This window comes from Grus americana, chromosome 22, assembly GCF_028858705.1.
Source record: "Grus americana isolate bGruAme1 chromosome 22, bGruAme1.mat, whole genome shotgun sequence".
NCBI classification, from domain to species: Eukaryota; Metazoa; Chordata; class Aves; order Gruiformes; family Gruidae; genus Grus; species Grus americana.
Window position 1 is genome coordinate 2,230,424 of NC_072873.1, and position 69,191 is coordinate 2,299,614.

General features: G+C 50.1%; 4 protein-coding genes across 7 annotated transcripts in view; 2 read left to right on the forward strand and 2 right to left on the reverse strand.

Moving 5' to 3' along the window:
• Nucleotides 1–1,037: 1,037 nt before the first annotated feature.
• NPEPPS (aminopeptidase puromycin sensitive) lies at nucleotides 1,038–39,745 on the reverse strand. Its single transcript, XM_054801032.1, has 23 exons — nucleotides 39,397–39,745; nucleotides 30,479–30,563; nucleotides 21,851–21,928; nucleotides 20,677–20,798; nucleotides 19,644–19,751; nucleotides 18,512–18,712; nucleotides 17,977–18,073; nucleotides 17,838–17,871; nucleotides 16,276–16,390; nucleotides 13,513–13,677; nucleotides 12,265–12,369; nucleotides 11,338–11,398; nucleotides 10,407–10,516; nucleotides 9,711–9,774; nucleotides 8,962–9,101; nucleotides 7,316–7,450; nucleotides 5,983–6,202; nucleotides 5,200–5,342; nucleotides 4,343–4,399; nucleotides 3,759–3,866; nucleotides 3,381–3,536; nucleotides 3,227–3,274; nucleotides 1,038–1,394 (listed from the first exon to the last, which is right to left on the reverse strand). Exons 1-23 carry the CDS (start codon nucleotides 39,517–39,519, stop codon nucleotides 1,242–1,244), a joined length of 2,628 nt encoding a protein of 875 aa, XP_054657007.1. The 5' UTR covers nucleotides 39,520–39,745; the 3' UTR covers nucleotides 1,038–1,241.
• A 5,358-nt stretch (nucleotides 39,746–45,103) lies between these two features.
• Nucleotides 45,104–49,326, forward strand: MRPL45 (mitochondrial ribosomal protein L45). 2 transcript variants are annotated; one of them, XM_054801862.1, is made up of 8 exons: nucleotides 45,104–45,206; nucleotides 45,490–45,682; nucleotides 46,162–46,279; nucleotides 46,673–46,771; nucleotides 47,412–47,460; nucleotides 47,692–47,841; nucleotides 47,926–48,099; nucleotides 48,621–49,326. In XM_054801862.1, exons 1-8 carry the CDS (start codon nucleotides 45,162–45,164, stop codon nucleotides 48,678–48,680), a joined length of 888 nt encoding a protein of 295 aa, XP_054657837.1. In that variant the 5' UTR covers nucleotides 45,104–45,161; the 3' UTR covers nucleotides 48,681–49,326. The 2 variants fall into 2 exon arrangements, with proteins under 2 accessions (XP_054657837.1, XP_054657836.1); XM_054801861.1 differs by having other exon boundaries at nucleotides 45,127–45,218.
• A 1,067-nt stretch (nucleotides 49,327–50,393) lies between these two features.
• Nucleotides 50,394–63,161, reverse strand: GPR179 (G protein-coupled receptor 179). The gene is made up of 11 exons (XM_054801860.1): nucleotides 62,042–63,161; nucleotides 61,239–61,347; nucleotides 60,185–60,287; nucleotides 59,831–60,027; nucleotides 59,531–59,599; nucleotides 59,011–59,120; nucleotides 58,685–58,923; nucleotides 58,133–58,271; nucleotides 57,828–57,933; nucleotides 57,588–57,734; nucleotides 50,394–57,252 (listed from the first exon to the last, which is right to left on the reverse strand). Exons 1-11 carry the CDS (start codon nucleotides 62,881–62,883, stop codon nucleotides 52,159–52,161), a joined length of 7,155 nt encoding a protein of 2,384 aa, XP_054657835.1. The 5' UTR covers nucleotides 62,884–63,161; the 3' UTR covers nucleotides 50,394–52,158.
• Nucleotides 63,162–64,175: 1,014 nt separating this feature from the next.
• SOCS7 (suppressor of cytokine signaling 7) overlaps nucleotides 64,176–69,191 on the forward strand; it is a 20,573-nt gene continuing 15,557 nt past the window's right edge. For all 3 annotated transcript variants that reach the window (XM_054801833.1, XM_054801834.1, XM_054801835.1), the window contains exon 1: nucleotides 64,176–65,131. In XM_054801833.1, coding sequence (XP_054657808.1) covers nucleotides 64,269–65,131 — 863 coding nt within the window. In that variant the 5' untranslated portion in view covers nucleotides 64,176–64,268. The remainder of the gene's footprint in view (nucleotides 65,132–69,191) is intronic.

The following is a 69,191-nucleotide window of genomic DNA, read 5'->3' on the forward strand; positions in this document are numbered from 1 at the left end:
GATGTGAATTTCACATTGACATTTTTATTAACGCCAACTGTTTTAATTTTTTTTTTTTTTAAACAATAGCACAAAAATGTTTCAGGGAAGCAGTCTGACAGTTAGTCTGATGACCTTCTGAAATACAGTTAAGCCACACCAAATATGAATTCCTGTTAAAGAAAAAAAAAATAAATATGGAACTCCAACCTTTGTATTAGAGGGTGTCGTGCCTGGTTAGTAGACCACGCTGCTTTGTGAAGTAAATGATGGCACACAGCTTAGACTTCATCATCACGCCAGTCATCACTAATTTAAGGCTTCTGAATCAAATTACCATCAACATCACAGAAAGGAATGAAAAGCTAGTGTTGCTACGGCCATGAGGAGATTGAACAAGCTGGATCTTTTAGACAAATAGCGGTGTCTTGAATAGAAGAGACCTGCCCTAACAGCAGCCAGGAGAACCAGTCACATAGTAGTTATCTCCTCATTTGCATGCATTTTGAGGGTGCAATTTAGTAAGAAAAAAAAATAAATTGCATGAATCTTTCTCTTATTTAATGTGGCTATGAAAGATGTTTCCTTACAATTCCGTTATCTCTAAGAAGGACATCAGCAAGTGGAACCAAGGAGAAAAACCGAAGAGCAACAGAACATTTTTCTTTTTGCTGAGAGGTAACACAAAAGGGAGGGAATCTACTATCCTTGGATTGGGGGGGTTGCAGGAACATCTCCCCAAAACCTTGCGCTTAGAATGATGCACAGACTCTATGTTATACCAGCTACCTGCCTTTCTGAGTGACCTGTTCCACACAACGCTTAGAGGCATTAACCCAGTCCTGCCCCAGACTCTCCACAAAATTCCACTGACCTAGGAACCACTGGTTTGTTTTTTTGGGGAGGGCTGGGGGAGGGTGTAAAAAACAGAACATCTGTCAATAAGAGTGTCAGGAGGGGGTTGTTAAATATTTTAACCACTGACAAGGCTTGAGGAAGTTTCACAGTTTTGTTATGCTCTATTTTATTACTATCATATTTACAGATTTTTCTCTCTCTTTTTTTTTTTTGCTGAATTGCTGATAATTTTAATAGAATTTAAATCTGGAGTGTGAGCAGGAACCAGTTAACTACATTCATTGTCCAATCCCCATTGGTTTGAGAAAAAGACTCCAAATTCTTGGCATATGAATCAGCTGTTGGGTAGCTCCTCCCTCTCCCCATGAGGCGGCAGCAGGACTGCAGCGGTGGCATGCACAGATTCACACCATGGCTGGTGGGGCCTTGCGCTGCAGAAAATATTGGTGGATGTTCTCGGCGTCCCGCTTCAGCCAAGCTGCATTCAGCAGAATATTTTCACAGCACTGCTGGACAGTGCGTTCTGCCGATGGAGCTGGGTGACTCTCAAAGAAGGCCTGTATAAAAAGCACACAACCATCCATAAGGGTATAAACAGGCATAGACAAGATCATATTTTTAAGTCGCCACATTCCCTAGGTTATATAGAAATGCTTTTGTGAATTATGTTCCTCGTGCTATCTGCTCCCACCAACGTCACAGACTCTTGACAAATTTGCAGCGTGCTTGCAGAGTTTGCAGGATGCGTAAACCCCAAGTACAGAGTGGGAACAGCAAATGCCATCATTTCTCTGCTAAAGGAAAGCCACGGTAGGATTTCTATGAACTAACCCAAACGCTGCCTCCTGTCCTGTCTTGTCCTTGCTCCCAGGGACAGCAAGCGGCACGAAAAGATGAATTCAGTCCCTCATCGGGAGGCAAGAAACGAGCAGCAAATCAAGTGCGTATTTCTGGATACTTGGAAGAAGACACTAAGGGAAGCCTAAGGCCATTTTGCAAAAGCATTCGCTCGGTATCAGATTTCTTAGCGCTCTACCTAGGCCTCTTTCCAAGCTGCGTAATGACCTCCAAGCACCAGCAGCACTCGAGTTTTGCTGAATATTCTCACGTTTCCTTCTCCAGAATCAACAATATCGATCCCCTGCAAATAGCTGAAGCTGAAAAAACTGCACCAGAGGCTGCTGTGACTTCGCACTTTACAATGGGTGAAGGGGTAGAGTAAGCTGGCACAGCCAGGAGTCACCCCCATCGTCACTCAAGCAAGCTTTTCCCAGTACCTGGTGGATGACCTCACGCTAACGTACCCTACAAGGTGACGTGGAAACTCAGACGCATTAAGTACTGCAGCTAAAAGCTAGGCATACTGTCTCAGGAAGTTCTCTTGGAAGGTAGTTACGATTTAGTTATGGATGATTGTTCTGGTAAGTGTTTTGCAAAGCATTCTTTAAGAAAAAAAATTAACTGCAGTGCAAGATTTCTCTGTAAAATCACTTGTGCTACTAAATCTTTTCTAAGAAGAGATCACTAGGTGGTAAAAAAAGGATAGATAGAGCTCATGGCTCAGCATATCTTTGAAATAAGAATTCCTCCTGAGCATTTTCCTCACAGGAAAGTGGTAATTAAGGGCCATATTTTTAAGTTTCTTATTCCAAGAAAGAGTCCCTGTAAAAACACAGGCAAAGAGTAAAGAATAAAACCCACACGCATTCTCAAAACACCACTGAGACCTGCGCCTCCACTCTCAGGTCAGAGGGGATGCTCGAGTAATGAAATCACATCACCTTGAGCCACTAACTTCAAGACAGATTCTCTGCAAACACATTAATCTGCCTTGTGTCAAAGCCTTGCCCTTAGCATGCAGCACAAACGTCCACGTAAAACTTGGGCCTATAGTATAGAATTTAGCCAATTTCTACCATGTTAATTCCCCTGGGAGTCCCTGGATGCTAGCGCAGCCAGCCCCAAGTGTGCCATGTCGGTCTGGGGAGGAACAAAGTGGTGATGTAAGCCTCAGCTTACTGTGGAAGTTGTAACAACTAGGAATTTTGCTACGATTATCTTTAAAGGTCGTCTTTTGGGGAGTCTCAGAACCACTGCCACAAACTGCGCAGGGTTTTATAATAGTTTGAGTGAAACTAGTGAAACAGAAATCACTAGAAGTTGGACATTACTTTGTGAAAATGCTAATTTAAGACATTTCAATAAAATAACTCAGCCTAAAGCAGTGCAATTCAGGAACTATGCAACAGTCAGACTAGTTAGAGGTAGAGCCACAGTTCAAAACCAAAAAACCACAGAAACTCATGGCTCTTCCACCAGGTGCTTACAGTCTAAAGCGCACAATGGTTGTCATGTGAAGTTAATCACTTCTATAATTAAAATTTCTTACCTTAACTTCTGTGGCCATTTTATCATTTGCAAATCCATCCACTGTTAGCTGAAGGAAAAAAATATTAACCAAGGGTGAGTTTTTAACATTTCAAATATAACAGCTTAGTTTTGGTCATGTGTGTGAACAGGCCTTTTCTCACAGCCACACATACCTTTATTAGTCTGGATATTAAGAATCCACCTTGGTATCGATTATAAAGTTCCTCCCAATTGTCCCTTACAAATTTCCAAGCAGCTTTCCTTCCCTGCTTGCTGCCTCCAGCTACTCCACCAATAACAGATACCGTGTCCTGGGGACGTACCTCTTCCTGAAGATGAAAATGTAGACAAATATTCAAGACTGTTTCAACAAATACAACACGTTGGCTTTATGCATTTCTACGCTGAATCTGCCAACGAGAGCTTTCCCCCTTCCCACTATTCCTCCTATTTTAGTGCATTATACCCACACAGTGCTCTATCACCAAGTGCTCTGAACACACTTGTCCTTCTCACGAGGTAAGGAAGCAGCAGCTTCTCCAATGACTTACTGAAAGTGCAAAGGTGAGAACTTTTTGAATCAGTTCTGGTTGAGAGATGGCTCCAAGAACTCGTTCAATTCGGTTCTTCTCCTCCTGCATGTCTGCTTGCTTGTGAAGCTTCAAAGCCAAAGTGAATAATATTAGCGCCTGGTATTAAATGCTGAGTTCTTACCTAACACTGCCGAACTTGCTGTATATACTAGAGCAGCTAGATTAGTCCTCAAGCCTAATATGTGACAAATTGAACTTGTTCATGAATCATCCCGCAGCTATCCACATTACAGACCTCGTTACATGTACATCAGCAGAAAGTACCATTAGTAATAAACTGATCTTCACCACTGTTTATATAAGGTCAAGTAGGACCGTGCCTCCAAGCGATGAAAAATAATCCTAAATTGAGAGATGCAGCAATCCACTAGGTGGCAATTTCCCACTGCACAGGGACCAGGGAGCACCACAACGAAGCCCTAGTGTTCACATCACACTGAGCCTGTCTGCAGATAAACTATGTCTTAGAGGAACTTGGAGGGTAGAATATTTAGCTTTTCGCTGCATAAGCTGGTGGTGTTAACAACAGAGTACGCACTCACCTTCAGCATAGTGTCTAAAGTAGTACTATCTCCATGCTTCAAAATAGTTACATATACCTAAGATAGAGCATAAACAAGGAAGGTCCTTCAAAAACCACGCTTTTAGAAATGCAACAATCAATTTCTATATATTTGGGTTCAATTTCAGACAAGTGAACAGATCTGGAAGATACTGGCACTGATCCTTTCTGTGTTTTAAGACTGGCTTTTAAAGATGCATCAACTCCTTTACCTCTTCCTCAATTTCAGCATAATTTCGGTAATTTCAACCACAGCAAAACACCAGAACAAGAAATCTTTGTACCACACAACACCTAGCTAGTAAGCAATTCGCATACACCTGATCCATATTCACCATAGTTATACTTTGTGCTTTGCAGGGCCAAGCTGACACCTGCAGAGCTCTTCCACAATCCCTGCAGTTCACCACAGTGCTTCTAAACCCGGAAGGTGTAGGCTGGTCACGGATGGATCTCAATGAATAGAAGTCAGCTCAGGTTCAGCACTGCACTTGAATAGTTTTCAAAACCCAAAAAGCAACACAATCTAGAGACCAACATCATACTGCAGCGGTTACGGTGGGTACAGCTAAGCTCATTAGTTATCACTAAGTATTTGCCACAACAGATGAGGCTTACTTGATTCAAGAAACACAGGGATGTTTGTACCATGCTCTCCAGTATCGTTTTCTTCATAACTGGACTTACCCAAGCTCCCACCACCTCTGCCAAACCAGTTGGTCTCATACCTTGACACTGGTTTCCTCTAGCTTCCCTACTCTTGGAAATAAAAGAGTTCAGCGTGTGCAGTGCTGAGTGGGGACAGTCTTTGGGGAACCAAAATTTACAATAACCTACAGGACTCCTCAGATCAGCTGACAGCATATGTTTTCCTTCCACATGGTCCTTAAATCGGCGTCGGGCTTCTTCTAATGTTGCCTTGTGCCCAGCTTTTCCTAGTTTGCCCAAGACCAGACCTCTCAGAAGGGCATCTAGATGACCTAGTGAGTGAGTAGGAGGGGAAAAAAAAATAATTACTTGGAGACACAATTCAACAATTAAAATAATGAAGTGTTCTTCCACCTCGAGTGACTGGGGCAGAGCTGTATAACAATCCTTCCACATGCTTGAGGATACCTAAAGAAACTAGGCCTCTTCCCACTCTCCTTGGTGCCAACTGGAGAATGCATTGATTTTTTTTTTTTTTTTTTTTTTTGTTATGGCAAGAGGGTCAGGACAAGATTATTCCAGACCAAACAAAACAGGCTAAGCTAAGTAACCTGAGCTAAGTCAGTAATATTAACCATTTGCATCTACAACAGGACTGACTAGGACAAGTAAATCTGCACATACATAGCTTTCCATCCCTGTAGTCTTAATAAGTTTCATGCACTCCAATAGATGCAAAGCTAAGGCAGAGAATTTTTATCAATCAGTGACTGGGTAGGGAGAAGTTTTACCATTTTAACTTGTGCTTGATCCCAGAGGGTTGTTTTGGGGTTTTGTGTTTAAGTATAGAAATCACCCTGAATGCCTACTTCATAATTTCTTCTTCCTCCCTTCTCTCTCCTTTCGCAAAATCTTGACATTTATTTACACAGTTTTCCAAAACCACTACTGGATTTCACAGAAGTTTCCTACCCTCTCCAGGTTTGGGGTCCCATCCCAGTCTCTCCCCTATTGGTGAAAAGACATCTTTCACGAACACCTGGATTTCCTCATAGAAGTCTGTGTGGGACAGGAGAGTTGAGAGGATCCCCAGGTTACAGCTGAGGTCGCTCCACACAGTATAATTGGGCTCATTCACAAAAGCTTCCATGACTTTTAGAACCTCTACAGTGCTAATGATTCCAGCTCGGGCCTGGGAGAGGAAAAGACAGAGATTAATCTTACTTCCAAACGGAATTAAGACTTAATAGTTCATCACATTATTTTACAGTCTTCCCTGTTCAGTTTGCACAGCCTGCATAAAAACCTCTATTTTCTCTGTTGTGGGGTTCTGCCAAGATGAGTTAACACTAGTCAAAGCACCTTCGCTGTCTGCTCACGGCACACAATGCTTTTATACACAGGTAAGCACTTTACAAGGAGACAGCTATATAATTATAAGCACATTTTGCAAACAAGAAACAGACAAGGAGATTGAGTGACTTTACAAAATTGCAGCAATGCTGGCAAGAAAAAGCAAACCCCCAGAGTTATTCTCAGCCAGATACTACACCCACCAAAATCTTATTTTAACTAAAAACTGTAAAGATTTAGAGATTTAATTTTTGCTCTTCATTAAATTGAGAGTGTAAAACCGCAGAAGTCATTTTTCCTTCCTGCTTCCCGTGAACTAGTACAAGAAGTACCGCCTTTCCACCTCTGCCAGAAAAATTTTGTATTAACTGCTTCACAGCATCATCAAAACACTTCTGTGCTTAGTGCAGTTGTTAATACCTACAGTCGGCATAGCCAACCAGGTTGCTCAGATTTCTGTTAATCTGAGACCAGATCAGTAATTTATGGTACCAGAAAAGAAGTGAAGGTGAATTTTTATTATCTAAGCTATATTCACCTCCAATAAAAACATGATTAAAACGGAAACCAAAATAGGAGTCTAACAAATGTTTCTACGTGTATTATTTGCTCATTCTTTTTGTCCATTAGTCTTGCAATATTTGGGAAATGACTCAGACTACAGTTTCAAACCCCTTCAACTAAGCTGTGACAAGAGTTACAAGCTTTGAAGCTGGAGAGGCAGGGTAGCAAACCCACATTTTTAAAAGTTACAGAAGTTACAGACAGACTGCTTCCATAGGGTTTAAGTCACATAATACAAGTTAGAACTTGTCGAGCTAATTAATAGCTAGATGTATGCAGTAATCCCAAAGGCACTTTGCCTCCAGAAACTGAGAGTGACTCTTCAGCCACTGATTTCTGCAGTTACTGTAGCTCTCACTATCAGACAGAATAGCAAAGAGTTGCTTACCAGAGAGAAAAGATCATTCTGCAGGCCAAGCCTGTCCACAGGGGGTAGGGAGAGGTCTTTGATTGCTGGTATTAAACTCTCCAGCATGTCAGGGCTATACTGAGTACGGTAAAACCCTACCGTTCCAAGGTTTAACTGAAATGCACCAAAAGAGTCAAAAATTAAAAGTAAGGAACAAATAAGGAATTTTTTTTTTAAATTTTTGAACCACTAGAAATTCCTCAAAGCATCACAGCTCAGAGAATTTAGTCACTAGAATTTAAATAAAAAGAAAAAACAAATTGTAAGTTGGGGAGAAAGACTTAAGATTTCAAAGAAGAAATGCTCACTAAGAGGTATAGAAGATGAGAGTGAGCTGACACAAAGAAACAGAGGCTAGAGTTAAAACTAGGAGCAAGGAGAAAAGAGAAGCTTCTCTTCCAGGGGTAACTCCTAACTGAAGGAATGCATCGAGAAGATAAAACGCACGAGACTGCAGGTGCTAGAATCTTCACTTTTGTAACCTCTCTTTTACAACCTGTTTCATTCAATTTTGATAGAAAGAAACATTTTCTTAGGAAAGGAGAGCAAGCACCTCTGGCCAGCATAAAAGCAAGTCATGGTCAGTAAGCTTGATGAACTGCACTGGCTACATGCTGCTACCTACTAGCATTTTGGTGTAGATTGGTCAAATATTGCGGTTGGTTGAACAACAGTACCTAGCATAAACCAAAACCATTACTGAGCTCATCAGGAAGTCACCCCCTTTGCTCCCCTATGATTTGGTCAGTCCAATCACAAGTCCTCAGGACTATGACACTAAGTGAAAACCTCACAGACTGACAACCTTTGCAGCCAGCAGTTCCACAAATTCACCTTCGACTGAGCCGGCAGAAACATCTCATTTAGACAGGGCATTTTCAGAATTGGTCATTTCATGCCCCTCTGTTACCAGGGAGGACCCAGATATGGTGATTCAAGAGAATACGCAGGCCTGACAGCTGGAATGCCCATGTCAGTTAAATAGGAAGATTTGATTAATATTAAAAAAAAAGAGACTAACCCTTAGTGTTAATTCCTGGAGCCACCTCTCGGAGCACAGCTCCAGCTTAGAAACAATTACCCTCTAACCTCAGTAGTTCATACAGCAACAGTCCCAGCCAGTTGCTGTCTTTCAATTTTTAAATTCAGTTTGACTGGTGTCTGCAGGATACCGCAACAGCGAATTTTTTCACTTGCAGATTTGTACTTCTCTGGCAATAGCCAGTAGAAAACCTTCACACTAATGAAAGATAAACAGGACTATTTTTGCTTGAGACGGACTTTAACTAAACTGTGGTTGCCATGGGATACCAAAAAAGCCACCACATTTCAACTCAAAAGCTGCCTCTAATTGCACACTGTTTTTCCGGGCTTGGACTCCTGAAAGGTTCAAGTTTACATTGTCTAGACTCCTCTTGGAAGGCAAAGGACTACGCTAAGCAAGCATTATAAAGAGGAGCCAACGTTCAATAGCAGTGCAGAGGCCCCTCCATAAGAAATACAAGATTGCAAGGGGAAGGAAAAAAAGAAAAGAAAAAAGAGAAGAGGAAAATGAAATGCAAGGGAACATTACAGCGACAATCAAACTTATTCCCAGTAATATGTTCTCCTTTGTGACAACTCACCTTCACCCACTGGTCTGGTTTGATGTCTTTCAAAACCAAGGTGAGCTCTGGTTTGTCCATCAATATTTGCATTTTGGCACAGGTGGGGTCATCACTTGTACAAATACTTATGGGGACCATCCACATGGGGAAATCCTCCCCTGAAAGAAGAAACAATATAAAGGAAGGCCTAAGGAATAAAAAAGTATGCACACAACACTGAGAAACTCTGCCTGATGTTCAAACAAGTTTCTGCAGCAGTTTAAGCAAGCTACTTGGATTTAAATCTGAAAAGGCACAAATCTGAAGGAAAACGGCAGTTCAAGAGGTAAAAACCAAGAATCCCTAAATCACCTTTCAAGCCAAACATTTTAATTTCTAGAAGCATTGAAGATGGGTGCAATCTGTGTCTTAAGATAGAACTAGCTTCCACATGAGGCATTTTTATTTCAGTGGCACTATAAAACCAGCCGCTTACAGAGCTCCTCAGATGGCAGCACTGGCCTTAAACCAGGCATCAGAAAAGAATGAATGAAAACTGAACCAAAGGCTGCAGATGAATGCCGTTCTCCATGCAAGGAGGACGTGGAAACCACATGTGTGAGAGTGTTCAACCTTAGATTTTTCTAAAGTTTTAACAAATACTTAGACACCTGAATCCAAGCAGAGCACCTGCCTGCTCTGCAGTGCAGCTGTTTCATCTCTCAAAATTGCTGCCATTGCATGAAAAGCAACAAACACTCCATTCCTACTCTTAGCACTCATCTTACCAGTATAGGGTCCACTGGCACAGAATTTCTTCTGGACTAACTTCAACACCTTGTCATCTTCTTGCTGAGGGAAAAAAAAAATGAAAAGAAAAAGAGAGAAAGGAATTATCAGAACATCTACTCTCAGCTTCTGTATATCACAATACGTTCATGTGCCCTATGTTAAACAGAATAACTTGTATTTGCCTCCAGAAAAAGGAACTACCTCAAGAATCATTCCAACACATTAATCACTGTTACTGTTAAAACACACATGCCCTATTTCTCATTTGAATTTGTTGTCTGACTTCAGCTTCCAGTCAGTAATCTTCATTCACCCTGCAATCTTGTAGAATAAGCATAATTGAACTGGAGTGAAAAGCAAAACATGTGGCAAGGGGAGCTAAGTCAGATATTCCCCCCCCCCCCCCAACACACGTTTCACACACAAAGAGCGAACGAGCTATGTCAGCAAACTCCAAGCACATGATCTAGAGCGCTTGTGGAATAACTCCGTATCACTTTGCACAAGGTTCCTCAAGTGAGCTGCACTTCCCCTCCCTTCAGAAACAGAACTGTCACTAAGCAACCCACTGCACTACCTCCTGATCAAAGAGAAGGTTTTAAATAATTAGATACTACTAAATTTGATCCTAAACCACAGTTAAAGGCAGAACTTTTGATCTCAAGTTCTGAAAAATGCAAAATTATATTTACCTGTTCAGCCTCCACATAAATGAGCGGAAATCCCATTTGTTTGGTCCATGTATTCATCACAGCAGCAATAGGTTTACCACTAGCTTTTTCCAGGCTTTCCCAGAGGTCCTCTGCAGAAGAAAAGTCTGACTAAGGACTCCCGGAGTCTTCACACGTCAGACACTATTAAGGACACTATATAGGCACTGGAGGGTGGGAGGCTGTATTATCACTCCAGTCTGCCCTTCATGTTTTGGGTTGTGTTTTTATCAACTTGTAATAGATGATAGGCAAGAAAAAATAAATAGTTTAAACCACTCATGGGGGAGAGAGGGGAGAAGAAAGCTTCTTTTTACTAAAAAAATGCAATCAATACACATTGTGATAAAGTGTAATAAAAGTGAGCATTAAATATTCAAAATGGTAAATGTAAGAATCTTTTCCTTCAGTTTTTCATATATTACACCAAAAGAGCTGACCAAACATGGATTCGTTTTAGCTGCTAGAGCATTATGTTCCACTTCCACATTTATGCCTAATATACAAAAAACGTTTAAGTAAAGAAAGCGCTGTGAGATGTTATACAAGACTTTGAAGTGTTTAATCACACATGCAATCAATACTGCAAAAGGAAGCTTGCAAAAGGCTTACAGGGCAAATCAACATACTCTATTTCTAAATTAGATTACCACGCAGATGTGGTTATCAACGGTAAATGCAGACCTTTCAGATTACCTCAGCCACATACTCCTGAGATACAAAACCCCTACAGGATCCTGAATTTGGGCTGTGCAGGGGACACATTGCATGAAATGGGAAAAAAGCTGATTATTTCCTTGCATTTCAGTCATCTCAGGTGGAAAAAACAGCTGTTTAAGAATCCATCACTTCAGCACTAAAAATTTTGTCTCCAGAAATCACTCTTCTTAAGCATATAACAACCACCCATTACCTGTAGCGGCATTCTTCTGCTGGAACTTCGTTAAATATAAATTCATTCCTTTCCGAAAGTCCTGGGAACATAAAATTGAACAGGTAATGTGTCCTGGTTTCAGCTGGGATAGAGTTAATTTTCTTCCTAGCAGCGGGTATAGAGCTGTGTTTTGGATTTAGGATGAGAATAATGTTGATAACACACTGATGTTTTGGTTGTTGCTGGGCAACGTTTACACCAAGTCAAGGACTTTTCAGCTTCTCACCCTGCCCAGCAGGGAGGCTGGGGGTGCAACAGAAGCTGGCAGGGGACACAGCCAGGACAGCTGACCCCGACTGGCAAAAGGGATATTCCATACCATATGGTGTCATGCTCAGTATAGAACTGGGGGGAAGCTGGCCAGGGGCTGGACCACAGCTTGGGAACTGGCTGGGCATTGGTGGTCAGCAGGTGGTGAGCAATTGTGCTGTGCATCACTTGTTTTGTATATTCTTTTATCATCACCATTGTTGTTATTCTCTCCCTTTTCTGTCCTATTAAACTGCCCTTATCTCGACCCACAAGTTTTACCTTTTTTTTTCTTTTCAATTCTCTCCCCCATCCTACTCAGGGAACAGAGTGAGCAAACGGCTCTGTGGTTGTTTTAGCTGCCGGCCAGGTTAGACCACGATAAACGGCACCAGAACAGAGTCCTTTCTAGCCTCCCTCCGAGCTGCGTTTATATTCAAGAATCAGCCAAGGAATCTTAGGATCAGTATATACATCTGTAACTCCTTCCATATTTTCCCACTTCTCCTAGGTAAGTTCAAGTAGATCCCAAGTACAAATTGGAGAAAAGTTTTCAAAATATAGAATACACAGATTTATTATTAGTTTTTAATTCTATTTTTAACTGTAAAAAGATTTGACAATCTACATTTGGCTTTTTAACAACAATCTTTTTACCTCATCACCAATGTAGTCATGTAGCATTCGGATTACAGATGCTCCCTTGCTGTAAGAAATAGCATCGAATATTTCATCTACTTCAGATGGATGGCCAACACTAACCTATAGTAAACAGGATAATCAACAGTGAGAACAATTTTCACTGCCATAAAATATTGTGATTTTGCTTGTTCTAGTATTTAAGGAGCTGACTTCTCACTGAAGAAAGCGCATGCATATCCATCACTAAATTGTCTTAGTGGAATCTCTGCACCCAGTCAATTAAACTTATTCGCATATGGCTGGGTTAGGATTGGTTTACAGGTTAAACATAGTTTAAGCTTTTGGTATTTAATCAAATAGACTTGGGGATCTTGCTTCAATCCTTTGGTTCAACACTTACCCAAAAGGAAAAAAAAAACCCAAAACAACAACAAAAAAACAAAACCCAACAAAACAAAACAGTGGAAGTTGTTCACTGTCCCAGAATTAAACAATACATACTCAGGAAATGCACTCAATGAGTAAGTCACTCTAAAATGACCCATCGTACAAAGCAAGATCATCTCCCAACATCTATTGCATCAAACATGGCCTAAGCCACCTGAAAACTCGTCCATGGCGATCTCTAGGAATTAGAAGGGAGTCTTCTTTTAGCACAGCTCCCAGTTTTGCTGTAATTTAGCTCGCTGCTAATTACTGCCTTCTCTTCATCACCAAACTGCTGCCTTGTTTCCAAAGCAGCAAGCCTAGCTAGATCCTACTTATTTCAAGACTGTCTGCATCACACTCACAGTTCTGGGAGTACAACACAGAAACACCTATGGTGGCCTCAGAGGGAAACCAGTTACAAGCCCAGGAAAGTTGGATAGCTTGGGCTCTGGGCTGTGCTGCACTTTGGTTTATGTTGTTGAGCACCTAAGTCAGTAGCTACTCCACTGTGCTCAAGGGCCAGAAAACCACTCACTTTGATGAGAAACCAAACCAAACCAGACATAATGAAGAGTTTTGATCACAACTTTGCCATTTCAAGTCAGTAGAGCAGAAAATCTCCAGAAGGCGGCATCTTCACACCCTCAAACCTCACTTCTGAAATACTAACTCAAGCAGAGGAACATCCACAAAGTGTAAATGCAATCTTAGATTTTCCTTTGCATCGTGAATGCCTGCAAAGTTCCTTTTTTTTCTTAATAGGAAAAAAAAAGCTTACACGCAGCTGACAAGAAAAAAAAAAGGGAGACAATCAATAGCAAAGACAGAACTTACTTCAATAGGATGACTGTTGTCTAAGGCATCAAGCTCTTGAGCTCGTGTGTAATCAGCAGAAACAAACTGAGTCCAGATATCGTACTCTGGGAAACAGTGATCTACACATAGGTACTCAATCCAGGAGGCAAATCCTTCATTCAGCCAGAGATGGGTCCACCATTCCTGGAAAGATAAGGAGACAGAATAAAGAACAAAATTCCAAGAGCTTCATTTAATCAACAAGAAGTTTCAAGCAAAGATAAGCTGTTAATGGCCTGGTTTAATACAAATCAGAGAAATATCTCTATAAAGAAGTCATCAGCCCAAGAAGAGTAATCAGCACCCAGTAACTTGTCTTCCCCTCTGTCTTAAGTTTTAGAAACTCTGCATGGAGGAGAACTTCATCAGGTACAAATGAAATTCCCGGAGACTAGACTAGAGGTCAGAGCAGAGCTGCCGAGGGAACAGTAAAGACGTTAGCTAGACTAGGGAAGAGTCAGCGACGTGCATGGTTCCATAAAGCAGCAGATTTGTGGGCAACACAACGACAGTGTCTTTTTCAAACTGAATAGCAGCAGCTGCAGAAGACTGATTTTGTTTGAGTTTGTGTTTGGTTTTTTTTGCAAAAGAGTATGCTTACATAAAGAAGAAAACCTGGAATTTGAAAAACTGTTCTAGACTACGGAAACCTGAAATCTAGTATAAACAGTTAAAAGTTGTTTCTCACCACCCGAAGTTGGGCTTTGTTTTTTTAAGATAAGAATGTTACACTGACATTTTCAAATTCTTCCCTTCATTTCTAATATTTAACTGAAGTAGGCAAGATAAGGAAACAAGCTACGGATGCTGAGGAATAAAACACCCTTTTCCATAACTGCAACTACCAACCATTCTTTAAATGTAAACGGGGAGGTTAACTCAGATGAGCATGGCTGTGATGATATGGACCGTTAAGTAAAAGAAACTGAACAGGATGTAGAATCAGCCCAGTAAGCCATTCTACAAAGAACTAGTGCTTCTACTATGAATGAAACATTTACCCCAGGGAGGGTGGAATTTCAATAAGGAAAGCTGTTACTGAAACTCTACACAGATAAGCCCCGCTTTATTTTTAGAGTGGAGACTATCCAATTTTCTTTTACATTTCTGATCGCATCTGTTTCCAAGTCAAGGTTCCAATACACACAGATTGGTGCCAAAGGATTAATGCAACTGCAAAACAGATTCCTGGGCAATTAGGTTGGACTTCTAAATCTTTTCACCTCTCTGTTTTTCTCCTTATCCTACTGGAACCTAACCACTCACAAATCTATTTCTTCCCCTGGAAGTATTCTGATTTCATGTATTTTTGCTACAGAAGACCTGGCATATTGTGCTGGCCAATAAGATCTTGTACTGGCAAACTAAACCAGTGATGCTACTGAAGCTTTTGGATGTGCTGTATGCACTTCAGATTAGAGAGGAGAAAAAGCTGACTTTCTGGAAATTGAGAAGTAACACTGGAATGTCTTTTCATATTCCACAGTTGCATCACGGAATATAAAATGAGAAAAAATTCTTCAAGAAAAGTTTTTGAAAACCTAGAGCTTCAAAAGGAAAATAAAAAGCTAATTCGATATAAATTCTAGAGATTCTTGTAAATGATACTTTCTCAAGCTTACTGCCACAGTTCTCAATGGTCAGAAGGACCACAAATGGTTCGGGGGTCACTAATGGTCCCCAAGGCACTTGCTGGCACCCTACAGTGGTGTCTAGTCACATGATGCTGGCTCTCATTGCTTCCAGCTGCTCAACTGTACTAAAAGCTAAAAATATATTACTTCAATATTACTTTTCCATTTGAGTATTGTGTTGCTCTCACATGGAAGCTACCTGTGCTACCGCAAACAGGAACGGACACAGTTCACTAGATTTTAAGAGGCACAGCACTGTAGAAAAGTTCGACAAACTTGCTTAGTGTTATAATTAATATTTATACCGAGCTTTTCCCTCCATCCACTCACACTTCATTTAAGCAGCCTAAAAGCCAGAACAATGCAGATCTGGGGCTCCAGAAGCCATGCTTTTTTATGAAACTCGTTTCTTACAACACAAGAAACTTCCTAACTCAGGAAACATTTGGATTCATGCATCTGTTTGCAGGGTTTGGGGAAAAGGAATGTCAGATCTAATTAACAGAGTAAGCTGAAGCCATTTGTTAGGAGCAGAAGCTCTGACAGATACTGGTTTCAGTTTTTAGCACTAAATGGAATTTATTTACAGATTTCAGTCTTGCTGTCTCAGGTATGCTTTTATTCCCATCAACATGACTCCAACATCAAGCCATTCAATCAGACGGGTCCTCATATATCCCGAGTAATTCACATGAGTTACTACTGAGCAACTTTTCAGCTACTGGACTAGAACAATTTGCAATGCTGAGCTGGTACTGCTGTGCCTGCTTGGTATGAAAGCCTGATGAGTGAATCATGCCTACCTGAAAGGAAAACAGTGGATTCTTGCTCCTAAGTAACCTGATTAGCCAAAATTATTTCCATGGAACACCTGCTCAACTCTAACTAGGACTATACTCAAACAACTGAACACTACTTCGCATAGAAAAGATCTAGGAATACTTCTAAAGAACACGCTAGTAAAGAAGAAAGTGGTAATAAAGTGCCATCTGAATTTTTTTTATTTTATTTCAAAGATATCATGCCTGCTATTAAGGGGCACTAGAACACACACATGATATGAAGCACATGTCAAAGAAAACCAGAAGAACTTGTAACTGTTAGATACCATGGTCACAAGGTTTCCAAACCACTGATGAGCAAGTTCATGTCCTACAACCAGAGCAACCCACTGGCGAGATGAAGAACAGGAATTTTTGGGGTCAATGAGCAATGCAGTCTCCCTGTATTTAAGAGAGAAAGATAACTGAACAGAGTGGTACACGCCTAGGGAAAAAACACAATCAAAAGTAGGTTAAATTACCTAAGCAAGCTAAAAAGTGATCAGTACAACTGAAAAAACCAAAAGCTATTTCAGTTTAGACATTAAATTATTTTGGTAAGTTCCACAGTGGTTGGAATGCTTTGGAGCAATAATTCCTTATGGCATGCAAGAAGATAAGTGCAAAAACTCAGGCAGGAACAGAAAGTTTATCCTTTATTTATAAAATAGCTCACCTACATAATCTAGGAACCTTAACTGTAACTCCCTTTGCACTGCATGATGTACGCACAGCAAGTCTTCTCTGCCTCCCCCATCCCCAAAGGAATTCCAACTCTTCCAAGTGCACAACCAGCCGTGTTACACTCGCCACTGCAGATGCACAAGATTCTCCACACAGGGCACACGTGCGCACACACACACACACGCACAAGTGCTCCCTAGGGCAGGCACACAACCTTCTGCTATAAACACCCCCATTGTGATCAGGACTTAGTGGGTCAGTCCAGGACTTCTGGACTGCTGCAACCCAAAGGGGGAAAACGTGCATCTCAAAACATAGATGGTGCCTGCAGGTTATGCCAGCCTTCTGTCCCCAAAGGGATAAAGCAAGCGTGCCAAACTGAGCATAAAGGGGCAGGTGAAATTAACAGCACAATTAAGAAAGGCTTCCAAAAATTCTACTCATCCAGGACAAATATTTTTTTCCCCACAGGGAGTAAAATACCAGATTTTATCAGAATTGTGATAAGCAGACAAGTAGATTTTAAACCTGGGCTCAAATTTCCATTTCAATTTTTTAAGGCCAAATTAAAAGCTTAGCAGAAGAAATTCAAACCATTTCAGAATTTAAAGTCTAAAGCTTACAAGACCAATGTTGTACAAAATGAAGGAAAATAATTCTAACAATGAGCACAGATAATGTAATAATATCAAGCAAAAGTACAAAAGCTTGATCAGGTGAACAAAAAAAACTGAAAAGGAAGGCAAGTTAATATTTTTTATTTATTCGTATCCACATGGTTATACTGTGGTTGCTAAATTTACCAACTTGCCTACAACATAAAATAAGAAACTCTTCCAGCTGTGTCAGTAAGTATGTAACTTTTACAGGGGGGAAAAAAGCGGCCAAGAAAGCTCTCTTGTAGAACAGGCAGTGCTGCCAGACACTTAAAAATCTCACACCCTTGGACAGTAGTTGTAATAGCTCATTCTTGCCTTCCTAAGCCTTGTACAATAATGCACGCTGCTGCAGAAGTCAAAATTATCCAAACCGAAGCAAGAGGTGAAGGTATTTACTCAGTCTTATTTGGGATGATACCCAATAATTACTGCTCCCTAAAACTAATCCAATTACTTCCAAGAATTAGTGAACAAAGAGGGGGAAAGACAGTATTTTAACAGCATACCTATAAGTAACAAGGCCCCAGTTCTCCATGGCACCTTTATAAAATAAATACAAAGGTTTATTGATATTGATACACACCTCTTCCTAAATGTTTAAAATTCAAATAAAACACAGTTCATCAATAAAGTGAGTTACTTTACCAGCAGCAAAGTCTGCAATAGCTATGAGATCAATTTTAGGAAGAGGGTAAGGAACATTGAAGTAGTCCTTATAAAAAGGCAGAGTTTTAGCAGCAACCTGTAAGAAACAACAGGAGAAATGTTACGTTAACTTGGAAAAATTAGTAATAAAACTTGAAAATTTATGCCTGAAACTAGCCTAAGAAAGCAGCATACATGAGATTTCTTCCAGAAGTCCCATTCCCAGCTTCCAGAGCACAATGGTTTGGAAGACTCCCATCCTCTTTTTCTCCCAGGCTGCAGCCTACCCTTCAGTACTTCTCGTCATCTCACCAAATCAGAACTGAATTAAACCATATGTTTCCATCATTACGGACATTAGTTTGTCCACAACTGAAATTCTGTTTAATATCAAGCCCAGTCTCTCCGAGCCATTAAAGTGAAAAACCACCCTCATGAGCTGTGCATGGATTTAGGTGACAAACAGAGGAGAGTGCTATGTCCAGCCTGTCAGAGATCGCTACAGCGATAACCAAGTCACTGTGGGTACATTTACCTCTAATGCAAACTTTCCTTGTTCTGCTTTGCCAACAGGAGTATAAACACGCACTAAGACGCCATCAAGGGACCTGGCCTCTACGAAGTCATACTCTCCCACCACAAACGCTACAAGATACGTTGACATTATAGGGGTGCGAGCAAACTTCACCTCCACCAGATTTTCATCATCTGGGTACGGCTTCCGGTCGATGACATTCTTTCAACATGAAAGGGAATCAGTTAGCTTCGTGGAAGTGAAACTGGATTACACAATACATTTGACTAACTATTCCATCACTATGAGTCATGCACTTAAAATAAAAGGACTACTTTTATGATTTTAAAATACAGACCACAGTGTAGTTCCCCTCCTAACTAAAAATGCCCTCTCACACATGGAGAGGTACTTTTCTAATATATAAGTTCTACTCCACACTGAGCATATCAGCTATCAGCTGCTGTCCTTTAAAAAAAGTATTACCCAGATCCCAATAAGGCATCAGGTTTTCACTTTAAATTCTGAAACAGAAACTGTAACCATGTGGTCAGTGGGCAAGGAACTTTACAGGTTCTATGAGACTTTACAGGTAACTATGAAAGTCAGATACTGGGATTAAAAAAAAGTCTGTTTTTAAACTGACTTGCTCTACTCCAGCAACATAATCTAGAAATATGTGCACCATATTTAAATGAGCAACCTGAAAATGCCCACTTGTATTTGTGACAGAAGTACTTCTACTTGTACATTTTATCCCAGTTCCTAGTCAGAAATTCTCTAGAGCAGAAAACATGCTTATTTATCTCAAGTGCTTATGTAGCTATAACAGCTATACAAACACACAAAGGCTTAGTTTTTTTCCAGACACTCTTAATCAAGCAGCACGTGGCTTGACATATGCTAAGACTTTATTTTTTTTAAGCCACCACCGCTGTGGTTTGTACAACCTGTTTAGGTTTTGCGCTAGCATCTGACATCACAATAGCACCTTTTTAAAAGCGCTCTCAATTTTTTTACTGCTTAGTAATAGCTAGCAAGACAACCTATATTCCTAATTCTGTCTGTTAAACACTATTTAACTATCAAATAATGAGCTGCGGTTATTACAGCTTTATTTAAAGCACTGTTTACTTGCACATCAAGAACTTACCATATTTGACAGAGCTACTCTGTCTTTAGGAACCACCAAAGAAATATCAAATGTTGCCTTAATAGCAGGCTCATCCCAGCAAGGGAAAGCTCTGCGAGCATCAGTAGCCTGAAGGAAATAAGAGCATTAAACAAATAAATCACAAGAGACTGTGGCAATAAAACACACACAAAAATTCAGCATATTTTACAGGCAAGAAGTTGGGTGAGCGATGGCCAATCATTGGTGTAGGGTCTTGTCATTGACACTCTTGACCTCTGTCTTAGAGCATTTTATTCTTTCTTATTTCACTTGGCTTTAAAAAAAAAAAAAAAAAAAAGAAAGAGCAGCCGAAAAGCACTCTGTGCTCCAATGGAATTCTACAGTCTGAGCAAAATTTAGCAGAGTCATGACAGGAGCAATGCTCAGTCATGTGAAAGCAGAGAGGGCACCCAGGCGTTCACGGACCGTACACACAAGACCACCTATTTATATTCCATCAATAGACTGCACCCAAGAAATGTTCTATTTGTACAAGGTAAGTACTCCATGTTTTTATGTAACCAGGCAGATAACTATGAAATTACAATATGGTATAAAATTCTGTCATTATGTCCAGGGTTTACGTAATACTTGAGACACAACCTGGCTCACATTTTGGATGTCATTAAGCTACTGAAATAAAGGCAGAGTGTCCTATTAAAAAAAATAATATACTTCACAAAGAAAAGCTATATAGAGGTATTTGGACATATCTAAATAAATAGCTGTTCTTAAACATTGCAGCTATTGTATATATACGATGCATCACACATCAGCCTGATCGTTGGCTGGGGAATTTGCCAGATCCAGAGTTTGTTGACCTTGAAGTCACAATATAAAGGCTGCTTTTAGTATTACCCATCCACACTAAAAGCAAGAAGCAAAAAAATATAGATTTTTGAAATTTACCCAGAGGGTATAGCTAACGCTAGGAAATTGTGTCTTTGCTTCATCTAAGCATAAATCCGATATAAAGAATGACATTCCCTGAAAACAAAAATATAGCCCATACCTCAAACTGAGTGACAGCAGCATAGCGTGTGTCTCCAGTAGGGGTGGTATATTTACTTCGGTAAAAACCTTTCATTTTATCATTCAGCTCCCCTACAAAGTCTATCTTTAGTGTCCCTGTCCCTGTAACAGAAACAGATGGGGCATTGTTACTTCCATGTGCCAAACAGAACGTTTATTTGGTCTGGACCTTCAGGCCAGGCTACTCAGTTGGCCCCCTGCCCTTCTGAAATAAGACGTCCCTTCAACTCATCTCCACCCATCACTTTTTTTGCCAGCCTCCCTCAAACCCTTCATTCTCCTTACACAAAATAAGCTCCAGCAGAGCAACGCAGGCAAAGTCGGACTCACCACAGCATTTTAGCACTTGATCAGCAAAGGCTGTTCCAGTATTCATTCTCATCTTCTGAACACAATACAATAACCAGGAGAGACCTACCTTAAGCCACCTGAGAAGTCCAATCCTACAATCCTTACCTTGGAGTAAAGTCTGAAAAAGTATAGGATGGCTACGAAGTAATAATAGCATCCTATGAAATCTACTACAAAAGCCAAGACGGAGCATTGGCTGTGTTCAAGCTTGTAAGTCAATTAGTCTCAGGATTTATTCTGCCCTCGATGTCTCAGTGCAAAAGGGGAAACCTGATCTTGATCAGAGAGGCAGCATGCCAATATCCGACAGAATCAAACACTAAAGTTTTATCACCCTAGAATCTTTATATTTGTATTTGTCAAGATGAAATAAAACTGCTTTTTCAAATTGAAGAGCTGAGTTTCAATTGACAAACTCCTCATAGCAAAAAAACTGTAGTAGTTTCAAAAGAATTAGTACATTCATGCCTAGGAAAATACTGCAGTAATTCAGATTAGCTCATTCTCAGTAAGAGGAAAACAGATCATCAGTAGCTAACATAAATAGCTTCTCGGCCTAACTCCCAATAGCAGGTAAATAATTAGAGTCACCTCAGGTGTTGGAAGCAAACATCACCATTAGCGAAACATTTTCAATTCCAGAGGCTCACAAAGTGACTTACAGTGGACAGACTCCTTAGGGAGCACTATATTCGCAGTCAGAAACTTCAGGGAAAACAGAGCTGTCCTACTCCAGCTTTTTCAAGTGCAAATATCTTAAACACATGGTTGAAACAAGCAGAAAGTATGAAAATAGCTCTTACCTTTTTGAAGAGTACTGGGAAAGGAGAGAGTAACCTTTTCATCCTCATTTTGATAGTTGAACCCTGTGGCATGTACCTCTGAAACATAAAAACAGACTACTTTGAAATAAGCCCCAGAGGTGTGTTTGTAACTCATGAACATTTAAAATTAACTGAATCAGCTGAATCCAACAACATGCTGTAGTTACTGAACAGATCAATGAAGGTTTTGAATAATTCAAAGTGATATAAATGCAAGCAACCAAAGAAACACCACCTGTTGTCGGAGTTCCATGTTACACTCTCTTGTTTCAGACAGCTAAATCTACCACGTTTACATCAAACTCAAAGCACCACCTCCATGCTCCTTCCACCTCTGCCATACATCCTGTCCATCAGAACGCTGCACTCATACATGGCGGGGAAGTCTTCTGCTATGCAGAGTAATGAAAGCTGTACTGTTAAATTGTAAACTTGCAGTAAGGACTATATCCCGTAGAACGCCAGTAAAGCTGGTAACGACTACTACAATCCTGACAAACGGTAAAATATTGCACAAAACTTCCCCTCAATATTAAATGCTTACATCAGTGCAGCAGGATTCTTATTAATTATTCCAAACAGGATGCTTATGATTTATTTAACTAGTTTGTGGCTCTCACTGTGAAAAGCACACTAATATCAACAGCAAGGTGGTTTTGTTTGGTTTTAACCACAAAGAAAAACACAATGTTGATTTTATTTAAAAATTGTCTTCAGAACCAGGGCATCCAAAATCAACCAGAATATTAAGCAGAATGGCATTTACACAGCATTGGATCTATTTGTGGATGCAAACATCTGAACTACGAGGCCAAGCTGGATAGATGGGGGAGGGAATCGGTACACAGGAATTAAACTGTCCTGCAGCTTAGACTTAGCAGAGCCCAGAGAGAATACCTGGTGGTGCTTCTTCCTTCCTAATTCATCAAGTCTCACTCGTTGCATCCAAGGTAATGTACATCTATGCTCCTTCAACCAAAAACCTAAAATAGCTATGTAGGACCTCACTGTGCAAGTTCTGCTACCTATGTCACTCCATACTCAACCACCGCAGTAACCAGCTACCTTTAAGGAATGTAAATCTGCACCAAAATAAATGAGCAATGCTTTCTACTACACATCAGCGTCTTGAACTACCAAACTCGGTAAGCCTGGACACAACAATACATCTTTCTATGCAGACGCACTGACGTATAATTCTAGATTTATAAATACAGTAAACATCTGGCAGTCCAGCACAGTTTTGGAAGGTTCAGGAAACGCACAGACCAGTTTAAAGAAGCAGCATTCCTAGTACAAGCTGCCTGTCCCATCCCACTTCTATCACTCAAATTGAAGTGAAAACACACCTAGGATATGGAAACACTAGTGAGGGTCTAGCAATCTTTTCAGGTACTTTCAAAATTGACCAAGGAAGAAAGATTCAGTAAATAGCTTCAATTATCTACTGAAATGGATACTAGTTTTGAATGGTTATAGAAAAAAGGACAAAAAAAAATACTGGAAAGTGCTGTGACACAGAGAAGTGAACACCCCAAAAGAAAAACTTACCACTATATCAACTCCTTCATTACATGAAATTCTGAATGACAAAGCTTGTTTGAAACAACAATTTACTTTACAGAATGAAGTGTTCCACACTCAAGTATCATTACAAGAATCTAGGTACTCTGTTTCAGAGGCAGCCTAAGCACACTCGCAAGATGTTCAGCTAAGTTGTTCCATATGTGACAGAAGTAACTGGAAACATGTTTTTATTTTTATAAAATTTAAAGAGCTATTTATTCTGGAATAGTATGATTTCAGCCTTAAGTCAGAGTTAATACCAACCTCTGCTCACAGAGAACATAAATGCAGAAACTGGATGAATGCATTAGTCTTAACTACTGGTTTCACAGTGCTCTGCTCAGCATTTAATCAGAGTTAACCATCATGCTAGGGTATGTAATACATAAACGCTTACAAGAAAACAATTCTAGCTGTAAAAAAAATACAGTACAGAAACAAATTCAAGAAAAAAAAACTCTTTACAGGATCAAGTAGAAGAACTTTAGACTACTAGTCTAAAAGAGTTAGAAGAGAAGTTCCAAGATTTTTAAGATCAAGTGTAAGAGGGACGAGATAGACCATTTAAACAGAAGACATGCCAAGGACATCACAATGCCAGCAAGCATTGGGCAATGAGCAACAAAAGGTAAAGGTTTAGCTTTTCTTCCGATACCTCTGTGGAATACTGAGGCAGAAAAGGAGACATTATAAGAGAGCTGGAGAGAAGATATTCAGGGGAACAACGCTAGCATACAACACACTAGTCTGAAAGTGGGCTTCCAAGTAAGAGAGAGTGGAGCTCATTGCTGACTACATGGTTTTGATCCAATGAATTTTGACCCCGGCTATCTTTTAGAGTCCAACAGACAACAAATCTGTTGTTCTGCGATAGCATGTTAGTGACCTCAGTCAGACGGGCTGAATACCCGTCGGAAATTTATGTTAGCCTGCCTGGGAGGAATCCTGCTGCTGGACAACCTGCAGATGCTGAGCTGTCAGCCTGTGGTCAAGAGGCTAAAGGAAAACCTGAGAAACCTCTGATAAAGATCAGTACAAGAATGCAGAAACACTCCACTCATTTATTTTAAAATGACCACAGCAAACCAAAAACATTTGTATCTTTTTACAACTTCTAATGGAAACAATCTGATACTGAAGACAAACAATACCATGACTTCAGGATCATAGTTCTAACCTACTGAAACTGAGAAATACAGAAGAATGCATGTTATGCAGATCTTCTGCCAAAAGTTGACAATGAATATCAAGTTTCCCCCTCCTCCCCTCCCAAATGTGAAGTCCTCTTAAGTGTATTTGAATTTGTAGCTCCACTACTTTATAACCTTTTTAACCTCTACTAGGAAAGCCATAGGAAAGACAGTTAACATTACCAGTGCTAGAAAAAGGTGAAGACCTGCAGGTTTTTTCCCCCCTGCAACAGGCTGGAAAAGGGTATTAACACTCGCAGAAAGCAACCTTGTTTCAAAGAACTTCTCAACCTCATTTTACAGTGTTAGATCCCAATTACCCTAAGGTTAGAAACAATGTTTAAACAAGTTATAGTTTAAATGGGCTGGAAGCTGCCACCTCAGGAGCATACTGATCGCAATCTCCACTAAAGGAGGCCGGGAGTCTTGTGATATCCCAGGACTGCCCCACTTGCCGTGACAACCAGCCTCCGATGAACACTTAAAAGGAACAGCAAGAGTACATCTGGAACAAAAGGTAACCCTCATTTACAGTTTCACAAGACGTGTAGTCACTGAGGAGTTGGTGTCTAGAACAGTATCTTTCCATGTTCAACTCCAGCAACTTTTTCTAATTATTAAAGCAGCTGCTTATATATCAACTTCTGAAACAGCAGAATATAAATGAAAGATTCTAAGTTACTTTTTTTTTTTTTTAAACTATCTATTCAGTGCCAATAATTTAATCCAGAGTAAAAGAACCATGGAAAACCATCAACAATACTTTTTGTTAGAGTTTAAGAGAACTGCTTATAACAAAGATGTAATTGCAGTAAAAGGCTGTCTGAATTCCTAACAGTGTTGAATACAAAAGCTCCTGAAGAGAACAACACAATTTTGGCAGCCTACTAACTTTGGAGAGTTTGGCACTGCAAGGTTGCAAGTTAATCGCTAGCACATTAGTACACAGTCTGGACCAAGTTGCATGAGAAAATGAAAAGCTGCTAGTGCTCCACGTCTTTGGAAAAAATGCATAAAAATCAGATCGAGCCACTCTCCCAAACTCAGAGCACTACATATCAAATTTTACAACGGCATTTCAAATAAATTACAGTCCTTTTACAGAGTACTTCCTGAAATTGCACAGTAACCAGATGGATACATAAATTAATGATCCCAATTTCTGTATTACATGCTTATAAATGTGGATCCTAGCCAAAGGTTTTAAGCAATGTCAAATGTGCACGTATTTCAAAGTGTAGACAAAGCCAAGTGCAGTAGCCCTCCTTCCATGGCATAGAGAAGTCACAGGCAATTAAGGTATGGTAGCTTAATGAACTTGCATTCATCAACTGAGCTGCAGTGACTGTGTGCACTCTGTCTACTCTATCCGCAAATTAAACACGTTAGCTTAAAACATCTATGTGTTGACATAGCATACACAGTCCTCCTTCAGCATTAGCCACTGAACTACGCCGATGCAATTCCCGAGAACGCTAATGCTTTCAAGCCCTTTCACATCTTTTCACATTTCAAACCAGTGGTTGTAAAATCCTTTAAAGGAGTCAGAAGTATTCTCACCTATCAGATATTCCCAAACTGGCCATGCCAACGCATCCCAGGCCTCCTTAAAAAACCCACCATTAAAAATTCTGTCACATCAAGTCCTCTCCAGAATAAAGGATGAAGACGAGCTTTTCTACAACAAAGAAAGATTTCACAACTGGCTTAAACAAATCTAGTCTGCTACAGGCAGAGACAGTAGTCTCATTTTTCCCACCTGGCCCCAGCTGCATGTTCCCATTCCCTTCCTTCCACTGGCATTCACATACAATCACCAGGATCAGGAAGATGATCTGTCTCCAAACTGTCTATTTTCTTTTTTTTTTTTTCCCTCCTTGTAGAGGCAGTTTTCAGCCAGTGCTGTTTCCTGATCCACACGGCTGCTCAACAGTACAAACATGAATGCCAACAGAAGGAGTGGACCAGTGCCATTGCCCCTTTCCACAGCAGCATGCTATGAGGCTGCCTTACGATCATCGTGAAATGGTTGTGCTCCCAGGCCAAGGGAAAGCATTGCTTAGAGACACTGGGGTCACATTGCTTAGCTTTCCAGAAGTGCTAGTGATCTTTTGTTAAACATCAGCTGAGGGTTTGCTGTAACCAGCCTCTAGCCCCAGCATCCAAGCATGTCCCTACCATACTGGGAAGGAAAAGACTAAAATAATGAGTACTGGCCGTAAAACCTTTTAAAGGTTGAAGTACAAATCAAAGTTCACTCGATTATTTCTGCTAAACAAACATCACTGTGGTTGCTGGCTGTTTTCTACACAAAACTGGCAACTGCTACCCTCCAAGCATCTCTAAATTTAAAGATGATGCTTTAGATCCCCCAGTATCTGCAAAACTTTCCAAGCTAAACAAAGACAACGTAATTCACTGATTATTACGTCAGCACAATTTCACAGCTCCTTAAAAGAGGGATTAACAGGAAGCTCAAACTACTCAGCATTCAGTAGTATGAAACTCAATCCCCTAAAATTTAACTTAAGAACCAGCTTGCTTAGGAATGCCTTTTCAGTTCTTCATTTAGCTGAGCAAAGTCGACCATTTGGACAAAGGCAGTACAGCACACGCGCACCTAAACACTAAGGCTGCACTATAAACATTTGACTACAAATGCTAAAAACTAGCTTCTGGAAAAAACAACACAAAAATTGCTCCTTATGATTAGTGGGAGGAGCCAGTCACAACATCAGCAATGGAAAACTCAGTCTTTTGAACAGCTTTGTTCCATTACAGCACACCTGGCACAAACGGCAAATCCACAACCTCCAGTTCCAATCACTAGACTAGTTTTATGATGAAACAGAGAATTTTTCTACTCCAAAGTACTGCGTAAGCAATCTTTCCTGGTTTATTATTCCCTGTCACCCAACTGTGAATTACGCAGCAAAATTTTTTTACTTTGACTTTAAAGCTTCAGAGATCCTCCCTCAGCTTCCTGTCAAAATTTGGGCAATAATCTGATTTCCCTGCAAATCTGCATTAAAATTCCAAAGGCTAAATTCTACTCTCTGCTGTACCCACCTCCAGAACAGTGAATATGAGGGGAGGGAAGACACGGCCCACAGTTCCGGCTAAGATTTCTGTTGTTGTACAGCCACAGTGGAATAGGCACTCACAACTAACAAGAATTATCAGCAAAATAATAAACTATTCTGCACAAAAGTCAACAGATCACCTCCATAAACAAGGGAAAGGTATCTGTTGAACAAGAAGGTCTCTTTCACACAGCTACTTTTCAGAACAGAACCACACTTGAAAGAAGATAAGTGACCAATTATCTTTTGTCTCACATTTACAGACAAGCATGAGACATTCTTCCCCACTGAGGTACAGAACCAAAAGAGGTAACGATTCTTCACTAAAGCCTCTAAAGGAGAAAACGTCACCAACTTCTCGCTCATTTTCAAACATACTATATAAGCAATTGGTACGAGGCTCACCTAAGTAACTAAATCCAAATGATCTGGCTGATATTTCTGTTGGTTCATTGGACTATATTTCATACTCTGTTTTTGAGACCAGTTATACAATTACCAGGCAAAAGCTGTGCACAATAGAAGCATTAGCAAGACTGACTTGATCTGTATCAACAGGTGCCAGCAAATAGTCTGCCAATTTCATGCAATTTTACTTCCAAAGCCATTATACTAGTTGGCAGTTTACCAAACTGAAAGATATGTTTTAACCCCGTGAAGCCTGAGTATAATTATAGTAAACACACAACAAAGCTGCACCTCAAATATTTATGATGCAACACTTTGAGAGGGGAGTGCCTATACCATAGCCAGAGTGCTGTACTCATATTGCTGTGTGTCCAGAGCACCACATTCAAGGCTATCTGAAAAATCAAAACAAAGGAATTTAAGCCACAGAAACTCACTTCCAGTGTACTTGGTTTTAAGTCTCCATTAAGCTCTACTATTAATACTTTGAAGTTACAAGGAGAGTATATCACTGCTAAAGAACAGAAAAATAGATCCCTACAAGAAGGAAATCAGCTCTGAAAACAACAGAGATAATACATAAAATAGAGAGGATCTCTATTTTAGTGTATTTTTCATGATTTGACTGGAAAGAGACTTTATTCCTAGGTACCTTCCCCATTTATTTTCATTTTCTCAATGACAAAATAAAAAATTAATAGGTGGTTTGGGCCCATGGCACAGTGGTAGGTGGAACAGACTCCATACATACCCTGCTATTACTACCACTCTTGTTATCGCTTCATTACTCAGTACAAGAAATAGCTCCAGGAATGCTTAGCAACCCAGTGCATCCAATCAACTAAAGATCACTAACGGCAGCATGTGAAAGGCACGCAGGAACGGAGCGCCAGGGTACAACCCAGGAGCCCGAATCGAGCACGTAGGAAACAGCGCTCTATTCTTTCCCTATCAAAACTCAGTGGCCAGGGTCCAGGCTCTTTGGTAATACTCTTCTCTGCCGCCCTCTCTCGCTGCAACTGCGCTTCCTGCAGTGAGCTCTACTTTTCCACAGCACACCCACTGAACGCTACTTCCTCAGGACAGAGTTTCCCATCTACCTAAGCGCTGCTCAGCTGCTCTCAACTGACTTAAGAATTCCTCTGGCTTCTTTAATACTATATTAAAAACAAAAAAAGTCAAACAATTTAAATGCAAAGACTCATTGCAGATAATCCACCTGTCACATATAAATCTATCAGTCATAGGATAACATCACTACAACAAGAACTGAAATTGTCCCAAATGCAGTCCAGAAAACTAAGATTTCTTCTTTTCTTCAGGTGTTCAAACACAGCTCTTCTCTCCAACTTCCTTCAACTGTTGCATAAGCATACTAGAGAGGTTTAAACCTAATCAAAGGAACACCTTTCTCATATCCATCACCAAGATGATACCTTGATTTCACAATCATGGTTTCAACAAAGTGTTTCATGACATCATTGTGGCATTTTCCTTATAGAAACAGAAGCTCCGCAGAGCCTTTTGTCTTCTGAATGACTTAAGAAACAGTTGTACACAGTGGACCAAATAGCTACTGTGTTTGAAACAGCAAAGGTCCATAAGAAATTCAGAAAGGCTTTGAACACTGTTAGACCATCACTCTGTTTCAAGGAGCTTATTTTCCACACCTTAATCACTTCATGTTTCAATTACTAAAACTTTTTTGGTGTCTGCTAAATCTCCTCAAAATATAATTGGGGAAGATATCAACTACTATAACTGTGTGTTACAAACAGGTAACGCTTCTTCAATTTCACCAGTAACTTCCAGCCTTTCACTGAACCAGACCCCAACCATTGTTGTCTCCACACAATCACCTTTTTCCATGTTACCCTTACACCCAGAACATCCTGCTAAATGTCAATTAACTGTCTTCTGTGCTTTTCCATATCCTTCCCCATGAGTATTTCCTACTGCAGACCATTATTGAAGCATTCCTTATCTAAGCCCTTGTCACAGATTTTGTCAATATTGTGAAGTCTGTAGGTACAGATCATGTTCATACACAGGTATCCAGTATAAAGACAAATAATCATGTCAAAACAGTCAGACATCCTTTTGTCTACAACACTCAGACATGATGGAGTAGAACATAGATTTTATGGAAGTTTGAGCTAAGTTTTTTTAAACATAATGTAAATGGTAGTGATGAGAAAAGAATAAAGGTTAGATAATTAATGTGGGGCTTCTAGGGGTAGGTTAGTTTATAAAACTATTACATAATTTTGCAGTCAAATTTATTAACTGTTGGCAACAGCACCTCACATCAGAAATGAAATGGATCAACATGTAAAAACTCCAGCAAAAAGAATTCCTACCTTCGTCTCCTTCTGGCGCATAGGAAGCTGTAATAATGTCAATGTCAGCACAGTTCATCACAATTTGGTTGGTTGCCTGTTTCACCTGGAAGAGAAATTTTATGAGCATCAGGAAGAAATGGTGTTCCCTGCTCCCTTAGGTAGGCATTCCCACCTCCCTTTAATCAAAAACCCCCTCCATCATCAAGAGTTTGAAATAAAATTTAGTGCCTGAGACTGGCAAAAAAGATATTCCACTGACTGCTCCCATTTGTTCCAGAACATGCGTACTTGAATCGTGTTCAAGCCATCTAGGCCTACTTATCAACACTAAATTATTTAAGGGAATGAACTGCCTGTTAAAAATCAGTATGTAAGCTTGACAACAGGGCCCTTGTACATGCCTGGGAATCCAAGACCAATAAAAATAGATAGAGAGCCTGTAAGCTTCCTTTTAGAGATGACCTACAGGAGACTGTAGTAAAAGCCTTTGAACACAAACTTAAACATCTTTCAGAGATGATCAGAAAGAGAACCTACGGTACTGTGTTCTAAACTGTCGACACTGTAAGAACTTCTTAGGTTAAAAACATCTGCCAAGAAACTCGCCCTTACATTTTCCTGAAAGCTTTCCTTCTGCCAACTCTTGGCTACGCGCACTTTGCTTTATTTAACAAGTGGCCAGCTCCCAGCGTAGTAATGAACTGTCTCACTGTGCCAGCTTTCTATTTGGATGCAAGAGCTCAAATACAGAGAAATTAAAATTAAATATCAATTAATTACAAAGGGGTAAAATATTTGGGAATTAAACTAGAAATTATTTTAAAACTTATGGTTGAAACCACTAGAATCATCACACTGGATTGAGCTGGTAGTCCTGCTAGTCCAGGATACAATTTCTAGCAGTAGACAACACCAGTACTTTAAATAAAGGAGAAAGAATTTCTGTAACAGCCAACTAGGGTTTAACATATGCACAAACGAACTGCTTCCTACCCCAGAGAGTAAGCTCCTTAAAGCATAAGGACTTGTATCCTTTGGGTTTTCACTCTTATAACCTTAAAATGCCCTATTAACACCTGTACCCATCACTCTAGCTATCCATGCTTGAATACACAGCAGAACCCAACTTTGTGATGGAAACTGGTTCCCACGAATCCAGAGCTCCTTTGCCCCTGTAGCAAAATCAGCAAAGTGCTCTCACCATTCAGGCACCTGAATGTAAATGCGTTTATTACAAGTAAAGCCAAAATAATAATCCATGAAGTGTCACAGCTAAAACAGATACTTATCACTCTGCCATAAAGGAGCTGGTGTCTACGCACAGTGAGTACATGGAAGCAGACATTCAGCCTGAAGCTGTTCTACCTAGGCTCACTACCTAAGGAATGGTTCCTTAGTCATTGTGTACATAAAAACCAAATTCAAGTCTAGTCAGTGATAAGAGAGGCTGAAGAAATTTAAATGTATAACTTAATAGGCGTACCCACATTCTAAGAACGGTCCATCTAGTCTGATAATCTGTGAACCGAAGAGCCAATACCAGATACTCCAAGGAAAGCCAACCCCCGCAGTGGATGGTTAACACAAGACAAACCTACCTCAGAAGTTTCTTTCTAACCTCAGCAAACGTCTTTGGCTTATTTGCTTCTGAAGCAAATGTCTATGGCTTATTCCTATTAACAGAATTGTTTGTCTAATAAATAGTACATAAGGGCTTATACTTTTTTTACAAGAGTAACTATTAGTGAATCTTTCCAAATCCTGCTTGTCAGTCCTCCTGCAACAGTGCATCCTACAGAACTGTGCAGAACAACTGTGGTGTTTTCACCATGTTGCCTCTTTATGGTAATAAAATCAAAACAATGTTACCTAATAAACTTAACCTGATTCTAAACCCAACATGCTTGCAAAGCATAAAACAAGCAAATGTAACAGCTGAAATGACACAGGTTAGATCTGATGCTTCTAGTAGATTTACAATCTGGGGGTTTTTTAGGGGTTTTTTTTCCAATTTGGTGTGCATCAAACTAAAGGATTACAACACTTCCCAAAACCTAAGATCAAAGCCCAACAATTTTCATCACAATATTAGGGATTGAGGTTTTTCAAGGTCTTCTAAAACACAGAAAAACCAGAACAAGAAAAGCTTTTTATAAATGTCTAGCAGAGACCTTTATTCAATCTACAAATCCAAATCTCTCTGGATTAAGAATTCAAGATGCATAAAGAGCTGTCCAAATTGCAGACAATACTGAGTTTAACAATAGGCTTGATCTTTAAAAAACAACCTCTTCTGAGGACAGAAGAATTTCCAGTGTAGCACTGTGCCTGCAAAATAAGAAAGTTTATGTTTAAGCAGAGACAACTTCAGAGGCTCCTTAGAAAGGCAATTACCTATTTTAGATTTTTTTCTTACTTCCTACAAATATTGAGCCAGCTTTACAAAAGAGTGCAACATACTAGAAAACATTTAAAGGGACTGAGTGAACCAGTGAAAAACTGTTAACCCTCCAACTCCCAAAAAATAAAGGGCAAAATTCAGTGTGCAGATATGAATATCGACAGTGTACTGTACAGCACACTGCTGAGGCTCTCATAATTTAATTCAGTGGGGAAAAAAAGTTTTTGTGTTCACACACAGGCTCTAGCATGAGAGCCTCCTCCCTCTGATCCACTAAAAATAATGAAGTACAGACACACCTTTAAGAACAAAAGCAAAACAGAACTATAAACCGCCCAGCACACTCAACTTATGACCATTTTATCTTACAAGAACCTATAGCCTAATGCTTATAGACACCATGTATATCGTGAAGATGAATGAATGTGTTTTACTGTAACTGATACCTTGAAACTGCTTTTACATTTCTGCTAATGCTATGTTTTGGAAGACAGATATTCTGCTCAGGCAGTGCTTTTCATGAATGCAATCACATTAAAAGGCAAAAAAGCATCTCACTGCATAAGGTACAACCAATTACAAAGCTGTATATATGCAAACTGTCACCCTGCTTCACCTTGCTCTATAATACAATAAATTTACTCTTCAACGAGAAGAGGCTAATCAAGGCAAGAGCAAGCTACAAATGTCCACAACGAAAGTAATTTTGCCATAAGGCTGATATGCTTAGAAGCAGCAGATGAACTAAGACCAGTATCTGGAATGAAGAAATGTTTCAAAACTTTAAACCTGTTGCTTTGGATGAAATTCTAGTAACACTAATCAGAATTCAAATATCTACTGAGATTAGCCAGGCATGGATACCACAAGCAGGTCTGCCCTGCAATAAAACTGCAGACCTTTAAGACTTTGTAACTGTGTCAGTAAACTGCTGTTAGAGTAAGACGAAACGCTCTTCCCAACCCCCTACACATCCACATTCATGCTCAGCACTCGTTTCTGGGAAGGAAAATCTCACCCAATAGGAGATAACCACTAAAGTTCCCCCCAAAAGTTTTCCAAGGTAGCATCATTTGAGAGAAGAAGAGCTAAAAAGGCTAATTATTTGGCTCTGCCAAATAGGACTTGAAGATGCTGTAAAGCTTTTGATTTTCACCAGTTATCAGAGCAGGAAAGGACTTGGTGGAAAAACCTTTTTAGGACGTGAGAAATGAGAATTTGAATGGCTTCAGTTGAATGACAGCCTACCTGAAATACAGGATCAGCTGCACCAGAAGACATCTTCTATAGTCAAAACTAATTCTCTAGAGCCATTTATAAGACTAGATAATTAAAATCTTGTCACTTGGCTTCACAGTCCTTTTCTGAATGTAGCATTATAACAAGCACGTATGGTTTTAGCATTTTACTCTCTAAAAATAGACACCTAAAATTACCTCAGTTCTGTTCTAGGATGTATCTTTTTAAGAATTTCAAACTTCAATGAGAAAATGAATAAAATGTTTTATTCATCTGCATCTCGAGCAAATTATGGTAGCCAAGTAGTAAAATTACCAATGTCACGACTAATTGGCCCACTGGAAAAATTCACTTCATTCCAAAAAGCATCCAACTACGTTCATCTGTAGCAGTCACACATACTTCAGAAGTGTCAAATTCACACAGACAAGTAAATCCCTTTGCAGCTGTGATCAATGCAATCATCTTAGCCTTATGAATTACAGAACTGAGAGAGGCCTTTCTGCGGGGAGAAGAGCAAAGGCGTTCCTATTTGTGAAGCTTGAACACTCAGCATGGTACCTTTAACACCCAAACTCAGATCTAATTCTACGTGCCGGTAATGCAAGTTACAATGCTGGATAACACGGCTGTACATTTATACTAGACAACACCCTCCCCCCCCCAGGAGATACTGAGCACAAATACTACACCCATTTAGCTTAATTTTTCAAGGTTTGCATACAAGAGTGTCACAATTAATCTTTAACTGGCATGCAGCAGGATCAGAAGACTACACATTCTTTAGTCTAGCAGATACTGCATAATTAACCTATAAAAAGCAACAGATACAGGTTAAACGTTGCTAAATATAACAGAGCATCCTTAAGACATATTAAGGGGACTGCGAAAGATATTTAAAAGGGCCATCTACCTCAGGTTGTAAATTCTTTAAAGACAGGTTGCTTTGCAACCAAGAAACACCTCACTGTAGTTTCCCATCAAGAAATGAATCACCACACAATACTCTCCAAAGAAGGTAATTTATATAGAGGTAAATACCAGGAAGTCAGAAGACAATCATGCACCTTTCTGAAGCTCTGCACCGCTCCACCCTGTGCCGGACAGGTGATCGTTTGGAGTCGTGACAGCGTTAAGAACTTCCATTTAGAAGCTTAAAACAACCGTTGAACTTTAGGAGCCAGATGTTTGTTTCTGTTGCTAGTTACTCACATTTGCCTTTTCAGCACGATGCTGAAGAACAGAACGGCCACACATCCCCTCTTTGTTCCAGCCCTCGGTTAGGCCTCCCAGGAGTCAAAGCAGAATGGAAAAAAGTTGACCTAGACACTGAGTAATATGAGTGCACTGCACTGATAACTAGACCCTGAGAATCAGGGTTATAATAATTAAATCTCAAGCTAACAGATGAATAAAGTAGATGAACTATTTAAAAAAAAAAATCCTAATTGTGCTCATTCAGAAACATCCACACACACCCAACAAATCAACAGTTTAAAATGCTAAAAGATGACATAATCGACAGAGCAATCATAGGATTGTGAGCAGGCGACTATTTCAACTCCAGATCTGCTACCGACACGCAGCGTCCAATTCTCCCACAATCACGTTTTGTCCTAACTGCGATAAGGGTTCCTTGTGAAATAGTTCATTTAAGGATTTTTTGCTTTTTAACTGTGATAAATGGCAATTATATACTGTCAGTTTATATAATTGGTACACAGTTCTACAGACTTCAAAAATATTCATATGACCACAAATTACATTCTTTAAAAAATCTTGAGTAACCAGACAAAACTTAATATATATAGGTTACCAGATACTTAACAAGCACAGCTTCAAAAGGCTACGAAATTAAACTATCAAGAGACAGATTTCAGTATCATTCCTTCGTCAAGAACAAATACTAGATGGAAGGCTAATTCCCTAACCTTAAAACTAGAAGTGCCACAATAAACTACAAACACCTATTATTTCTTTTTAAGGCTTTGAAATCAACCTGGTCACTGCTGACACTGAAGCGACAGCCTTATCTTTTGAATCATAAAAGGCTTTATCCTCTGACACTTATTTGAAGGAGCCATATAAGCGTAACATTTATTATTGAGGCATAAAGACAAAATGTGTTGCTAAGTTATGTATATGTGCAAAAGCCAACAGAAGTGTACTGCCCCAAAGCCAAGACTGGAAGGTTATTTAACATTTCTTTAGGGCTTGGTGCTCAAGTCGAAAGACTTACCAAAATTCTACACAGAGGGCTGCCAAATCCTACTTAATGGCTGTGAGTGAGAAACACAAACTGACTGATCAAGTGTTTACTTGTAATATCTTGACTAAATCACAGCCTTCACTAATTCCAGTTTGCTATTCAAAATGCAAAATAACAAAGCAAACAAACACTTCTGATGTACATAATGAAAAGTTTTCCTAATTTTGTGATTAATCACAATTGATTCTGGTGTCAAAGTTTCTGTACTCACCCCGCAGGTCAGAAAGCATCACTGGTTTAAATACTTGATGTGGATTATCGCTTGTCCAGTCATTATCATATTGGAATGGAGCAGTGGGACTAATAATTATTCTTGATTCGTTATAAAAAACGATACCTGGATCTTCAAGAGATATTTCCCTACCCAAAATCTGGAAAATTCAAAGTTTGTGTCCTAAGATAAAATCACTTTTAGCTCGACAACTGTACAATGTATGCCAGTATGCTGGAAACAGAATGTTTCTGATGAGCTCCATTCCACCTCATTACAAGGTGTTAGCAGAAACGGCCAACAGGTCCTTAACTGAACCAATTAAATCCAAAATTTTTTATTTTCTAGATTCATTCCCAGCTCAGTAACAACCAACTAGTAAATGTTAGCATATTCTTAAGTAAACCATTCCCAAAAAGTATCCTGTCCACCTAGTAGCATAGGTGAGCTGGTTGTTCTTCTTTCCATTAAGATGCAGAATAGTCACCCTCTAATTTTCTGGAACGTGTCTTTACCGTGCTTTGGACACTGGCAGCCACAGCAAACTTCTCCAGATTTCTAACTCGAGACAAGCATGCGAACACTCACCCCATACACCTTCCTGCACCTCTCCTGTACTTGTTTGCATGCAACTGGGATATGGCCTCATGACTCTTCGGTCTATGGTTGTTAAAAAGTATTTAAAAATAAAGATATACACTTTAGATATGTTTTTAAAACCTCGCCCTATATTTTTTTAATTCTCTTTACAGTGGGAGTATCAGATCAGCTCACCATGATGTGAACAAGAGCTTTTTAGAACCTTGAACCCGCCAGATCAGTGTTCTTCCTTAACACATGCCCTCAGCTGGTAGGAAAGTCCAGGATTTTGCATTGTCAGGTGGTATCCATTGGTCTAGGAATTCATTGAGCAATCCTCAGAACAGCAAACAATATTAAAAACATCTCAACAGGACTAAAATCTGCAAACCAGCTCCACAAGAAGCCTCCAAATCTTCGTTACTCCTGGATTTAAACTAAGTTTCCAAGGCTGCTGTTCAATACCACTCTCTCCTCAGTAGCAATGCTGGCTTAAAAAGCCACTACTCCCCTCCCCCCGAGTGTTATTTTTAACCTGGATGATTTCAGTGATCCCATTTACAGCACAGCCCCACAGCTGTAACAGGACTGAGAAGCAGCAACTTGGGTGCGAAGACAGGAATAGGTGGCTGGGATTAAGACGGAAGAGATTGGGAATTTCTCAAGCTAGCGTTTTCACCCAGGCTGACGCACCATCAGACTGAGACCCCAAAGACAGCAGCGGCCTGAGGACTCGAGCTACAACAAAATCCGCAAGGCGATTTATGTTTTCAGTATTTCTTCCACATGACACAAACTTACTCATCTCTAGTTGTCTTCCTCCAGGTCCCAGAAGTCACAAGATTCACTATCATCCACAGCCTTTTGCCCTCCCCAACTTCCACAGACACCAGACACTTGCCCAGCGAGGCACTTGCTCTCTTCTGTACCTGTGCTTCAGATTCAGCAGCTTTGTTACCCCAGTGCTACCTCATTTTAAAACAAGGTTTTAACCACCTCTTTAGACCAAGATTTAAGTCTTTACCCATCTCAGGATTGAAAATCTCACTCAAATATTTTTGAGCTCTCAATACAGTCATGCCATTTTAAGAAAAAGTCCAGTAAGCCCTTACAATTCTATATCTATTTCAAATCATTACACAAGGAAAGACATGAAAGCAAATTTAGGAAATCTTGGCACAGCAGCCTGAGAATGACTATGAGACTTCAGGGCTTTCATCAAGCATTCTGGCTTTGAAGCACAAACATGGGGAAGCTTTTGCATTTCAGAAGGGGCAGAAGACCCAGTGTTTTTAGTTTGCACACCCCTTCCCACTGAGAACCTAGCCTCTCCCTCCACTGACTTCAAGCTTTTCATGACACTGAGGCCTACCAGCTCACCGTACTACACCGGAGAAGTTCTTATTTAATTGCCAATCTGGTAGTTTGTCTTTCCAGCAAAATCCCGAGCCATCTGAATGGCTGGATGTAGGTAAAAGCGGCACACTGGAGGCTGAAAACAGGAACAGGGTGCTCGACTACGGGATTTGGGGGAAGCCGGGGATACCAGTGAGGCAAATAGCCGTGGCTCCGACCGCTCCACGCCTAACCTACATAGAGACTTCTGCTAGCGGGGCCATTCCAGCAGCGGGCAGGCAGGAGAGAAGCCGGGGACGGTCCGAGCCCGAGGGGCAGGAAGCGGGCCGGGCACCCCCCGCGCAGCCCGAGGGGGAACCGCGGGGCCCGCAGCGGCGGGGGGAGGCCCCCAGCCCTTCCCAGGCCGCTCCCGCTCCTCTCGGGGGACGGGGCAGGGCGGGGCCCGCGGGCTGCCCTCTCCCCTTCCCCGCCGCCTGGCCCCGGGGTGGGGGGGTATATAGACATATATACGTATAGGCTGAATGGGAAGGGAGGGCGGAGACCGCGGAGCGGGGGGGGGGGGCAGCTCCGAGCGGCCTCCCTGCACCTGCCTGGCCGGCTCCACCGCACCGAGGGCCGGGCCCCGGCCGGGTGACGGGGCGGGGGAAGGCGCTCAGGGCCCGGCGGCGAGGAGGGGAAGGGGAAAGGGGGGAATCGGGCCCCCGCGGGCTGACGAGGCTCCCCCAGGGCCCGGCTGAGGAAGGGGAGGGAGGGGGAGGCCGGGCCCGGCGGGCTGACGGGGCTCCCTCAGGGCCCGGCGGCGGGAGGAGTGGGCTGAGGGAAGGGGTCCCCTCAGGGCCCGGCGGGGGGAGCGGGAGGGAGGGGCCGGGCCGGGGCCCTACCTGCACGGCGGCCTCCAGCTTGCCCTCGAAGGTGAAGTCGATGAGGTCGGGCTTGAGGCAGAGTCCGTAGTTGAGGGGGGACACGTCGGCGGGCAGCCGCTCGAAGGGCCGCTTCTCCGGCATGGCGGGGCGGCGGCAGGGGGTGCGGGGCTGCGCGCCCCCCCGCGGCGGGGCGGCGGGGGAGGGGGCGGCGGAGCCGGCGGCGGGGGACGGGAGCGGGGAGGCTTCCTGCCGGCGACGCGGCGGCCCCGCACCGACACACCGAGAGAGCGGGCGGGCGAGCGGCGGCGGAGGAGGAGGTGGAGGTGGAGGAGGAGGGAGGGGCGGGGGCGCGCGCGCGTTCCCGGCACGAGGCGGCCGGTGACGGGGTGGGGGGGCGAGAGAGAGAGAGAGAGAGAGAGAGAGAGAGAGAGAGAGAGAGAGAGAGAGAGAGAGAGAGAGAGAGAGACAGGAGGAGGAACAGCGCGTGCGCGTGCGCGCGGCAGCGCCACGCGGCCGCGCACGTAGAGTGGCGGGAGCGCGTTGCGTAAGCGGCGCGGGCAGTGCGCGTGCGTCCCTCCTGGCTCCGCCCCACCCCGCGCGCGCGAGGCGGTGTGCGGTGCGGGTTGCGGGGCTCGCGCGGCGCCCGGCGCGTGCGTCGTAACGGGGCCGGGGGGGGGGGGGCTGGCACGGTGCACCCCGTTAACGGGTCACCCGGCCCGGGGTGGGCGGGGCTGGCACGGTGCACCCCGTTAAGGTGCTCCGAGGCGGCTGAGGTTGCATGGGGGGGGGGGTGTCCCGGTGCGCCCGGGGTGGAGCGGTCTGGCAGCCCCGGGGGAGGGAGCGGGGTTGCACCGGGGCTCAGGGTTCCCGGGGGGGGGGGGGGGGGGGGGGAAAGGGTGGTGCCCTGCGGGGGGGGGGGCTCCTGCACGGTGCTCCTGGGCGGAGGGGGCTGGGGGGTGCACCCTGGGGCCAAGGGCATGGCGTTGCGTGACAGCTCTGTCCCCCAGCAGCGGGGCAGGGCCCGGGCTCCTCGTGGCACCCATGGGTGCCCCCCCCGGGCTCCGAGGCCATTGGGAGCCTGTTTGGCCCCATGTCTCCCAGGAACGCACCCTGCCCGGCTTTGCCCTGCCACAGACCTGGCCTCAGCCTGGGATTTGTCACTGCTGCTCCGTGGCGTCGTGCTGGTGGCAGCGCCCGGCCGGCCACAGCAGCCCAGATCCGAACTGGGATTCGCCTCTGCAAATGTTTGACGAGCTCCAATGCGTCGTGTCTTGCGTTTTTCTGTTAGTTCTCTTCTATGGAAAAACTTTGTATTGATTATTTTTTCCTAGCACCGAGTGGCCGGCAGGTCCCGCGCTCTGCACACCGGCCGGGTTTGGGTTTCTCCCGGGCTGCTCGTCACCCTGTCCAATCCTCCGAGCACCCGCTCAGCTCCACGCAGCGTCTGGCCCTTGTATCTGGAGGACGCAGGTCCCTTTCTCCCCGGGTCCGGTCATCTCTGTTCTCCCCAGGTCCAGATAAGGCGATGGGTGCTGGTCACGGACCTCGGGGTATAACTCTATTGCTAACCTCCAGCGTTAAAAAATGGTGAGATCGGGTTAAAACCTCTTGGACTTTGCAACAAAAATACAGCAATGTGTACGTGTGGAGCAGAGAGAAGGTGTTCTGTCCTCCAGGCTTGCTTTACCTGTCCGGACAGCTACGTGGGGTTGCTTTTCTCCCCACCCTGAGCTAGCAGCCGCTCTCCTCCACCTCCCCGTGCTCGAACCGCAGCATCGGGGTGAAACCCGAGTGTTGTAGGGCTCCCGGTAAAACCCCAGGGCTGCCGATGCGCGTGCAGCCCTTCGTGGCCAGGCTCACGTCCTCAAAAGTAAAAAAAAAAAAAACCCAAACTTTTAAGCAGAAAGGGGTTTCTCTGCCTTTTCCCGTGGCCAGGCAGCTGCTGCTGCTCGCCCCGGGGTACCGCAGCCCTTCGGGGTTTTCCCAGCTCGCCCCAGGGTCAGCAGCGCTGCGGAGCGTCGCTGGGGCTTGTGGAAGATGCTATGTGAGGAATCCATCTTAAAAAGCTATGTACACAACCCAGCGAACAGTATTTACAGGGTAATAAATGTCCCAAGTGGGTGATGTTGGATGGCTGTTTGGGTTTTTGACAAACACCAGCAGGAAGTTTAAAAATTCTTAATAAAGACTTTATATGGGAAAAAAAGAAGGGTGAAAATTTGAATTCCTCTGGAAGAGGAGAATGGCTTTCCCCACACCCGGTTTGCAGGGTGAGAGCCACAGCCCAGCCCTGCTCTCGGCGCCGGGACGTGCTGGGCTCCGTATGGCATTAAACACGGACGCGACGAGGTCTCGGCCCCCCGAAAGGAAGCGTGCTGTGTCTTTGTGGGTGCCACAACCTCCCTCGTTTTAAGAAGGAAGCACGGCTCGCAGAGGCAGGAAATCATTAATTGCTTTCCACCACTAGAAACTGCAATCGCTCCTTTTTTTTTCTCCCCTCCCCAAAGAGATTTATTTTTGCTAAGAGCGGTACCTCGCTGTTTAAAATATAAGTTAGCGCCGAGCGGGAGAGGGAGCGGGGGTTCGCTGAGACCTGGAGGAGCCGGCAAGCACGAACTGGGGCACGGAGAAAGTACAGACAGCTCTCAGCACATCGTTATAAAAACCAAACGGCTGATGAGCCTGGGTTCATCTGGGGCTTCTGCGGGGCCGCATTGTGCTGCAGAGCCCCGAGGAGGGGAAGGGAGACAAGGAAACAGCTGGAGCCGCCGGGGGTTCGGGCAACTGCCGCCCTCCCCTCGCTCCTGCACCCATCCGGCCCACCCTGCTGCCTCGGTGGGGTGCGGAGCCCTGTCGGACGCAGGGATGGTGTCGGAGGGGACACGTCGGCAGGGATGTCTCGGTGCATGAGACCCGGGGAGTGGGGAAAGTTGCATCGTTGTTCTTGCGAGCGAGGTCACGCTTGCGACGGCAGCGGGGTGCTGGGGAGAAAGCCCCGTCTCGCGAGGGAAGGGCTGGAGCGACGACCCCACGGTTCATGGGTTGGGTGGGGGGAGTCTCCGTGCGTGGTTTGCAGCCAGGCTGGACCGAGGAAGACTCAGCCCAGCCGTGCCACGGTCGTGCTGAGAGACCTCGCTGGAGCAAAACGCCCTTCTCCTCCGCCTCACCTCCGCTTTCGGTGCCCCGGCGCAGCTCGTGGCCACGGGTGACTCTTCCCCAGGCAGAGCCGTGGCCGGGCAGGCAGCGAGGTCAGGGGCAGGATAAACCCATTCCCGGGGCAGAGCCGCTGGCCGCTGCGGGAAACTGGCCGGGGGGGGTGTGTGGAATTGTCTCTTCTGAGCTTTAATTCCTGCCCCCGATGGCTACGCGGGTCGCTGGGTGCCCTCCCGGTGTGCGCTGGGGGCAGCGAGGGGGCTCGGTGGCCACACCGGCCGCAGGGCTCGTACTCAGCAAAGGGCTCCGAGCGCCTTCTGCGGCTGCTGGTCCGTGCGGGAGATATTGTTAGATGATAGATGCTGCTGTCAGCAAGAATCCAGAAAGAAAGAAAGGAAGAAAGAAAGAAAAAGCCTCTGCCCAGAAAGCCGGGGGGGGGTAAAGCCGCCTCCTCTGCCATGTCCTGACCAAACCAGGTTCTCCTGCAGCGCCAGGCCGGGGAGGGCCGGGAACAAACGGACGGGGTGGAAGCCAGGAGCTGTAATTAGTCCAGAGTCTCTGCAGCCACCAACCGCTGTCAGTGCACCATTTTAATTAGGAAAACAAGGGAAGAAAGAGGGGAAGAAAAGAAAAAGAAAGATCCCAAGAGAGGCTTTTCTTTTTTTCTCTCTTTTGCCGGAGTTTTTGCCATTCCTGCCGAGAGCGGGAGCAGCCGGAGGGCACCGGCTAATCCTGCCTCGCAGGTCTGGGCCGGCAGCTTAGGGCAGGAATCTCTGGTATTTGGGAGCAGAGGGACAAAACCGGTGTGCTCGAAGCTGCAAAGTGGCTCCCGGGGCCTCTTGCTCCTCTGGCTGTTCCCAGGGGCTGGGAGGCATTTTGCATCACTTCCCCCTCTCGCTGCGTGGCGGCGGGGATGCGTGCACGCAGATCTGCCCGTCGCCCTCCTGCCTCGCCGTGTACCTGGGGCCAGTTGCACAAGGATGGAGGCGAATGTGGCCGATTACCTGCCTGGGGCTGGCGGGGATGGCTCAGTTTTGGGCGGGCGCTGAGCGTGTCGCACTTCTGTTCATGCTCAGGTCCCTCCAAATCCCAGCCCCGGTCCCGTTCTCCGATGGGGCAAATCCCAGTTGTGGTGGTTTTGCAAATGGGAGGTCACACGTAGGCTGGTGGCATCGTCAAGTGGCGTCTCCGGAGGCCATCGCTGCTGGGGCAAGCCCCGGCCCTAACGGTGGCAGTCGGGGATGTTCCTGGGCCGTGCTCCCCAGCAGCCCCCCACAGCGAGGACGTGGCCCCGGGGGGCTACCAGAGCCCCGAAATGGCTGCCCACGGTGGTAAAACCAGCTGAGATGGCATCGCAGGGCAGCTCTGCAGCCGGGAAAGCCAGCCGGGCTGGGAAAATCCAGCCCCATGAGTCCCGAGCCGTGGGAAAGCACTGGGGCCATGGGGCACTGGGGCCGGTGACTAAACCCCAGCTGCTCCGGGACCGGCTCCACAGCCCTGTTTTCCGGAAGGAAAATCAGCTCCAGTTTTCCAGCCAGGGGTGCAGTGGGGAGGATCCCCCCTCTCCTAATTTTGAGCTCCCACGAGCATCATGCCAGACTTTCGGAGCCGCTGCCGGGATGCAGATGCAATCTCCCCACCCGTGGGTGCCTGGCTCCCCCCGTGCCCCCTGGCACAGCCCCACGGGGCCGCTCCTGGCTTGCCCCGCTCACGCCGGCACAGATAACAGCGTGGGCTGGGATCAACGGTCTCGGGCACAGTGGAACCGTCACTACACATTAACCAGCTGTCCGATGGAGCAACGCTTCCTCGGAGCCAAGATCAACAGTCCCCAAAGCGAACTGGGAGCACGGCCAGGCGGAGCGAGCGCGGCCCGGAGCCTCCCAACGAGCCCCCCGCTCCTGCGGGGCCACCCCGGGGTTCGCACCCCCACGCTGCGTTTGCCCTTGGGTCTGCAGGAGGGACCAAGGCCTCACCCTGCAGCTGTGGGCGGGTGCTGAGCATCCCCCGGGTGTCCCTGGGGCTGGAATTTCAAGGGAAAAGGGTTTTTGGGAGAAGGGTGGTTTGCTTCAGGGCTGCGGTGCTGCTGCACCCCGGCAGGACACGCGGGGGGGAGGGACCCTGGCTCCTGGCACCCCCCGCCCCCCCCCCCCCCCGGCAATCCCGAGCGTTGCAGCGATCCGAAATGCTGCTGCGCCCCGAGCCGAGCTGCTGGGGCCGGGGGGGTGCACGGGTCCCCCGAGAGGCCGGGGGGGGGCGGCTCTGGGGGGATCCGACAGCCCCGGCACCCCCTGCGTGGGGCGGTGCGTGGGGAGGGGGTCCCTCGCCTGTCGCACGTGGCGGGGGGGGTCCCCGCAGCCCCTCTCCCGGTGCACCGGGGCCGCCTCCGGAGCAGCCTGCCGGACCCCCCCCCCCCCCCCCCTGCACCAGCCCCCGCATCCCCCCGCCGCGCGCTCGGGGCGGAGCCTCCCCCAGCCCCCGCCCCTCCCCCGCAGCCGATGGAATTTTCCACTCGCCGCCGCCGCGCGGGTTCCCGCCGAGCCCCGCCCCCTCCGCGCGCGGCCCCCTTCGGCCCCGCCCCTTCCCCACCTCGATCCCGCCCACGTCCCGGCGTGCTGCGCGGCGGGAAGATGGCGGCCGCCATGAAGGCGGGCTTGGGCCGGCTGGGCCTGCGGGTGCGCTGGCAGGTGGGGCCTGGCGGGAGGGACAGAGGGGAACGGGCTGAGGGGCCGCGGAGCCACGGGGAGACTGAGGAGCCACCGGATGAAGGGATGTGGGGAGTCAGGGCCGAGGGCAGATGGGGAGGGCCGCGGGACAAGGCGGGGTACAAGTAGTGGTGTTGGGTGTGTTTGCAGCTGCTCTGTGTTTGGGAGGTGTGAAGGGAAATAAATCTACGTGTTGGGGGTGTTTTCTTGGCCGTTGGGCTAGCTCTATGGCTTTGTTATTTCTCCTCCTTAGACTGCGTCCGTGCTCCGTCCTGCCGGAGCGGCTCCAGCCTGTCTTGTTGTCCCAGTGAGAACAAAGAAGAGGTTTTCTGTCCCCGAATGGGCCAGAGAGCTGTCCCCTGAAGAGAAGGAGAAGAGACTCAAGTCTTCAGGGGCAGTGTTTCCCGATCAACGTATAGAACGGACTTTCTACTTGGCTTGCACAGGTGGTAGAAAGCCTGCTTTGTTCTCTTCTCAAGGGCAAAACTAATACAAAGTAGCAGCATGGAGCAGTTAGCCTAAGCGGCGTGACCGTGCTGACAGAGAGTGTCACTGAATTAGGCATTCTGCCTCCTGGTGCGGGATAGCAGCTGCCCCGCTTTACCTCAGAGGTGTGTCAGGCTCTTGGCCCCTTCGTACCTAGGGACAAGGAATAGCCAGGGAGGTCAAGTTCCCTGCTGTCGAATGTGGCTGCCGCTCCTATCCTGGGGCTGTGTGGAAGAGGAGAGCAGAGAGCAGGCTCCTGTCGCTGCTGACAAGCTGTGTTAGACTAGCAATTCTCTGTGTTCTCATAATTCATTTTACAAATGTTATCAGGGCGGAATCCTGCTTCTCCAGCCACTGGAAGCCAGGGTGCTGCCTCTTTGTTTCCTTCATTTTGCTGTTTTTTTGAGCCTCCTCCTGGCCTTTCTTTTCTGTCCTGCAGCTGATATTATAGACCCTTACGTCCCTCCTGAGGGCGATGCCCGCTTGACTTCCCTATCCAAAGATGGGCTGAAGCAAAAGATGGAGAAGCTGAAGCAGACTGCCGCCTCCCAACTAGCGTACGTTCCTCCTTTTTGATTAATCTGCGGTGCACAAGTTTTGCTTGCTTCTGTCTTGCAGTGGTGAGATGGTGCGTTTTGTTTTCTACCCGTTTCTTCCGTTGTTGGTATTGTACAACTTAACCAGGAGTCCCTGGTGTGAACACAAGGCCTCTATCCTGGTGTGAATGGATGCAGTGTGCACTCATTTTTTTGAGGATTCTTTGGGTTTGCAGCAGTAAGATTGTCTTATGAGCACCTAGAGGTAATGTCTCAGTGGGGAGTCTCCAGTTCCCAGTTGTTCCCTGGTAAAAACTGGGCTTGTACTGGGTAAGATCACTGTCATCCTCTGAAACACGTGAGGCACTTCCAAGTCGTTCTTTACTTACCGTAGACCTTTTCTTGTCTTTTCAGTCTGCGAAAGGTAAAAGATCACGATCCGGATTTCAGCACTAAAACCTTCCCAGAGAAGGCGCAGGAGATATTTATTGAAGCTCACAATTGCCTGGCAAAGTAAGACCCATTCTGTGACTGGTGTTATGTGGGACCTGCTTCTCTTTGCTTATACCCTCTGTTCTTCTACCTCGTCTTTCTAATCCTCGTACCTCATCTGCAACAAGTACTTTATCTTTTTTTGCCCCCATCTCTGTGAAGAGTAGAGCGTTGGTGGTTTGGTTAGTACCCACTTGCTTTTGATAATGAAAAGCAGGTTGCAGAAAATTCATCTTGACCTGACCCGCAAAGGAGATGAGCTGTTGCACCACCAGTGTGATCAGCAGATGAGGGGGTGGTTGGTGCTGTTCAGAATCATGCTGCAGGGAATTGTTTGGATGTGAAACGATACTCCACTGGCTTGCTCCACTTTCCAGTAATAGAAAGGATTTCAAAACTGCATCATTCTTGGTTACGATTCCAAACATCAATAAAACATTTAGGTCACAACTGGCTTCCAAAGGATGTTGCGTCTTTCCCTGAAGTCTCGTCAACTAACTTGCATTCATGTTCTGATTGCGTGCTGAGATCACAGCTGAGAATTTCGCTTTTTTCTATTTTGCCATTAGATTGTGTGTCTTCTGGGGAGGGAGGAATTTGTGAGTGAGCCTCTTTACACTCACTATGTGTGTTCAAGTAACTGGGTGTGTTTTACTTGCAGTTTTAACAAGCAGAAACTTCACTCCCTGGTGACAGAGCGCTGCTACCCAGTAAGTGTTTATCTGGATGTAGTGTGTCCTTGATCTCTTCCATGGTCTTTAAAGCTCTCTACACCTGATCATCTGTCTCATTTTTTTTCTGGATAGGGTAAAGACAGAGCTGGGAGGGGAAGCACAAGTCTAAGTAGTAGCTAATGAATAAATGCTTTGTTGTATATAGTACTTTGCTTGCCATTCAATTCACATCCTAATTAAGTTGGTGCTTTTTTTTTTCCTTTATAGGAGATGGTCCGTGGGAACAGGTACAAGACCATCCGGTGGAGTTTCGTGGAGTCGCTGGAGCCTCCAAGAGTGGTTCATGTTCGATGCGACAGCATTATGAATCGAGGCAACCTGTACGGCCAGGTGACAGTGCGCATGCACACGCGACAGGTACATCCCCTTGTGCTCCTTGCGTTTCCCAACTGACTCCAACCTGCTGCCAGCCCAGCATCAGTTTCTCGGCTCTGTTTACAGATTCTGGCAATCTATGACCGCTTTGGGCGGCTGATGTATGGCGGGGAGCAGGTGCCCAAGGACGTTTTGGAGTACGTCGTATTTGAGAGGTACTTGGTGAACCCATATGGCACGTGGAGGATGCACGGCAAGATCGTTCCAGAGTGGGCTCCACCGAAGGACCCCATTGTTAAGGTAATGCCACCAGGAGAAGGCACCAGCATGACCCATGCCTGTGAAACGTAGGTTCCTAGTTAATTCTGGACAAAACCAAAGTTGAACTTCCCGTAATGGGAAGGTGGTACGTTCATCGGCAAGCAGACCTATTTATTAACGTGGGATTATCAGCCTCTGGCACCTGGAAGCTGTAGTAGGAGGCTGCTGGCACTTGACACGTATGTGATAATTTAGGGGGTTACTGCTCCCTCTGCATAGCCCGCACAGCGATGCAGGTGCTCTGTCTTCCTGTGTTACTAAAAACAGGTCCTAGAGAGGAAGGAGGTGAGGACTCTAGCGTAGTACAAGGCATGGCATCCCCTTCCCCCTCTGCGTCCTCCCCTGTGCTGCTGCCATCTGGTCATCGTCCTGTGCACGGCCTTTGCCTTGCCAGAACCCCCTGCCCACCCTTTCTCACGCTCTGTATCATGAACAATTCCTGTTCCAGCAGTTCAGAGCTGCTCTTCATTGTGCTGATTTTTTTTTCCTTGCTTTTTCAGACCGTGATGATTCCTGGCCCAACCTTGGATCCCTCACAGGAGTACGAAGAAACAAAGTAGGAAGTTCCAGAGCCTGTACAGACAGCAGTGCGAATAACCCTGGAGGGAGGAAGTGGAGAATGTCTGTGGAAGATATGGCCGTGCCTTTCCAGTGAGCAGTCAACAAAGCAGCTTCACAAACGGACTCTGGTCACTAAGAACTTGTCTTTAAAGGAGCAAGAGGGGACTGGGAGGAGGATTCTGATGCGCTCTAAGAAGAGCTTTACTCTGTCCAAGTAGACTTAATGTGCTGCAGTTTAGCGCTCTCTGTGTTTCTGTGAAGATGAGAAGTCTGTTCTCTTCAGGACTGCTCCCTAGGCTAACCTCTGTCCTGAACTTGCATCGTGAGAGCCCTTGGCAGCAGAAGTCTGTCCAGATGTGGGATATTTGGGAAATATCATAGACCTGGTGGGCTTTCATTAAAACTTGCAGCAATAGACGTTGACCTTTTCTTTTCCCATCCTCTCTCCCTCTCTGTACTGATTCCCAGGCTTCTTTTTTTTAACAGAAAACAGGGAAGAGCGGCAAGCACACTTCAAAACAGATTCTGCTGGGTGGGTGCTGCAGGTGGACTCCTGAGTGGGAGCCTGTTAGTGGCCAAGCTTCCCAAAGGGGCTGCAGCGCAGCGCTGGTAATTTAATAAAATTTTTTGACTCCTAAGGTCAGCGTTTGCATCAACCAGTGTCTTCTTGAACGGCAGCGTTTCTCAGAACTGATGGGTTTTGGTGCGTTTGTTACAGACGCTGATGAATTCAGCGACAGGGTGTTGTTAGTGAGTGGCTGGCACCATCCTGTGGACGTGATGACATCCGCATCAGGTCCCCTGGTTTTGCGGGCTGTGTAGGTGAGGAAAACACTTTCTGTGGCTGGGAGTAAACCAGTGCGCTCCGTTAATCTCTTCTTGCTCTGCTTTGCTGAGATAAGTTCCATTTGCTGCTAGAGCAAAATATTCACTAGTCATCAAACAACAAAACATTTTTCTTTTTCAACCTTGTCTTGCTTTTTAACTTGGCCATTTTCCAGAGTTTCTGAGAGTGAAGTGCATTTTTTCTTCTTCCTTGAAAGACATTTTACAGAGTATGCAGTGAAAGAGTTATGGCTCTTTATACTTACAGAGTTGTTCAGTGTTTCCTGTGAATGATGTTATTTTGAAAGGGCAGAATATCATCTTTATGCTCTGTTAGGAGAGGAGCCAGCGATGGAATCCCTTTCATCTTTTCGGAAATCGAAGGGGTGTCACAATCTGTCTGCCTTTCCTGAAAGAACCTACTATATTGAGGCGTCTGCCTATGCTTCATTCATGAGCTGAAGAGAGATTCAGTGCTCCAGCGTATGCGAGCTGGGCTAGATCCTAAAATAAATTAGTGTGAGCTGCCTGGTTTGTGTCTGGTGTGACTCAGGCAGCGTACAAGCAGGTATGGACGTGACTCCTCAACTGAGACCTACAGACAAGGTTCTTCAGCTCTGGCTCTGAAGGAAGAGAGCGTGTTTTCTGGCTTTTCTGGGAGAATGGCCTTTCCTTCTGGTCTAGCAGTACGTGGCTCCTCATCTCCTTTGTCAAAATTCAAACCTCTGCAAGCAAACCACTTCTGTTCCTGGGCTTCCTTCACAGCCTTGCTGCTCTCTGTTGTACCTCTTCCTCGAGCGTATTTAGTACCTTACCCACACCCCATAAATCAGCCACTAAGTGCGCGCTCTGTAGATAATACTTTTTATTTTCTGTATGTACACTTGCTTACACAACCGGATGATCGTTTGACGTTCAGCGCTGAAGACCACGGACAGCACGCTACAGCAACGTGAAGCAAACGACAAAGGGACGGCAGGACGAGCCCTGAGCCTGGCGTGGAGATCAGAGACCCGAAACCTTCGCTTCTGCTGTCTCTGGAGGGTTTTTTTTTTTTATTTCCTTCCATCTAAGTGGAGCAGAGGGACAAATCTGGGAGGCTGGAGGCTTTGTTGGTTCCAGCTGCTGCTTTTCTGACCCTGCGGCTTCTCCCTGTGTTTTTGGCCGTGTCCCTTCCCTTGTGCATTTGTGGGCGGTGGGCTGGAGTAATGGTAAACCCGGGAGCCCCGTCTGATGATCTAGGGATCGTAGATCTGACCTAGAGATCGTAGTGCCTCCGTGCTCTCAGCATCTTCTCTGTCACACAGGAGTCTTTTCATCTCTGCCCCAAAGGAATGGGTCTTGCCAATGCAGGGAGACGTTGAAACGGGGGATGACAAAAGGCATCCAGCGCTTCTACAGATGGGCTGTAAAAGTGAAGGCTTGCTAGTGTCGATGGGGAAAAAACCCCTCTCCTGTGATGGGAAGGCGTGTTTGCACACCTGGTGAACGTACACACGTGCACACACAGTACGGGTGAAGAAGAAACCAGTCACGACAAAGTGCTTTGAAAAGTTAGCGGCATTGTTAGTTAAGACAAACGCCTTTACAGCTGAGTTGCTGCAAGAATTAGAAGCGTAGCAGTGCCGTGAAGTTAGAGAGGAGGTTAGAAGCAGGAAAAGCCATCTCAGCCTTCGCGGACGCGGAGGTTTCTAAAAGCAGAGCGGCGGGGTGGCCTGAAGGTTGGTTTTATTCCTCCCAGGGTGAGCGATGGGCGAAGGCATCTGGGAACGGAGATGGTGGTGGGCATCGCCAAGCGCGACGTTCGAGCACTGGGCTGGCGTCGCTGGACCGGAACGGAGCAGAAAGGTTTGCTTGGCATGCGTGGAAGGCCTGTGGCTGGCTCGGGGACTTCAGAGGACGATTAAAAATAAATGACTTTGTGTCAAGGAAGCAAAATGTGTCGTGGGGCTGGCTGGGAACAGCAGCTCCTTCTCCCAGGCTTCAGAACCTGCCTGGTCCCAGCAGTGCTTATGGAAACCACCCTGGCCTAAAATGGAGGCGACAGCAGCGCTGGGGGAGATCGGCCGGGCTGCAGGAGCTCTGGAACGCTGTTTTCCTCCCAGCTGCATCGTTGCTGCCCGTGGTTTGCCTCTCCCCTCGTTTCAGCGTCCGTCTTGCTGAGGCTGCGTGTTTCGGGGTGCCAGGCAAGCTGTTCCTCGCTGTGCCGGAGGCACAAACCTCCCCGCGACGGGGCAGGAGGACGTTCAGCTGCTGGAGAGCTTGTGGGCGAGCGTCTCTAGCTGGCCAGCCGCAGCTTTGTGTCCGCTGCCTCGGTGGAAGCGAGCGAGGCTGGCACCCACGGGTGTTTTACCGTATTCAGGTGCTCGGACCCAGGGGACCCAGCGCTGGGTAAACGATGGGCGGCGTTGGCGGGCTGCTGTCGGGCTCGAGTGCTTCGATGAAGGCAGGAGATGTTAACTGTCCCCTCGCTGCACTGGTCCCCAAGCCTGGCTGGCTGATGGCCGCCTCCGGAGCCGTTGGCCGTGCCGTTGGCTTTGGTGGACGCTTCTGTGCCCGTCCGGGAGGTGCAGGTAGGCAGCAGCCTTCAGCTCGAGATGTTCCGTTCGTGAAATCCGTGTCTGCACCCAGCTGGCGGCCGGACGGAGGGAGCTACTCGTGGTCCCAGGGGCAGACGTCGGGTTTAGTTTCACCCGCACCCCTGCCTCTGTCCTGGGGGCTCCCCCCGGCTCTGCCCTCCCCGCCGAGGGTCGGGTTGGGATCCACGCTCTCCACATCCCCCGGACACACCTCAGAGGTTTTCCTTGCGTCTGTGCTGGTCTTGTCAGATGCTGGTGGAGCTGCTTCTGTTTCCCAGGGACAAACCTCGGCTCTGCTGGTGCCTGGGCTGGGGCTGCTGCCTGCTGCGGGAGCCGTGCTTGCTCCCCCAGGCTCTGCCCCGGGACCCCGCGGGGGCTGGATGCCCGGCAGGATGCGGCACAGGGGCTTGTGCTCAGCGTCGCCGTCAGATCTGCCCTTGGATGTTTTCAGCAGGGCTGCTGGAGACACGGCGCTGGCTCCTGCCTCCGGCTTTGGCTTTCCCGTCCTCGTGGGGGATGCTCTGCCAGCTCCCGGTGGGTGCACGCCTGGTTTGAAGCTTTCCTTCTCCAAGCCGGTGGGCTCTGCTGCTTCCCAGGGGCAAATAGCGGATCTCCTGCTCTCCGTGCTGTCGGACTTCTTGGACAGCTCTTTCCCCACTGCAGTCTTCAGGGAGGGCTCCTCGGTGCCCAGGCTCTCCCAGGGGCAGATGGCCTCACGCTCGCTGCTCCCCTTCTCCAGTGCTTTGGGGGAACCTGCTTTTCTCGGTGGGAGGCTCGTCTTACCCAGGGCTGCTCCCTTCTCCAGCAGAGCTGCAGCCACCTCCCAGGGGCAGATTTCTGCTTTATCGGTGGGTTCGAGCTCCCAAGGACAGACCTCTGCCTTCAGGCTCTCTGTGCTCTGGGATTTCTTTGAAGGTGATTTGGGCAGCACTGGGCTCGTGGCACGAGGTTGTTCTGGGGGCTGCTCCGTGCCCAGGCTCTCCCAGGGACAGACCTCAGCCTTTGTGCTCCCTATGGTCACCACGTTCTTGGCCGTGGCTTTCAGCAGCTCTGCACTCCTTGTGCCGTACCCCATGGAGGGGCCCCCTGTGTCCGTGCTCTCCCAGGGACAGATGGACTCACGGTCTCTGCTTGCTTTCTCCTTCTTTGCAGACTTTGTGTCTCCAATCTCTTTGCAGAGACCTTGACTTGTGGAAGGGCTTCTGCTCGCCATGGTCAGACCATCTTTGTCCGGTCTTGGTTTCTCTTTACTTGATGGTGGAGCAGCCACCTCCCAGGGGCAGATTTCTGCTTTGTTGGTGGACTCGACCTCCGGAGCCTCCCAAGGACAGACCTCTGCCTTCAGGCTCTCCGTGCTCTGGGATTTCCGTGAAGGCGATTTGGGCAGCGCCGGGCTCCCGGCACGGGGTTGTTCTGGGGGCTGCTCCGTGCCCAGGCTCTCCCAGGGACAGACGGCCTCTCGCTTGCTGCTGCCCTTCTCCAGGGATCTCACCGGGCTGGCCAACGCCGCCTGGCGCGTGATGTGCTTGTCCCCCTTTGCAGCCCCCCGAGGACCCTGCTTTGCCTTCGGCTGATCGGAGGGAGCTGCAGCCACCTCCCAGGGGCAGATTTCTGCTTTATCGGTGGGTTTGACCTCTGGAGCCTCCCAAGGACAGACCTCTGCCTTCAGGCTCTCCGCGCTCTGGGATTTCTTGGAAGGTGATTTGGGCAGCGCCGGGCTCCTGGCACGGGGTTGTTCTGGGGGCTGCTCCGTGCCCAGGCTCTCCCAGGGACAGACCTCAGCCTTTGTGCTCTCCACGCTCTGAGATTTTTTGGACTCTGCTTTTGAGCACTCCAGGCTTTTCCTAATGAGCTTTGCAAAGATCCCGGTGTCCCTGCGCTCTGGCTGATGGCCACCCATCTCTGCCAGCTTGGCTTTGATATCTTCAAGTCCTCCAGATCCTGGTTTGTTTTCCCCTTTGGAAGTCCCGCATGTGTCCTGACTCCTTCTCTCCTTCCCCGATGGAGCTGCAGGCTCTTCCCAAGGGCAGATTTCTGTTTTAGGAAGCGGCTGATCCTCCACTTCCCATGGACAAACGTCGGCCTTTTTGCTATCGATGATTCCTGCTTGCTTAGATGACGTTTTGGGCAGAGCCGGGTGTTCTGCTGCAAGCCCTGTGCCGAGCTGCTCCACATGTTCCCTGGGGCTGGGGGATCCTCGCTGGCCGCTCCCCTTGGCTGCAGCCGGAGCCGTCTCTCCTGCGCCCCTCGGGGCTGCCCTCTGCGGGGAAATCCCGTTTTGCACTTGGGAAACTTCACCGTCATCTAATTTTCCTGCATCGGATGAGGCCGTTCCCCTTTCCCCAGGGCAAACAACTTCTGCATCGCTGTCGGCTCCAGCCGCTTCCCAGGGACAAACTGAAGCCCGTGTGCTCGCTGGGCTCCTCAAGGTCGCTTCTGGCAGCTCAGGGCTGCTGGGAGCAGGTTTTGGTGGGGGTCCCTCGCTGCCGGTGCTGCCCCAGGACCAGCCGGGCGCTCGCGGGCTGGTCCCGCTCTCCTGTGCTCTCAGCAAACCCAGCGACTTCGGTCTGATGCTCCTGACCCACTTGGCCAGCCGCCTCCTCTCTCCCTCCCGCCTCTCTTGCTCCGGCGGAGCCCCCTCCACGTCCCAGGGGCAGATTTCTGCTCTCACGGTCCTTCCTCCTTCCCCGATCTCCCACGCACAAACCTCGGCCGTCCTCCCCTCCGCCCTGCCCGCTGTCTCTGCTTTGAGCAGCTCTGGGGTTTTTGCTGGTGGTTTTTCCGTGCCTGGTTCTTTCCCGGGACGGCCGGGATCCCCCTCGCTGCTGCCCTTCCCCACGGCTCTGCCTGGCTCCCAGCACTCGCCCCCGCTCCCCTCCCAGGGGCAAATTTCTATTTTGATGCTGGAATCTGCCTGGGTTTCCCCAGGACAGACCTCTGCCCGCCTGCCTGCTGCGCTGCTGGCTTTCCCCGCTGTAGCTGGGGCCACCTCCGTGCTCCGGCTCTTTGCAGGGACCTTTTCGGCGCTGGGGCCGAGGGGCTCGGGCTGGCTGCCCCCCTTCTCCGGTGCCTTGGCCGGGCTCTCCCCACCCGGTGGGACCCCGCTGTCCTCATGGGAAGCAATCGCCTCCTGGCGCAGCAAGGCTCCTCTTCCTCCTGGGACACCCGGGGCTCCCCAGGGACAAACCTCAGCCCCCGGCTTCTCGGCAGCCGCTCTCCACGCACCGGGGGTGGACGGGTGGGGGCTGCCGGCGACAGGTTTTGCACGTGGCTGCTCCATCTCCGTGCGGTCCTGGGGGCGGATGGACCTGCTGCCCCCCTCCAGCCCTTCGGCCAGCCCGGCCACCTCTTCCTTCGGTGCCATCAGCCTCGCCACAGCCGTGGGAGCATCCTTCCCCGGCTCTGCTGTGGGAGCCTCGGCCCCTCGCTGGGGACGTGTCTCTGCTTTTCCGCTGCTGGCCACCACGGGGCTTTCACGGGGATGTTCAGCTCCTTCTTGGTGGCTGACACTGGGTGGGATCCCGTGCACCCCTGAAGGTGGCTCTGGGCCCCCACCACCATCCGTGTCCCCCCGGGGAGCACTGGGCTCCTCTGCCAGTTTCTCGCCGTTGCCTGTCCCCGGGGCTGGGCTGTCCCGCTGTCCTTCTGCCTCTTCCCGGCCGTACCCCCCGCCTGCGGCTTCCCAGGCCGTGCCGGCGTTGTTGTTGTGCTGGCAGGGGACCGTCTCCCCCTGCCACGGGTGGGCAGTGGGCTCGCTGCCGGGCCTCTGCCTGCCCCACTCGAGGCTTTTGGCGGTGGGGTCTTGGCCGATCCCCCCGAGGGACGTGGCCGATGCCTCTGCCAGGCTGGTCCTCTCCCTCCTGCTGCCCCCCTCCCGCTCGTGCCCCCTCTTCCCGAGGCTCCCCTCGCCCTCTCTCTTGCCCTTCAGGATGCTTTTCCCCCTGGAGCGGTTGAAGGCTTTGAGGGCGAGTCCCAGGCCCCGGAGGGAAGTCTTCTGGGAGGATGGCTTCAGGCTCGGGGGGGTGGCCGCTGCGTCACCGGGGGTCCCTGAGTCTGCTGCTTCAGGGGCTTTTTGCTTCTGGCTCAGGATCTCCTCCTGGACCAGCTCCCAGGGACAGACCTGCGCCGGGATGGAGACTGCGGTCAGCAGCCTGCCCCTCCCTGCCGGGGGGGATGCACGCCCCAAATCTTCCTCTGCTGTCCCCGCCGGTGTCCCCTCCGGCTTTCCCGCCTGTGCCGGGGGCTCCACTGGCTCCGGGCTGTCCCCGGCTGGCGCCGCACGCTGCACCAGGCTCTGGTAGCGGACAGGGGGTGGTGGTGGGGTCCTCCTCACGGCCACCCGCACCCGCCCCGGGACGCGGGAGCTGTCGATGCTGATGCTCTTGATGGGAGCGTAAGTGACGTGTTTCTGCACCTTGCCATCGCCCGGGGGGGACGTGTCCTCCTGGGAGCACCCCTCGGCGGGGCTGGAGCCATCTGGCAGGAGGGCATCGGCCGCGCTGGGGCTTTGGGGTCTCCCGGCTTTCTTGGGGGGTCCCTGGCCTGTGGGGTGCTCCGAGGATGGGGCGAACGCGTGCCGGTTGGTGTGCTGCTTCTCCCGCGCGGCTCGGCGGGCGGCGAGCAGGGCCTCTTCCCGTGCACCGACCACGATGCTGAGCGACTTCTGCAAGGGGGCTGCGTGGGGCAAGGGGGGCTGCCCGTGCCCTGCCAGGTTGTGGGCGCTGGCCGACTTGCACACGAGTGGGGCGGCATCAAGGGATTCGCTGTCAGATGGCTCCGAGGCCGCCGCCGCCATCGTCTTCCTCCCCGGCGCAGGCTCCCTGGGGGTGGGTGAGCCTCTCCGGGGCTCCCGCACGGGGCTCTCGGTGCTGTGGGATTTGCGCAGGGTTGCGGCGCGGCGCCGGGAGCCGTCATCCCTCATCCGCAGGCTGGTGCCGACGGCATCAGGGAGTCGCTTGGCCGAGGAGCCGCGGCGTGCCAGGGTGCCCACCCGCTCCCCGCCGCTGCTCCGGCGTGCCACGGCCTCGGGCAGCTCGGCGACGCGGCGCACGATGGAGCGGCCCAGGCTGCGACGGGAGCTGCGCTTCTTGGGGAGGTGGGGGTTGTTGGCCGCCATCCTCCGCGTCTTGTGCACCTCCAGCTGCGTGTAAAGCTTCTTCAGCTCCTCCTGGTGCCGCGGGCGGGGGGACGCGGCAGGGAGAGAGGAGAGCACGTACGATGGGACCGCACGGGGGCTGCGGCTGGGACAGCCCCGCGAAAGCCCCGGTTGGCCCCTAGGACCGGGCTGTCCCCGTGTCCCCAAGCCCCTGCGCTGCCCGTCCCTCCGACCCAGGGGACGCAGCAGGTTTCCCCACCCGTGGCCGGGGGCGGTTCACCCTGCACCCCCTTCTCCCCCCCCCTCCCTTTTGCTTTGCATCAGGAGAAAGATTGCAAAAGGCACCTCTTACTCTGCGCGGGGCTGCATAGCTAGCGTCAAAAGAAGGTCCTGAGTGTGCCACCCACCCGAATGTCATCGGGGTCGAGACTGTGCTCGCTCCAGGCGGACGCGATGCTGCTGTTCAGGCAGGAGCCCGAGCGCCTCATGTCCAGCTCGTCCTCGTAGACCTCAGCCGCGATCTCCTCCCGCAGCGGCGAGCCGGCGTGCAAGAACTGGGGGTGGCGAGTGGCGAGCTCGCCGAGGGGTCCCTGAAATGCTGGGGAACCCCAGCCCCACGTCCCCCCAATGCTAGGGCCGAGCGTTACCTTCGGGATGAAGAGCAGCGCCAGGGTCATGGTGATGGTGCCGTGGGTGTGAGCAAAGAAGAGCAGCAGGGTCCAGTCGGGGTGCAGCGAGGGGACCATGATGAACCTGGAAGGGGCGAGGAGGGCAGTGCCGGGTCCCACCAAGGTGCCCACAGCTCCCTCCCCACCTCCGGACCCCGCAGCCTCCACCCTGCCTGGGGACCCGTGCAGGGAACCCAAAGGCTTTAGGGATCTGCCGCCGGTTCCTCCGCATCGCCGGGGTCGGGAATCTCGGTTCCCAGCCCCCTCGCGTCCCCACGTCCTACCTGACCACGTGGAAGGCGGCTGAGATCAGGAGCTCGTTGTGGAGCGCGATGCCCATGTAGCGGGGCTCGTGGAAGGCGGAGGGCACGGCGCGCGTGGCGTAGCACAGGAAGCTGCCCCACAGCAGGAACAGCATTTCGGCTGCGGGAGAGAGCAGGGGAGCGACGCTGAGCGTCCAACCCCATCACCCTGCTGCCGTCCGCGTGTTTTCCTGGGTGGCACCGATGGGTCCTGAGCTGCAGGGTGGGTGCTGCTGCCCACCGGGACCTCCTTGCCTCGGGCCGCATCCAGCCCAGCGCCCCGGCTGCTGTCGGCACGTGCCGTGGTCGGAGCCGGGTCCGGTGCGGAGCATCACCGGGTGATGTACCCTGTGCCGGGGCGAGTCCCGGGGATGCTCCGAGGAGAGGGTGGGAGGCAGCTCGGGCGCCCCAGCCCTACTTGCAGGCTCCAGGCAGATTAAACGGACAAGGAAATGAAAACCCCACGTGGTGCATTTATGGGATGGGGTCCTGGGGCCGCGGGGACCCCCGGGACGCCTCGGGGGCTGGTCTCACCAATCACCATCATGTAGTCCCAGCGGTCGTGGCCGCAGATGTAGAAGTGGAGGCCACGGGCGGTCTGGGTGCGGATCACCAGCGGGATGTTCTTGTCGACGTTCTCCAGCATCCCGATGGTCCAGGCTGCCAGGAACCACAGCACCAGGAGCAAGATCAGCCCCAGCATCTTCAGCACCCGCCCGCTCGACACGTAGGGCACCCGATGGGCCGTGCGGGACAGGAACACCTTCAGCACCCTGCGTGGCGCGGAGGGGTGAGCCCCCAGCCGGTCCCCGCTGAGGGGGTCCCAAGCACCCGGACCCCCCCACCCCCGTCCCGGCTACCTGTACAGCTTGAGGGTGATGGTGCCGTAGACGATGGCGAAGCCGAGCACGCGCACCCAGCGCAGGACGATGCAGCGGAAGATGCTGGGCTTGAAGTACAGGATGAACACCTGGGGCGGTGGGACAGGGGGACTGGCGGGCGGCACGGGGCCGGATACCCCCTGCCAGGGGGGCAGCAAATGCCGGAGACTCGGAAATCACCCGCTTTCGGGCCAGCCCCGCTGCCGCCCTTCCCCCTTGGCTCTGCAGCATCCGCCACAGCTCTTGCGGGAAGGAGAGGAGATTTGGGCAGGGATTAATTCCCGCGGCTAGCGGGAGAAAAGGGATTTGGTTTCCTGAGAAGGTTTACGCTGCAGCCGCTGGCGGCCGTGCCAGCAGAATTAACAATTAGGTGGAGTTGTGCCCGTGTCCTGCTCGGGGTCAGCCTGATGCCCTCGCCCGGGGGGCAGCCGGCCAGGCTGCAAATGCTCTTAAACCCCAGCCCAGATGTTTTCAGCCCTGGTGACGGCTGAATACTCACGGGGAAGTAGAGGAGGAGGGACCCGAAGAGGATGGTCTCCAGCAGGATGACTCCCGACGCCCGGATCCTCTGCAGGGACAGAGCCGTGAGGGTGCAGCCGGGAGCCTCGGCTGGCGCCCAGAGGGGATGGAGCCAGGGCAGGGAGATCCCACCGAGCGTGCCAGGCTGTGACATCCTTCCCGCTGCTGTGACATCCCCCCCGCACCCTGAGAAGCCCCCTTGAGACCGCGGGGTTTAGGGGTGGGAGGGGAGCAGGGCAGGGGGTGACGGGCGGAGGGGGAGGACGCGGGGACGCCTTGCCTTGCTCCGTCGGAAGTGGTAGGAGACGAGCATGCTGAGGAAGACGGCCAGCATGCAGCAGGCCTGGCAGGAGAGGACAGCTGCCCGCAGCGCCCGGTCCTCCTGGATCAGGCAGGGTGCATCGTCCTCGCAGGTGGCACATCCGGGGCGGCAGGGCCGGCACGCCAGCCGGGACCCCCCGTCCGCCCCCGCCACGTCTAGGGACAGAGCGACGGCCAGGTGAGGTCACCACATCGCGGATGCGGCGCTTTCCTTGCCAGGGCTTGGGCTTCCCAAAGCCCCCCCAGGTCCCCACTGCTGTAGCCATGTGCCACAGGGCGAGACGGGGACCCCGGGGCCGGGTACGGCACCCACCTGCCCGGGCACCGCCGGCCGCTCCGCCGGCCCTGTAAAACCCCGGCTTGCACCGGCACAGGTACCTCCCGAGGACGAAGCCGCGGCTCTCCTGGGGGACACACTGAAGGAGACAGACTGAGACTCACGGAAGGGCGAGGGCTCATCCCGCACCCCGTATGCTCCCCCCGGCCCCGCATCCCCCCCCCCCCCCGCACCGAGGGCTCCAGCAGCCCCTGGCTCGCGGGTACCCGACCCCATGGCATCGTCCCCCACGCCTAGGAGGAATCAGTGCTTAAACATTTAAGAATTAAAAGCCAAAGCCTGGTCCCCAAATCCCTCCCTAAAACCTAAATGGACACCTAATGCAGCAGAGCGCACTAATCCTGCCCGGCCGTGACGGCAGCAGCAGGCAGGGCACTGCCGCCCTAATCCCCACGGCCGCATCCTGCCCCGAATGGGCCGGGCTGGCGGCTTTTCTGGGTATTGTTGTTTTCTGGAGAGATGCCCGGCGGCAGAGCCCGTCCCTCCAGAGGGCATCGCCCCCGGGGCACTGGCAGGAAGGAGCCGGTGACGCCTTTCCCACTCGGGGACAGCTTTTTGTCTTCGGGGTACGACCCCGATCTGCCCTGAGCTGGGGACCCGCGGGGTTTGTCCCGGCTGGGGATGCTGCCGGTCGTGCTGAGCCCTGAAACACATTTGGGCATCACCGGATCGCCCGGGTGGGCACCACCGGATGGCGTTGGGGGCTGCTGGTCGGGAGGCTTTGCCCATCAGCTGCCGACCCCCGGAGCCTGGCCGTCCCCGCGGTGCCCGGGCAGGGAGCAGCCAGGTCACCCGCTGCCGCTGGCAGTGGGGAAGGAAGATTTGCACAATAAACCCCTCGGCTGCGGTGCCGAGAGCAGCTGAGCGAAGCAGATGGATCGGCCAGGAGAGGATAAAGCTCAGCCTGGAGCAAGGGACACGCGGCGGGGACAGCCCGGCTGGGGGGACGGGGACGGTTCGGTGTGGGGGACCCCCAGCCCTGCCGCGCACGGGGATGGGGTGCAGGGTGCCGGGTGCCGGCGGCTGATACCTGGGTGCTGTTGAGGTCGCAGCGGTGTGTGTCTGCGAACCAGCCCGGCCCGCTGGCACACTGGTTGATGGCCACGTCCCGCAGCTCGACGTCCACCCGCACGACGCCCCTGCGCAGAGGGACGGGGTCAGCCCCGGGGGCTGCACGGGACGTCCCCGTGCCCACCCTGCACCCCTCACCCGGCGTGGCTGTCCCCACCGCTGCCCTGGGGGAGGTTGGAGCTGGGGCAGGGGCAGCAGCTCCCGGGTGCGAATTCTGCCCCTGGAGAGGGGCTTTAATCAACGGGTTGGGAACGGGAGCTGCTGGGGTGGCCCCTGCGGGACCGACCCTCTGCCCTGGGTGCTCCGAGGGGGACGGAGCTTCCCTTTGGAAAGGGGCCGTTTCCCCTGAGGCTGAACCCGGCTGCCCCCTTCCCTCCCCAGCGCCTCCCGCGGTGGGTGCTGGGGTGCAGGAGGGACCCACCAGCCCGGGGAGGCCCCCCCAGCTCCCAGGAGGGGCCCCCACCCAGCTCACCCACTCCCCAGCGTGGCTGTGGCAGGGGTTTGGGGGGTGGCAGCCCGAGGTGGGCAGCATGGGGGGGACTGAGGGGGTACAGGGGGCAGCTCCGTGCCTGTGGACGTGCAAATACCCACGCGTGCATGCACACACACACACGTCCACACGCACACACACGCGCGGGGGCGCAGGCAGGGGGCTGGCACGCTGCAAGGATGGCTGGCACACACCTTGCAGCCCCCCAGCATGCACACAGGGCACCCCCCCAGCCCCCTTCCACCCCCCCAGCCCCGCTGGGTTCCACTTACTTGAATTCGGGGCTGAGGTCCGGCTTGAGCCCGTAGAAAGCGGAGGAGAGTGTGACCGCCCAGGCGGGCAGGAACCTGCCGTCCCGGCACTCGAGGAACGGCGGGGACCACCACACGTGGCCCGGCTCCCCCACGTAGCTGTCACCCCGCTGCCATTTGGGGGTCTCCATGCTGCGCAGATCATTGCTGAGCACCCGCTTGCGGAGAAGGGGGGTCCGCTGGCACTTGAGGGCGTTGAACCACTCGTTGTCCCAGCTGAGGTTGCCGAGGCTGGGGGCGGCGGCGGAGACGTCCTGCAGCAGGATCTCGCTGTCCCCCTTGGTGGCCTGCAGCATCAGCCGGGGCTTGGCGGCCAGTGGGTGGGCATCGAGGGCGAGCACCGCCCGGCGCACCCATGGGTGCCCCTCCGTCAGGCTGCGGACCAGCGCCTGGTACCACTCCACGTCCTCGGCCACGCTGGCTTCACGGATGTCGTTGGTCTGGAAGAGCATGTTGAGGAAGTTGGCAGCATGGGCCAGCGCCTCCGGGGCGGCACGCAGGGCGGCACGCAGCGCTGGGGGGGGGCCAAGGCCAGGCGCCCCCGCCGTGACGCCCCGGCTGCAGTTGGCCCGGGCCAGCCGCTGTGCATCGCCCGTCTGCAGGAACGCCAGTGCCGCCACCGAGCCCTCGAGGTCCCCCGACGTTCCCGGCTCCGGCGTGGGCGCCCAGGAGGATGACGGGGCCGGGGACCATCCTGCTGGCTGGGGGGGTATCTCCTGCGGGCGCTGGCCCCCCGTGAGGAAGGTGCCGCGGACCAGCACCGCGTGCAAGCACCAGAGCAGCGGCCACCGCCATGGCCCCATGGCCGGGGCTCAGCGAAGCCCCTCGGCCCCCTGCGGCCCCACTGGCCGGCCTGGGGGGGGCATGGTGGGCACGGCGCTTGAGCGGGCAGGGAGCCTGCTCTGCTCCGCGGGGCCGGACTCGCGCTCTGCTGCCTGTTTTCCTCCCTCGGCGATGCCGGAGCAGACGTCACCGGCTCCAAAACGTGTTCATCTGCTGGCGCTGCCTGCCTGGAGCCCCCCCGCTTGCCCCCGCGCTCCCGCTCGGGCAGGCCGCGCTGCTGGGGGGAGCCCCCGGCCTTGAGCCCCGTGGGGACCCCCGCACCCTGGGCCCCTCGGGCTGGCCATGATGCAAGCGCATCCTGATGGGAAGCCATGGCAACCGGGCTGGGAATTTTCCTCCTGGCATCCCCTCCCCGCGGCCCCCTCGGCAGCCTGGGGTGGGGGGGAGAAGGTCGCCTGCTGGTTCCCCATATGGCCCCGGGCTTCAATCCCGAGGTGCCCGGCCCCCCTGGCCATGGGATGGAAATGGGGAGGGGGTGGCCCATGCACGGGATTTCCCTGTGGGGCTGAGGGTGGCGAGTGCGGTATGGGGGGTGGGCACGAGCACGGTCCCGGCAGCAGGACCTGACATCCACCCCCCCCAAGCTGCGGGATGATTTCCTGGGTCCCACGTAGCACCGTCCTACGGTTGCGGTGGGGAAACTGAGGCACGGGAGGCTGCTCAGCGCCCTCCCCTGCCTGAAGCAACGGTGACTTCCCTTTTCACCAGCCTCCGGGCAGGTGTGGAGAGAGCTGGTCCCCATCCCCTCACCTCCAATGCCGTGCAAGAAGTGTGCAAGAAGTGTGCTACATCCATGCAAGAGCCGTGCAACAGCTGTGCAAGAGCTACGCAAGGGCTGTGCAAGAACCATGCAAGGGCTGTGCAAGAACCGTGCAAGAGCTGTGCAATAGCTGTGCAAGAGCTATGCAAGAGCTGTGCAAGAGCCGTGCAAGGGCTGTGCAAGAACCGTGCAAGGGCTGTGCAGGGCTCGCAATACGAAGGTGCCGGGTGCCCGTGCCTCAGCGTACCGTACCACACCCCGCTGTCCGGGGGGAGGAGAGTGCCCTGGCGCCCCGGCCGTCCCCGCTCCCCCCCGGCCGTGCCCCCCCCCCCCGCCGGTGCCGCCCGTGGGTGCCGGGGACTCGGAGCTCCACGTGGAGGGGAAAGGGGGCGGGGCCTCAGCACCGGGCGTGGCTACAGCCAGGGAGGGGCGTGGCCAGGCGCAGGGGGCGTGACCGGAGCCGGCGGCGGAAGTGGGGGGGCGTGGCGGCGTGCGGCCGTCGCCGCGGAGGAGGGAGGGGGCCGTGGCGGCGGCGGCTCGGTCCGGTCCGGCCCGGTCCCGGCGAGCCATGCGGCGGTCGTAGCTATGCAGCGCGCCGAGCTGCGGGACGGGGAGGCGGCGGCGGCCGCCGCGGCCTCCTACCGGGTGCTCAGCCGCCTGCTGGGCTATGGGGCCGGGCCGGAGGCGGGCGCGGCGGGCGGCGCCGTTACCGGTGCGGCGGGCGCGGGGCCAGGCGGCGGGCGGCTGCCGACGGCGGGGTTACCGGGCGGCGGGGCGCTGCGGAGCCCGCGGCCGCCGCCGCAGCTGATGGTGTTCCGCAACGCGGCGGAGGGGCGGCCCGGTGAGGAGGGCGGCCCGGCGGCGGGAGGCGGGGGCCCGGCGGGCGGCGGCGGGGAGCTGCTCTGCCCGCGGCACCGCTGCGCCCTGGAGCCCAAGGCGGCGGCGAGGTGGGGGGCCGCCCCGCCGGGCGGGCTGGAGCTGCAGCTGGCGGCGCTGGGGCTGCGGCCGCCCGGGCTGGGCGCGAAGGGGCCGGCGGGCTGCCCCTGCCCCTGCCTCGGCCCGCCGCCGCCCGCCGGGCCCGCCGCCGAGGAGACGAGCGACGCGCTGCTGGTGCTGGAGGCGCTGGAGCCCGACGAGGCCGGGAGCTGCTCCGAGGAGGAGCCCGGTTCCCCCGGCCGCGGAGCCGCCCGAGCCGCCGGGAGAGGAGGCCCCGGCCCCGGCTCCGCGCCGCCGCCCGCCGCCCCCGGGGGAGCCGGCCCCGGCGCCAGGAAGGGCTCGTTGAAGATCCGCCTCAGCCGCCTCTTCCGCACCAAGAGCTGCAGCGGCGGCTCGGCCACCGGGGACGCCGCCGCCGCCACCGAGGCCCGGCGCACCGGGGAGCTGCCCGCCTCGGCCGGCAGCCTGACCGACGTCTGCGGGGCCCGCGGCCGAGAGCAGGAGGCCGGCAGGTACGGGGAGAGGCGGGGGGAGGATCCCCGGGGGCTGCACCCCGGCCTGGGGGTGGGGGGGGGGTGGGTTTGGGGTGCGGGATGGGGGTTGTGGGGAGCAGCCGCCTGCGTTGATGGCAGCTGGGAGACCTTGGGGTTGGTGCCAGGCACGGTGTGAAAGCCGGCGTGCAACGGGCATGACCCTGGGGTGCAGGGGGAGAAAGGGGTGCTGGGGCTGTGGCACCTTGCTGGAGGGTGGAGGGTGACCGGGAGGCGTGGGTGCCGTCCCGCCGATGGGTGCCGTGGCCGTCCGCGGGCTCCGAGCTGCGCTCAGGCCTCTTCTGAGCAGCCGCCGAGGCCTCGTCTTTCGCGTGGGGTCAGTGAGCACAGCTGGAGCCCGGGAGAGGCAGGCGGAGGAGGGACACGCTGCTCTGCGCTCTGCATCCGCAAAGGGCATGGTGGAAAAACGTCCGGGAGCAGAACCGGCGAGGTGGTGGGTGGCTTGGCAGATCGCTGGAGCCCCGGGATGCTGCAGGCACCGGCTGAGCGAGGAAGTGGTGTTCTCCGGGAGCGGCCTTTGGTGACACCGTGCTGAGACCCAAGGGGCTGGTGTTTCCTCTTGCCCTCCCACATCTCACAGAATGATTTCCTGAGGCTCACGAGTGTCGCAGCTGGGCTCCGGCCTCGGTGGCGGTGGGTGCTGCTGTGGGGGCTTCGCTGTCCTGTGGCTGGAGGAAGCGATGGCAGCCAGAGGGTCGTGCGTTAGAAAGGATGGAGGGACAAATCCCGTGGGACCTGCGCACCCCCCTGTTCCTCAGCTGCTTGCCCTGCTCCAGCCTCGTGTTTCAGCAGGAGACACGAGCTGGTCGATACCCGCTGGGGAGGGTAAAGGGCTGATCTGGACCCGCTGCCCAGCTCCGGTCAGGGTGGGCCTCCTGCGCTCCCAAAATCCCTTTCTGTAGCTTTTCCAGCAGTAGAACTGAAACTCCTCATGGAGGAGGCAGGGAGAGCCGGCCCGAGGTCTGTGCAGCCAGCCCGGGAGCAGCATTAAATAATGGAATGGGCTGAGTATTACAGCACAGCCCTTTCCCCGCGGGGTTAACTAACCTCGTGTAAGGCTTTTGGGGTGTGCTGCCTCCTCAGCGCGGCTGAAGACGTGTTGATGGGCGAGCAGGAAACTTTCTCCAGGCTTGCTGTGAAGATGCTGACCTTGGGTCAGGCGTGACCCGCAGCACTGGCTTGTGGTGACTGGGCGCTTGGGCAGCCCAAAAGGCAGCCAGGCTGTAGCGGAGGCCAAAATTACCTCCCTTTTGAAGCGGAGGATGGCTTTTGAGATGGGGCAGCCTCAGCTCTTGTGTCAGCTCCCAGCCCTGCAGCTGGTCGAGGTGTTTGAGTCCTCCCTAGAGCTCCTGTGCCCGTGAGGAGCTTCGCTTTTGCACGTGGGGTGGTGAAGCAGTTTTATAGGGCGCCTTCATTCCCCACAAATGACTAAATGGGCCTCAAATGGGAGCAAGGCGAGTTGCCTGTAATGACATAATGCTTTGCTAATGGGCTTGTGGTTTATTCAGTCCTTGTGCTTGACGAGAAGGAGGAGTTCTCGGGACCTCCCAGCGCTGGGATCGGGCGGTGGGCAGTCGTGCCTTAGCAGGTTGGGAGCAGAGAAGTGCCGTACCGCTGCCCGGGTCTTCCCTCTGCTCAGGGACTTTAATGGTCACTTCTCGTGCTCTGGCGTCGTGCGACTCCGCCACACTAATTAGGCGGTATTTTAACAAAGGTTACTTCAAGGTGCCTGATGCAGCAACTCTTGTGGTTCAGGGACGACTTTGCTGCTTCCAGTTCCAGAAGTCGCCTCCTGCTGACAAGGGCTGGATTATTTGAACGATGCTTTTTGCTCCTGGGGAGCACGGCTCCTGCGCTGGTGGGGTGCGGGGTGGGTGTGCTTGGTGCCGGGAGGCTGCATGGTGGTGGGACGGTCCCTGCTGACCCTGATCTCGTCAGTGAGGATGCGTGGTTCGGGATGCTGGGATGCCCATACCCTCATGAGCAGGTTAGACCCAGTTTAGCTAAGCTGGGCTTGCTGGGAAGTGAATATTTGGCTTCAGCAGATGCTGCTTCTCTTTTCCTCTCCTCCCGGTTGCCCTGGTCTCTCAGTTTGGAGATGTGTACTCGATTTTCTGCCATGGTCTTTGCTAAACTTAATGCCACGCTAGTGAATGCTGTCTGCTACTTTGCACCCATCTTCATTAGTTGACTGGGACGACGACCTTTTCTTGGCTCTGGTAAGAGCTGGAGGCTGTCGTTTCCCAACACGTGGCCCCCATTAATATGGGATGGATCTGGCATTCGCCATGAGTCCCTGCCTCAGTCGCTCGTGGCTGACGAGGTGGGCTCAGAGCAACTTTTGGGATAATTCACGGCTCTGCTTGCTATCGAGCTCTTGTTCCTGACTTGCAAGTCTCCCCACGGGCTGGTGGTGAAGGGTTCTCCCTTGGTCTGCTGTGGGTGTTACCTAGTACGGCTCTCTTTTTTTAAACATCCACAAGAAGCAGAATTCCTGGTATTTGGAGTTGCTGCCCAAGCTTCCCATCGTGCTGCCGGCGTACGGAGCTTTGCCTCCCGCCTGCAGCAGCAGTTAGGAAGGAAACCAGCCCCGTTACCTAAATCAATAGTTGGGCCGTGCTAAGCTGCAAGAGGCTAACACACTAAAAGTGGAGATACCTGCGTGCGGCTTCCCACCCAGGGCCTGGGTGTTGATATTAAAAGGTTGTATCAGTGGAACTGTTCTTTTTTGGAAGCAATTTGTAGTGCAGAGGTAATCAGAGGGGAAGGGGACAGGGTTAGGCACCGGTTCTGCAGATGGATGGGTGCAGGCATGCCTGAGCTGCAGCCGGCATCTCCTGCGGATCGCTTGCCGGGTTGGTACCCAAGCCCTGCAGGTTAGCTGTGTTGGTGACCTTGGGTTTTTAACATGTCTCCCTGTTACTACACGCATAAAGTCGCACGTAGCCAGCCTGGGTGGCCGGGTAAGGCTGGCCTTAGCGTTAACAGGACAGTGCCATGGGATGAGGGAAGGCAGCACGGTGGGAAGCGCTGGCCGCCGAGGCAGCAGCCGCAGCTAGCGCGGAACTGGTGGGTAGCTGATCCTGAACCCCCTTATTTGCTGGAGCTCGAGGGGTTTCCCTGTTTGTGTGCACAAATCCACGCAGAATCGGTCCACGGTGTTCCTGAACAGCAATGTCCACCTTTGGCTTCCTCCAGTTCTGTAGAGCCATGCTGATCCGATGCAGCAACGTTCAGGTACCGGTCAGGCGTAATTACTTTTCCGTGGGTTGCGGCGGCGTTTGGAGATGGCTGCAGAACCTGAGGGCAGGAGGAGGAAGTATGGAAGTATGTTGTTTTGGTGGAGACTGAGTTGGGAAGCGGAGGATTCGGTCCATGAATCGTTTCTTGCTGCTGATGTGAGAAATCTCAGAAATCAATGGCTGTAAAATGTTGGCAGAAAATGTAGCTGTTTTGGTAACAGCAAAATGCCAGCAGTGCTCCTTTCCGTCTGGCTTAGTGGGTGGGAACAGAGCTGTTACTATATTATAAAGTTAGTTGATATTAGTCCAGAAGAGTAATATTTTGTGTGTCTGATAATTAGTGAATTGTTCTTCGGGGGGGAAAAAATCCAACCCTCAAGTAGGTGTGAGAGGCTTAAAATGAAAAAACTTCCAAACATTTTTAGGGGATTCTGTATATCAGGATGATGAGTGTTCTTAGTATTTTTATTTGCAGACTTACAGTATTAAATGTCTATTCACAGCTGTGTGACCCGGTGCCGTGACACAAACGAGAGGAGCGTTTGGTCAGCCATGTGAGGAGATGAGGGTGCACCCATCCGCTCTGCGCTCCCGGGGCTCTTCAGTGCATGACATGAGACCGGAGCTTGGGTTTCTTCTCCCTGTAGGGCACCTGAGTTGCATCTGCTCAGCACAATCCTTCCTGAAGGGCGGCAGTCCTTGCTCAGAGCTGGTTTTAGCTGCAGCTTTGTCCAGGTTTTGCTGGCTGCGAGCGGAGCTGGGGTCTGAAGCACAAGACA

Bases quoted from the DNA above. Each gene is read 5' to 3' on its own strand.
- NPEPPS (XM_054801032.1), bottom strand. From the start codon at position 39,519: ATGCCGGAGAAGCGGCCCTTCGAGCGGCTGCCCGCCGACGTGTCCCCC. The intron at 19,752-20,676 runs GTATGGGCTATA...TATTTCCTTCAG, and splicing joins CTGCTGTCACTCAGTTTGAG to GCTACTGATGCTCGCAGAGC. The intron at 6,203-7,315 runs GTAAGCAACTCT...TTCCTCTCCCAG, and splicing joins AGAATGATCTTTTCTCTCTG to GCCCGAGCTGGAATCATTAG.
- GPR179 (XM_054801860.1), bottom strand. From the start codon at position 62,883: ATGGGGCCATGGCGGTGGCCGCTGCTCTGGTGCTTGCACGCGGTGCTG. The intron at 58,924-59,010 runs GTAGCCGGGACG...CGCGCCACGCAG, and splicing joins ATCACCCTCAAGCTGTACAG to GGTGCTGAAGGTGTTCCTGT. The intron at 57,934-58,132 runs GTAGGACGTGGG...CGCCCCTTCCAG, and splicing joins GCCGCCTTCCACGTGGTCAG to GTTCATCATGGTCCCCTCGC.
- MRPL45 (XM_054801861.1), top strand. From the start codon at position 45,162: ATGGCGGCCGCCATGAAGGCGGGCTTGGGCCGGCTGGGCCTGCGGGTG. The intron at 45,219-45,489 runs GTGGGGCCTGGC...TCTCCTCCTTAG, and splicing joins GCCTGCGGGTGCGCTGGCAG to ACTGCGTCCGTGCTCCGTCC. The intron at 46,772-47,411 runs GTAAGACCCATT...TTTTACTTGCAG, and splicing joins GCTCACAATTGCCTGGCAAA to TTTTAACAAGCAGAAACTTC.